Raw genomic sequence first — 72,089 nt, forward strand, 5'->3', positions numbered from 1 at the left:
GTGACCAAGGACAAGTCACTTAAACTTTGGAAGCCTTAGTTTTTTCATGTAGTAGAATGTTAAAATAGGACTCTTCTTGTCTCCATTTTGAATGAGTCCCCACAAAACGAGAATCAACTATCCCAAATTCCAAAATGATGGGTAAGATCACCAAATCGGTGGTTGAGCACTGGTTTCCCAACCCTTAGCTGACCACACCCCTATCTGGAGAGAAAGGCTGGGAATTAGAGGAGGATATTTGGAGAGATACTGTTGCTGTCAGTATCCTGTGAGGTCCTGACCCCAAAGTGGGGTTTCTATCATGCATTATATTTAGTTTCATGTGTCTTTATTCTTCCTTAATCTGGACAGTTCTTCAGCCATTTTTTTGTCTTTCATGACCTTGATACTTTTAAGATTACAGATGTAGAACATCTCTCAGTTTGAGTTTATTGGATGTTTCCTCATGATTAGATTGAAGTTTTGCATTTTTAGCAGGAATATTTCATAACCAATGCCGTGTTCTTACTACATCACATTGGGAGGCACATGGTGTCAGTTTGTCCTATTACTGTTCATGTTAACTTTGATCGCTTGGATAAGGTGGTGTCTGCCAGATTTCTCCACCATAAAGTTACAAGTTTTCCATTTGTAATCAATAACTATCTTGAAGGGAGATATTTTGAGACAATATATATCTCCTGCTCATCGTCAAACTTTCACCAACTAGCTTTAGCATCTGCTGATGATTCTTGCCTGAATCAATTAGTGCTATGATGACTGCAAAATGAGAAGTTGGAAGTCAACCTATTACGTGGGACCAGACATTTTAATTACTGAACTAAGACTGTTTCAGAAGTCTACAAAGCAGACTTTTATTATCTAAGGGTGGCCAGAAAAGTCACAGGACTTGCCTTAGATTTCATGCCTACAGAACTGGTTTGAATGGAAAGTGGAGAAAAGAAAGACAGTTGTTCTTCCCATTATAACCTATGAGTCCCACCTGTTCAGTGTATTAGCCATAATCATATCTCAAATGGCATAATAATAGTGTGTACTCCATGAGCTGTTGAGGAAAGTAAGGGAGATAATGCAAGTAAAATGCTAAGCACCTCCTGGTATGCATGCCCGTTTGCATTGTGACTTTGCTGCTTCTCTCAACAAGAAGTGGAGTCTGTGAGACAGCCCCAGTGGCCTAGTGGTTACAAGTTTGGCACGCTCTGCTTCAGCAGCCTGGGTTTGGTTCCTGGGCGTGGACGTACACCATTCATCTATCAGTGGCCATGCTGTGGTGGCTGCTCACATACAAAAAGAGGAAGATTGGCAACAGATGTTAGCTCAGGGTGACTCTTTCTCAGCAAACAAAAAAGAGGTGGAATCTGTTTATCTACCTTCCTTGATCTGAGCTGGCGTGTCTCTTGTTTTGTCCAATAGAATGCAGCAGAACTGTCATTGTAGGAGCTCTTAGCCTGACTCTTAAGAGGCCTTCAGCTTCTGCTCTTGCTTTCTTGCTGTCCTGACACTATTTGTAAAGTAGTCTAGACCCCCTAAGTACAAGAGACCATGTGGACAGACATGGAGCTGACAGCCAGGACAACTACTAGACATGTAAGTGAGGCGATTTCAGACCACTCAGTGCCAGTTGAGCTGCCAGATGATTATAGCTGCATAGGTGATTGCAAGTAAGACCAGCAGAAGAACCACACAGCTGAACTCGGCCCAAATTGTTGACCCTCGGAACTGATGGACCTTGGAAAAGAGAAGACGTGGTAGAGGAGGGTGGAGTGCGAAGTGGAATGAAGAGTGATTGTGTTTGAGGGTATACGGGACAGGACTCAGGCCAAGAGGTGGATGATGCAAGAAGTAAGGTTGTTTTATTTTTAATATATGGAAGAACTTTAAGCACAGTTTCCCTAAGATAAGATAAACTTTCTTTGAAAGTTGTGAGTTTATTATGACTGGAGGAATTTTTTTAAGAAGGCTGGATGACCTTTACATATCAGGGATGATGTAGATAATAGATGGATTCAAGTCTCATATGATTCTCTTCCACCCCTGCAGTTCTTGGATTCTGAGAAAATTTCTCTGCACCTCAGTTTGGCCTGGCAGTTCTGAAAATACTTTCCTTTTAGTATTCACTATAGTAACAATTTTAACAGTTTTCTACAAGTTTGCAGCAACAAAGATGATTCATTGAGAACATCTGTCAAAGCTATTGCTTTTTGTCCTTTTGGTTTATAAAACTGCAGAGTTTGAGCTCCTGAACAAACTCTTTTCTTCTGAGTCCCTTAGAATTTTATAAATGCTGATAATTTTATCAATTCTAAGACTCATATTTTTTCACATGTTAACATCTCTGAAATCAAGATGTGTCTGCAATCACCATCAGCCAGGTGACGGTTATGACATAGATGTAATTATCTTTAAATATGGTCATGGCTGTTCAAATTGTCATCACTTCAACTGAGTTAAATACGTTATTGGTACCACATGTGTTGAACGTAATTCATGTTCAGAATGATTTACAAGAGGATGCCAGTAGCTTGGTAGAGCATCCCAGAGGTAATCGGGAGCACTCTTTTAAGCAATGCTGCATCACCAACATTCTTGATGGCATGGAGGATGAGATTGTGTAGAAAAATTCTAAGTTATAGAAAAGCGTTGTTATCAGAGTTTAGTTAGAAGTGATTTTCTTTCATTGTGATTCAAACTAATGACGTATTTTAAAATTGATACTGATGAAATACAGCAGCTATTAATTTAACTAACCAGGATTAGTGCTTCCCATGTGTTGGCCAACCGTAGTATGAAGAGTTTTACATGGATTATCTCAGTTTAATCTTCACCAGAACTCTACAAGGTAGGTACATTTATTACGAACATTTTTACAAACGAGGAAATTGAGGCCCAGAGAAACTTACGTTCCCAGCGTTTTGTCTCCGGCAAGGGATGGAGGCAGGATTCAAACTCAGGCAATCTAGTTCTAGAAGAAGGATTTTTAAATTCTACATCGAACTGTTTCCCATTAGCACCAACTCTTTTTTGGCCCATGGCAAATGCTACCTTACTTTGAAATTTCTTTTTTATGTGTTTTGTCTCCCCATCTAAACCTTAAAGATTATTAAGTCAAGGAGCTTTCTTTCCTTTTTTGCCTCACGTTTGGGTCTTCAACAATCTTGCATTGTGCCTAGTTATTGCTCATTAAATATCCTGATATAGAACAGAATTTTACATTCTGTGTTCAGACTTGGTCTTAGATTACAGCCTTCCTCTGGGGGCTATGTCAGGACTAATTTAGTTGCAAGAAACAGAAACTATAGCAGAATTTTGTCTTTTTTGGTAGTCCAGTATCCAAGGCCTTCCTACCTGGGGAATCTCTCATTAGATGGCAGCTTTTCAGGAGACTGTGCTGTGCTCCCCTCCTGGGCTGCCCCAGAAGGGAGTGCTTCCTCCCCTCTCCTTTGCAGTGGGAGCACTGGCCGGTGGCCTTAGGCTTGACCCTTCAGCCTCTCCCACCTGTCGCTTTAAGTCTGGAGCAAACAATGCAAAGGTGAGGAGATCACTAAGAGTCATTAAATGTACCTGCAGAGGCTAGCAGTGTAACACAGCAGTGGTGGAGGTATTCTGGCCAGACTACCCTTGTTAAAAGACAGTTGTTGGACCACTGGACACTCCAACAATGCCTCAATTCCTATCCATCTTCTCAGTTTGGTTCCATAGCCTCTTATCAATTCATTGAACCCCTGACATCTTTCCTTTTTTTCCACTTAAGATAATTAGAGTCAGTTTCTATTGTCTGCAATCAAGAAATCCTACTGATCGCTTCATTCAAGATGGCTTCAGGTGAGACAAATTTATTATAGACATACAGAAGCGTCTCATGGAACTCATTTTAGATAGGCCTTCCCTGACCACCATGTGTAAAATAGTTCCCATCCCTCTTGCCACTCTCCATCCTTTTATCTTGCTTTACTTTTCCTCATAGCATTTATTATCTCCTGACATAGCATCCATTTGTTTATTGTCTTCACTGGAGTGTCACTCCACGAATGCAGAGACTTTGATGCTCACTGCTATTTCCCCAGCACCTGGCATGTTGCTGAATGAATATTTCAATAAGTGAATCCAAAGGCAGAAACAGAACCGAGGCTTGTAAGGAACTGGAATTGAAAACCAGAAAACCATCAGGACCCAGGGCAAGTTGTCTCTCAAGAGTCTCTCTTTAGGGCCACATGTTTGTTCATTTCTACATTTCTCTTCTCATCTACTTTTTTTGCTTCTCTCTTCAGACTGAGATGGAAGCAGATAGGAAGAAAGAGAAACAAGATGCTTTAAACCAGAGGTTTCCAAACCTGGTAGCTCATTATAATCACTGCAAGATCATTTTATTTATTTATTTATTTTTTTGTGAGGAAGATCAGCCCTGAGCTAATATCCATGCCCATTCTCCTCTTTTTTTTTTTTTTTTTTGCTGAGGAAGACTGGCCCTGGGCTAACATCCGTGCCCATCTTCCTTCACTTTATACGGGACGCCGCCACAGCATGGCCTGAGACGTGGTGCATCGGTGCGTGCCCGGGATCCGAACCTGGGCCGCCAGCAGCAGAGAGCGCGCACTTAACCACTACGCCACAGTGCCGGACCCTGCAGGATCATTTTAAAAACATTGATTCCTTGGGCTGGCCCCGTGGCTTAGCAGTTAAGTGCGCGCGCTCCGCTACTGGCGACCCGGGTTCGGATCCCGGGTTCGCACTGACGCCCCGCTTCTCCGGCCATGCTGAGGCCGCGTCCCACATACAGCAGCTAGAAGGATGTGCAGCTATGACATACAACTATCTACTGGGGCTTTGGGGGAAAAATAAAAATAAATAAATAATATTAAAAACATTGATTCCTGGGCCTCACTCAAGACCCCCTGAATCAAAATTTCCATGGATGGGGCTCTGGAATCTATAGTTTCAAAACCCATATTTAGCAAACCGGGCACTGAATTGTAGATGGGTTTTTGAGAACCTCTGCTTTAAGCAAATCAAACTTTCCCCAAAATATTGGATAGGGTTGACTTCTTTAACAAGCGTTTATTGAGAACACCTAATATGAGCCAGGCATTGGTGTAGGTGCAAGGAGACTATGGAAAAGAAAACTAAAGTCCTTGACATTCTAGTGGTTGATCTCATACACAGGAAAAGAGAGGGAAATGCCTTCTTTTATATTCATGCCATTTCACAGGTATGCAGAAAACAGGCTGGTACTATTATTGAAAGAGTAGAGTCCTAGATAAGATATCAAAAGATCTAGTTTATAATCTCACCTCTGCCACCTACAGATTGTGTCTTCTTAGGCAAGTCATGTCTCTACTCTGAGCCTTAGTTTTCTCAACAAAAAAACTAAGATAGTATCTTCCCTGTGTACTTCTCAGAGTGTTATAACAATTAGATGAGATAATGAAAAATGCTTTGAAAATTATACAAATGTCAGCCACTATGTTTTTCCCACAGATCCTATAGTTTTTATACATTGTATAGAACATTTTTGTTATGAGTTCCCGACAGACATGGTAAGAATAGGGTTCCAAGGTTCACAATGTTCTTTTATGATTGAACTTTACTTATCTACCACCTTGTATGAGTCAAGCGCATTATAAACAGTATATCACCTTGAATTTCTTTAATACTTATCACTGGTATCATATCATTTAGTAATATCTATATTGCTCTTTAATTATTTTCCTTCTTGGACTTGTTTCTCCAACCTCCTCGTAAAATCATCAAGCATGGGCCTGTTTTGTGCTTGCCATGTGTTCTCCAAGGGACCAGGCATAAAGCTCGCCAGTTGATGCTCCATTAATACTTGTTGATGGAGTGATTGAGTGGATAAAGTTATTTGTATGATAACTGAGAGTGTGTGCCCTGTTTGTTACCATCAGCCATAGGAGCAGGGAGGCAGGCAAAGAGGAGAGAGTGTAGTTAATGCCTGCCAGCCTTTCTCTTCATTCCCTCCCTCTCACTTTTTGTGGAATCTGAGAGAGATGGCTGACGGGATGTGGGTGGGAATAGAAGGATCTGACAGGGACTAGAGTTTCAAGGCTGCATCTATCTATTCTGCTAAAGGATTGATCTGAGTAGTGTACGATGGGGAGTGTATTAGAATGTGGAATTTTACAGAACATGTTGAAGTGGAATATGTGACAGACAAAGCTCTTGGGATTGTAAGAATTAAATACAATAAAGCTGGATAATGCTTAGACAAAAATATTAATACAACTCTGCACTACATAACATCTTTCCCTAAATTTGCAGTGTCATACATCTTGATTGACTAGATCTCATAATCTATTTGAGAAAGAATAGGTAGAGAGACACATTTTTTAAATTATTTTTTTATTGACGTCATAATAGTTTATAACATTGTGAGATTCCAGTTGTACATTATTATTTGTCAGTCACCTCATATAAATGTGCCCCTTCACCCCTTGTGCCCACCCCGCAACTCCCTTCCCCCTAGTAACCACCAAACTGTGAGAGACACATTTTTTAACAGATGGGTAAACTAAGACATAGCCAAGGAAAGTGGCTTAATTCCTGGGGTTTTATCAAACACAGTTATTTAAAATTGAATCCATTTTGTCTAATTTAGAGGCTTAAATTTCTGAATCTAGCTCCTTATGTGGAAAAAAATGCATAGTAATGAGTTTTGAATGCATCATTTTGTTTACTTTACATGGGGTAATTATTCTGAATTCTATAATAAGGAACAAAACTTAGGTAATTTTTTGGTTAGGCAAATTAGCAAAAAAGATACATATTTGTACCTTCTCACTGAGTGTGAGCATGACCTTGAGTTGCTAAGAAATATAGTGGTCATTATGATCTTGATAATTTCAATGTTCATCTTTGCCTTTTTGTAATTTACATCTGAGAGTTTAAATAAATAAGATCTGCTTGCTATAAGGAAGGCCTAAATTTGAATTGGGCAGGATACAAAGTGTTCCCATCATAAGGGGCAGAGAATTAAAATATCCATCTTGGCCCAAACTCTTTTTTTTCCCCCTCTCCAAAGCCCCAGTATGTAGTTGTATATTCTAGTTGTAGGTCCTTCTAGTTCTTCTCTGTGAGCCACAGCCACAGCATGGCTACTGACAGACAAGCGGTGTGGTTCAGTGTACAGGAACTGAATCCGGGCCACTGAAGTGGAGTGCGCCAATCGTTAAACAATAGGCCAGCAGAGCTGGCTCCAAACTCTTTATTGCACTTTTAATTAGGAGGTTTTTGGTGGTAAGCAGGCTCCTCTCACATTCCCAAACCCCAAAGAAGAGGGGCAGGTCAGGGCCCTTCCTCCCCTAGCCTGTCAGATGCCCCCAGACCAAACTCTTTGGACTACTATGTGGAAAAATAGAACTGTTGTGAAGGGTCAGGCAAATCACAGAAACATATCATGATGTAGGAGAAACAAAGATTCTGTTAACTTGAATGTACCCCTCAAAGCCTAATGGAAGGCGCTTCCAGTTTTAGGCCTTCCCAACTGTGGCATCCTTCAGGGAGGCTCCCTTCATTTCCGTCCTGTCTCTCTCTCCTTCTGGTCTCATTTCAAACTCTCAGGAAAGAGCCACCTCTCCCCACAGGAAAGAGCCACCATTCCCCACAGGTTTAGTTGAGTTCTTTTCATGGTCTCAGCAAATCTGAGCAATACTTCAGACCTGAGCTGTGTCATGCTCTGTCTCATAAATAAGAGTAGAAGTAGGTACTCCAATTCCAATTCCTTCTCCCAGTTCAATTTCTAACTCTTTTCCTCAGGGACAACACGATTAATCTCTAGAAAGGCTATTTTTCTTATTAGTGTGATCTTACTAGCCTTGTCTTTTAGGAATAGACTACTTTCTCCCTGTTATGTTGCTGACAAGGCACTTTTCTATTTGGGGCCTGATATTAGTTGGCTGTGGTTTATATCTTTGATTTTAGGAAGGAATGGCTTTATCTCTGATTATGTTTATTTGAGCAGCTGATTACATTCTTTTTTCTTTTTTTTTCCTTTCTGTTTTTTGTGAGGAAGATCAGCCCTGAGCTAACATCCATGCTAATCCTCCTCTTTTTGCTGAGGAAGACCAGCTCTGAGCTAACATCTATTCCCAATCCTCCTCCTTTTCTTCCCCAAAGCCCCAGTAGATAGTTGTATGTCATAGTTGCACATCCTTCTAGTTGCTGTATGTGGGACGTGGCCTCAGCATAGCCGGAGAAGCGGTGCATGGGTACACGCCCGGGGTCGGAACCCGGGCTGCCAGTAGCGGAGCACGCGCACTTAACCGCTAAGCCACAGGGCTGGCCCGATTACATTCTTATTTTAATTTTTATTTTTTTTTAATTAAGTATAGCTGACATACAATATTATGTTAGTTTCAGGTATACAACATAGTGATTCGACATTTATATACATTATGAAACGATCATCACGGTTAAGTCTAGTAACAATTTGTCACCACACAAAGTTATTACAATATTATTGACTATATTCCTTACGCTGTATATTACATCTCTGTGACTTATTTATTTTATAACTGCAAGTTTGTACCTCTTAATCCCTTTCACCTATTTTGCCCAACCCCTCACCCCCCTCCCCTCTGGCAACCAAAAGTTTGCTCTCTGTATCTATGAGGCTGTTTCTGTTTTGTTTTATTCCTTCATTTGTTTTGTTTTTTAGATTCCACATAAGTGAAATCATACAGTATTTGTTGTTCTTTGTCTGACTTATTTCACCTAGCGTAATATCCTCTAGTCCATCTATGTTTTTGCAAATGGCAAGATTTCGTTCTTTTATATAGCTGAGTAATATTTGATTGTGTATATATATACTACATCTTCTTTATCTATTCATCTATTGATGGCCACTTAGGTTGCTTTCATAGCTTGGCTATTGTAAATAATGCTGCAATGAACATAGAGGTGCATATATCTTTACGAACTAGTGTTTTTGTTTCCTTTGCGTAAATACTCAGAAGTGGAATTGTTTGGGCCGGCCCTGTGGCTTAGCGGTTGGGTGCGCGCACTCCGCTGCTGGCAGCCCGGGTTCGGATCCCGGGCGCGCACTGACACACAGCTTCTCCAGCCATGCTGAGGCCGTGGTCCCACATACAGCAACTAGAAGGATGTGCAACCATGACGTACAACTATCTACTGGGGCTTTGAGGGGGGAAAAAAAAAGAAGTGGAATTGTTAGATTGTTTGGTAGTTCTATTTTTAATGTTTTGAGAAACCTCCATACTGTTATCCATAGTGGCTGCACCAATTTACATTCCCACCGACAGTGCACAAGGGTTTCCTTTTCTCCACATCCTCGCCAACACTTGTCATTTGTTGTCTTTTTGTGTGTGTGTATGAGGAAGATTAGCCCTGAGTTAACATCTGTTGCCAATCCTCCTCTTTTTGCTGCGGAGGATTGGCCCTGGCTAACATTCATGCCCATCTTCCTCTACTTTATATGTGGGATGCCTGCCACAGCATGGCTTGATAAGCAGTGCTTAGGTCTGCACCTGATCTGAACCCGTGAACCGCGGGCCGCTGAAGTGGAGCATGCGAACTTAACTACTACACCATCAGGCTAGCCCTCATTTGTTGTCTTATTAATGATAGCCATTCTGAGAGGTGTGAGGTGATATCTCATTGTGGTTTTAATTTGCATTTCCCTGATGATTAGTGATGTTGAGTATCTTTTCATGTGTCTGTTGACCATCTGTACGTCTTCTTTGGAAAAAAGTCAATTTTGGTCCTCTGCCCATTTTTTAATGGGATTGTTTGTTTTTTTGACGTTGAGTTGTATGAGTTCTTTATATATTTTGGATATTAACCCCTTATCGGATATATCATTTGCAAATATCTTCTCCCATTCAGTATGTTGCCTTTTCATTTTGTTGATGGTTTCCTTCACTGTGCAAAAGCTTTTTAGTTTGATGTCGTCCCATTTGTTTATTTTTGCTTTTGTTGCCCTTGCCTGAGGAGACAAATCCATAAAAATATTGCTAAGACTGATGTCAAAGAGTTTATTGCCTATGTTTTCTTCTAGGAGTTTTATAGTTTCAGATCTTACGTGTAAGTCTTTAATCCAATTTGAGTTTATTTTTGTACAAGGTATAAGAAAATGGTCCAGTTCCATTCTTTTGCGTGTAGCTGTCCAATTTTCTCAATGGTATTTTTTTTTTTATAATTTTACTTATTTATTTATTTTCCCCCAAAGCCCCAGTAGATAGTTGTATGTCATAGCTGCACATCCTTCTAGTTGCTGTATGTGGGATGTGGCCTCAGCATGGCCAGAGAAGCGGTGCGTCGGTGCGCACCCGGGATCTGAACCCGGGCCACCAGCAGTGGAGTGCGTGCACTCAACCTCCAAGCCACGGGACCGGCCCATCAATGGTATTTATTGAAGACATTGTCTTTTCTCTATTGTATAGTCTTGCCTCCTTTGTCGTAGATTAATTGACCATATAAGCACGGGTTTATTTCCGGGATCTCTATTCTGTTCCATTGATCTATGTGTCTGTTTTTATGCCAATACCATACTGTTTTGATTACTATAGCTTTGTAGCATAGTTTGAAACCAGGGAATGTGATCCCTCCAGCTTTGTTTTTCTTTCTCGAGATTGCTTAGGCCTGATTACATTCCTTTAATTCTAGGTCTCTCTTTGACAGATGAGTGGGAGAAGTTTGGCAATACATTCTACTACATCTAAGAAAATGGTTCCTAAGTTGTAAAGTGCTATAAAAGATAATAATACTAATTATTATAATCTCTCAAACCTTCCAAATTAATTTACTCTTTGTCTACCAAGATGTTGGATAGAAAGGCAATGATAAGAAATCTTGAAAATAGCATTGGATGAATCTTTTGGCCAGGGAAACCTCTACCAGAGTCAAACAACATTTATTAAATATATATGGTGTCCACAGATTTGTGTATGAGGTCAGTAGGAAGATTCATTTTTCACCATATATTTACCGAGTGTCTTCTATCAGTGTCTGGAAACAGTGGACAGCAAGGTGTTTACAGTCTAATATAGGAAATTGGTTTAACATATATAAATATTAGATACAAAATAGAGTCTCATAGACAAATACATAACCATCTCCCCAACTTAAAAATTTGCATGGCTCCTCAAATTAAGTAAAAGTTTCTTAGTTTGGCATTTAAGGCCTTCTAAGTTCTTGCTCTGTCCTACTTTTTTGTTTTTGTAGTTTTTTTTTTCATATTTCTCTGTAGCAGCATTGTCCAATAGAAATATAATGCAAGCCACATATGCAAATTTTATTTTTTATTGTAGTCATATTTGAAAAGTAAAAAGAAACAAGTGAATAAATTTTAATAACGTATTTTATTTAACCAAATATATCTAAAATATTATATTAACATATAATCAATATTTAAAAACTATTAGAATATTTTACACTTGTTTTTGTATTAAATCTTCAAAACTGGTGTGTATGTCAATAGCCAAGATGTGGAAGCAACCCAAGTGCCCATCAATGGATGAATGGATAAAGAAGATGTGGTAAATATATATACAATGGAATACTACTCAGCCATAAAAAAGACAAAATCACGCCATTTGCTACAACACAGATGGACCTTGAGGGTATTATGCTGAGCGAAATAAGTCAGACAGAGAAAGACAAAGGCTGTATGATTTCACTCATATGTGGAAGATAAACAAAGGAACACATAGATAAGGAGAATAGATTATTGATTACCAGAGGAGAAGAGGGTGAGGGGAAGGCAGAAGGATTAAAGGGACACATATATATGGTGATGGATAAAAAGTCGACTGTTGGTAGTGAACACGATGCAGTCTATAGAGAAACTGAAATATAGTGATGTACACTTGAAATTTACACCATGTTGTAAGCCAATGTAATTAAAGTAATTAAAATGTAAATTAAAGTAATTAAAAAAAATTATTTTTCCCCTGTCTCCTCCATCTTTAAGTAAGCTTGCTTCAAAAAGATGTGCCATGTTTCTTCTTTGGCTTTGTGTACCTACTGACACATCACCACAAACCCTCAGAAGTATTTATATTCTCATTTAAGAAACATTAATTATACCATTTCCTGGAGTCACTGGTACAAAGCATCTTTGGTGGGGGTGGGGTGGAGCTGTGAAATCTTTTTCATTTAAAACCTTACAAACCCAAAAGAATTAAAAACATATGGTTGAACAACAACAACAAAACCTGGTGTGTATGTTACGCTTACGGCACATGTCAATTCAGACTAGCCACATTGCAAGTTCTCAAAAGCCACATGTGGCTAGTGGCTACCATATCGGACAGCTCAGGTAATCTGTATCAGATTATCCACATGACCTGTACTGTCTCTTTTCCTTTGTGCCTGGCTACCATGTAGACTTTTCCCGTCCAGACAGAAGTGTTTTTTGTCTCCATATAGCAGATATCACATTCTGCTGTGGCTGTTTGTATATTTATCTTCTTCCCCCTACTCCCTACTATAAGGGACCATCTCATGATTTTACTTGCCTCAGAGTCGTTAATGCTTTAACGTGGTCACAATGATAACAACCAGCATTTCCTGAGGACTTACCATGTGCCAAGCAGTATGCAATCTGCTTTATATAGATTAACTCATATTCTTATTTTAATTCTCACAACATCCTTATGATGTAGTTGTTCTTATTATTGCCATTTTACAGATAGGGAAACTGAAGAGAGAGGTTATGGAGCTTGCCCAAGGTCATACAACTGTAGGGCGTAGAATTGAAAGAATGCAATCTGACTCCAGATTTATGCTATTCTATTTTTAAATTGGGAAACATAACACATACATGGAAAAATGTATAAACAATAAATATACAGTCTAATGAATTATTGTAAAGCCCACAACAGCGTAACTACTACCCATATCAAGAAATAGAAGATTTGTAGAATTCCAACCCACCGCTGCTTCCCAGTCTCAATCCCCTCCCCATAGGGCTCCTTCCATTTTAGAGGTAGCTAGTAACCTCCTTTTTATGGTAACTATTTCCTTGCTCTTCTTACAGTTTTAACACCTAAGCATGCATTCTTTATTCATATTTTTGAACTTTATAAAAATGGAATAATACAGTATACATTCTTTTATAAGTGGTTTCTTTTTCTTAACATTGTATTTTTCATTATATAAGATTCATCTATATTGTTGTGTGTAGTTTGTTCATTTTTCTGTTATATTATATTCCATTATACAACTATACCACAATTTATCTATCCATTTTGTTGTTGATGGAGGATGGTTTACAATTTTTAGCTATTACAATTTTTGACAGTACTGCTGTTAACATTCTAGCACATGCATACCAGTGCACATGAGCCTGCCCCTCTTAGGGTATATACCTGGAAGTGACATGCTGGGTCATGTTTGGGCCTGTGATCAACTTTAGTAGATAAGGCCAAACAATTTTTCCAACTTGCTCTATTAATTTACTCTCCCTACAGTAAAGTGAAAATTCCCATTGCTCCACTCCTAGCCAACACTTGTAATTGTCAGTCTTCATTTTAGTCATTCTGATGGGTGGCATAGTATTCTCTTACTGTGGTTTGAATTTTCTTGTGAGGTTGACACTTTTTCGTGTTTACTGGTTATTTGGACTTCTTCCTTAGTGATGTGCCTGTTCAGATCTTTTTCTTTCTTTTTTTTAAAAATTAATTAATTAATTAATTTAGTGTGTTTGTGTGTGTGTGTGAGGAAGATCAGCCCTGAGCTAACATCCATGCCAATCCTCCTCTTTTTGCTGAGGAAGACTGGCCCTGGGCTAACATCTGTGCCCATCTTCTTCCATTTTATATGGGACGCTGCCACAACATGGCCTGACAAGTGGTGCGTCGGTGCACACCAGGGAACCGAACCTGGGCCGCCAGCAGCGGAGCGTGCGCTTAACCGCTGCGCCACAGGGCCGGCCCCTCAAATCTTTTTCTTATGATTGTAATTCTTTATACATTCTGGACAAGACTTTTTTTGGTTATACATGCTGTAATTTTTTTTCCAGTTTTATTGAAATATAGTTGACATACAGCTCTGTATAAGTTTAAGGTATACAGCATAATGCTGTAAATTTCTTATTAGTCTCTGAGGCTTGCTTTTGAACTCTTTTAATGGTATAATTTGATGAAACCAAGTCTTAAATATTAATGTAGTCAAATTAATCAGTTTTTCTATTATTACTAGTGCTTTTTGGATTAGCTTAAAAAGTCTGTCCCCTACCCTTGAGGTCATGGATATATACTCCTATTTTATCTTCTAAAAGCTTTATTGTTTTGCCTTTCAAATTTATGTCTATTATCCACCTGGAATTGATTTTTGTGTATAATGTGAAGATCCCAATTTCACTTTGTTTTCTTCCAAATGGAAATCTATTCGTCCCAGCACCAATTACTGAAAACCACCCTTTAGGCACTGCTTTGCATCAGCACTATAACATAAATCAAATTCCCATGTATGGGTGAGACTTTCTGGGCTCTTTATTCTGTTTCATTGGTATATTTGTCTATCCTTGATCCAATACCACACTGCCTTAATTACTATGGCTTTATAATAAAGCTTGGTACCTGGTAGCATAAATCTTCCTCCTCCTCCTCTTTTACTTCCTCCTCTTCCTCATTAATGCTTGTCTTTGCTCCTCCATAAAATTTTAAATTGGTTTAACTTTCTCTCTCTCTCTGTCACACACACACACACACACACACACACACACACACACACACACAAATCTATTGAGATTTTATCTGGAATTGCACTGGATCTACACATAAATTTGGGGAGATCTGACATCTTTCAGTATTGAACTTTCCAACCCATGAACATGTTATCTCTTATTTGTTTAGGTCTTCTTCAATGTTTTTAAAAATGTTTTAAAAAATGTTTTCTTCATACAGGTCTTGCACTTCTTTGATTGATTTATTCCTAGGTACTTGATATTTGTTAGACACTATTTTAAGTGGTATCTTTTAAAAAACTTAATTCTCTTTTTTCCTAGAATATAGAAATAAATACCTACTTTTAAAAAATATGATTTTTTTGTATCTATTAATCTTGTTAAACTCATTAACTGTAACAATTTATCTGTAGATTCTTTTGGATTTGCCACATACATACATAGTAATTATATCATCTGTGAAAAATAATTTTGTTTCTTTCTATTCAATCTTTAGTCCTTTTATTTTTCTTGCTTTACTCCACAGGCTAGAGACGTTCAGGGGCAATAACGGCACTCTTGTCTGTAGTACACTGTTAATTACTACTAAGCTCTTCTGCCTCAAGCCAACAGCATTGGAACTGTTGGTTCCCTCCAGGACGGTCAGCAGTAAAAAGCCCACACTCCCCTTTCAACGCCTGCAAGCGAGTTAAAGCCGGGAGTACGGCTCTCGTAAGCTCCTCTTCCAATCCGGAAGAAGGAGTGAGCCGCCCCCCGTGGTTGCCACGCAACGGCGTCGTCATGACCAGAAGTAGGGGCAGGCGGGCTAGAAGCACGTGCCGCCTCTTCCGCATTCCGGGACTACATCCCCCACAATGCCGCGCGCCGCGGGCGACTGGTCTCCGAAGTGGGGGAAGGGCCAGGCCGGGCCAGGAGGCGGAGCGGAAGCGGAGTGCGAGGGAAGAGAGGAGTAGAAGCCCCACAAGCTGGGAACCAACCTCTTCCATGATTCCCAGCCCGGGCCTTTCTCCATCCCGACCTGGAGGCTGCTTCGCGAGCGCGGGACGCAGCTGACGTCCGCTAATCGGCTTTCGCTGCGCCGCCCTGGCTCGGGACCCGGTTGGCGGCGGCGGCGGTGACGAGAAGCCCACAGACGAGGTAATGGGGAGGGGGCGTCTTTGCCTGTCCGGCCCGCGCCTCTCACGGAGCCCCTCGGGCCAGGCGGCCGCCCCTCCTCCGCCGCGCCCCGTCCCCGACCCCCGGGGCCGCTGCCGCGGGGCGTCCGCGGACACCCAGCTCGGGGACGGGCCGGCAGCCCCCGACCGCGGCCGGAGAGGCTCTTTGTCTCTGCCCCTCCGGCTCGGACAGCCGCGGCCCCCGGGCCCCGGGCGGAGAAGCGAGCGTGGCTCGGGCTGCGGGAGCCGAGCGGGGTGGGCTCGGTCCCGGGGCCGCCGGCGCGGGGGAGCGACGGACCTGAGCTGCGGGGATGGAGCGCCCGCCCGGCAGCCGCACTCACTTCTTTTTGTTTTTGACAGCTCAGCTCTGTTCTACTTTGAGAGAAAGAGAGAGAAAGTCAAATGTCCGTTTTTTACTCCCTCTTGAGAACTCAGCTCCTGGATGACGGGTAAGGATGAACTTAAACTGCTGTGTCGACTGTGGCTTATGCTCGCGCCAGCGGTTTTGAGAGTGGCTCGGACAGCCTGGGTTCTAATCCTGATTGAGTGACTGACTGGCTTTGTGACCTTGGTTAATTAAAGGCTCTAAGCCTGAATTCTCTCATCGATCAAATGAAGATAACACGCACCTTGAAGTTGTTAGAATAAGAACTATATGCTCACAACGCCATTAATTCTTCATTTGACGAAAAAATCCTTTGAATATGATACTTTCATTAGCTATACTGAAGTGGCCTCTGGATTTGTGAGTTTTGGGCTTTTCTTTGTCTAATCATTGGCACCCTGGGTTGTATGTTCTTCACTTTATACCTTGTTTACCTTAAACCTAAGCAAAGAATTCTTTAAAATACGCTGTCTTCTTAATTTCCGCTGTTTTAATATGGCTGAGAATGTTCTTAGGAAATTGATGACTCTGCTTTTCTGTGGATCAGCCTTAGAGATACAAGGACTTATTCACCATACCCCCTCCTCTCCCCCATCTGTGTCCTTTGGGGGATCCTTAAAGGAGCTTAAGTGTTTGTTTTGGCAGAGTAAGCTTCTAGGTGTGCTGCAGTCGTGGCGTGGGGCTGGACCGTCTTTACCATATCTCTGCTTTTTTCAGTCTCTTCTCTACACTTACTCATTGGTTAGTAATTTTCCCCTTTGGGATTTGTGTTTCCAAGTTGTAGTTTTTGTTCTCAGGACAGGCTGAATGAATGCAATAAATTTTATAAGGAGTGACTTGAAGCATTTCACGTTAGTCCCTCTTTAGTTTCGGTGGTTCTTGTACTGTTTTCTCCTGAATTTTACTGACAGTGGTGATGAGTTTTTCTTTAAGGAAATCTTTATGGTCCTTCGTTGAAACGTTTTTCATTTCAAATGTCTGTTCTGTACTACATTGAGTTCAAACACTGTTCTGCAATATGTGAAATAACGTGTCCTGAGTAATGTGGTTTTGAATGTACAGTTATGGGGGGACAAGGCAGAGGGCCCTGATGAATTTTCTGTGTAGTATCTTTAGTGACAGATGGATTTAAAAAAATATTTAAGAAAAAAGGAAATCTATGAATGTATTTGATAAGGGTAGCAGAGAGCCAGAGAGCAAATAAGTGGAAAACTTATTTAAACTGTGGGAGATGGCATATGCACATAAAGATTTCTGATTCATTTAAAAACGTGGCCAAAATACTTGTCTTGAAAAAAAATGTTTCTATGTTGTTGTTATCTAGTGCAGTACAGGACAGAGAGTAATGACTACGGAAATAGGAGGCCTTCGTTCTTGTCCTAGCTCTGTCACTATCTGTGTCACCTTAGGTTCCTTTGTGGTCCCCAATTTCCTCATCTCTAAAATAGTGAGTTGGTCTGATTCCAAGGACTCTTCTAGCTCACACTTTCAATGATAAGGGTTTTTAGATGTTCTTTTTAATGTGGAAAAAAATTGATATAAACCCTTTTTGTCATTTATTTGTACATTAGGAGGTTTTTTCCATCTTGAAGAAGGGAATACACATGAAAGAACTAGAAAGCTGCCACAAACAAGAATCTCTACCAACCAGTTCCTCCCTCTCTGTTGTGAGCTGCGCCTTTTCTGTGCATTTTTGACATGCCTAGTTCTCTTCTCCACTGCTATGTATCTCTTTTCTTTTACTCTTAGCCTCTTTTTAGGTATTATGCTTGCTTCTTTATAACTCTAGTTTGACAATGCCCTAATCCAATTTCCTTGTTTCTTTTTGTGAATTCTTTCCCTTTTTGCTCCTACTCCCAATATCCTGGTTTTCTTAGGGGCTTCTTTTTGTCCAAGGCCTCAGGCAAAGGTGCCCAATGCTAGTCTAGTTAGCTGTGGAAGGGCAGATGGGGTCATGTGGCACAAAACATGATTGGCTGAGGCTGTGGCCAGGTCAAGCTCTGTGACTGAAATATCTAGTACTGCATAATATATTTTAGATTAAACTTTCACTGTGGTGTAGTGATTGAGTAGTTTCCCTTTTGCCCTAACATTTCTATTCTTAATCCTGATTTACGTTACCCATTTTCTTTTATCTGTCTGTACTCTTCAGTGCTATCGTCTTCTCTCCCCTCTCCCAACCAAGTATGCCGTTTAAAAATGGTCTGATATCTTAAGATATGATATTTCTGTATCTTGGCTGGAATTTTAGTGTAGCTTCTTTCAAGGTAGTTCACATTTGAAATCTTAGATCTAATTAGGAGTGGATGGCTGTGTCCTGTGTTAAATTTTTTTCCCCAGATATTAGCCTCAGGCAGTATTATGTAGAGAAAAATATTTTAGGAATGGGCCTTTTTCCCTGAAATTCCATTCCAAGGTCAGGTCTGTGGAGGACTTATTTCTGAGTCTTTTTTGGAGAGAACTATCTGAACATCTGAGCTCTGGTGAACATACTGTGTATTTTGTAATAAATAATCTGCCTCTCTAGCTGTAAATTCCTTAGGAGACAAATAGGCAGTGATTCTTGTAGCACCTTTGGCTGAGTGAGAGCTTTTCTGCTTGCCAGTTGCTGCTTTCGTTGTTGATGGTTTCTTAAGCTATAGTTTTAACAGCATAAAAAGCAGAGCACTGAATAAATGTAAAAATGAGATTTGAAGAAGAGATTTTAAGGTAGGACTAACCATCCATTAATGTTTTTAATGTTGCTGTTGCAATGTTTGCATAAAAATACAAGGAAGTATTTCAAGACCAGCAGTGTGAAACTGCAGTGTTTTTAAAATTTTTGACTGCAGCCCATAGCAAGAGATCTTATGTCAAGATGCCATAGATGTATAATTCTGTGTGTGCGTGTGTGTCTGTGTATGAAAAAGATATATATATAAAACTGAAAGAAAAGTTTCACAAAACAAAATCTGTAGTGTATACAGTGTACTCTGATGGTTTCTGTTTTATCTTGTTTTTTTAAAAAAGTGCCAGTTGCAAACTATTAAAGTCGATTTTTGTTCCTCACTTTTGAAAAACACTGGTGTCCTGGGCTGAGAGTTTGGATGCCTCAGTTTTCCCCATTTGACATTGGGAGTCATTAATCCTCTTTGTGCTTCACTTTCCTTATCTTTATTTTTTTTTTATTATTTTTTTTTTGTGAGGAAGATCAGCCGTGAGCTAACATCCATGCGAATCCTCCTCTTTTTGCTGAGGAAGACTGGCCCTGAGCTAACATCTATTGCCAATCCTCCTCCATTTTTTTTTTTTTTTTCCCTTGTTCTCCCTAAAGCCCCAGTAGATAGTTGTATGTCATAGGTGCACATCTTTCTACTTGCTGTATGTGGGACACGGCCTCAGCATGGCTTGGACAAGCGGTGCGTTGGTGCGCGCCTGGGATCCAAACCCGGGCCGCCAGTAGCAGAGCGCATGCACTTAACTGCTAAGCCACAGGGCCAGCTCCCACTTTCCTTATCTTTAAAATGAGGGCGTTCTAGTTTAAATAGTCACTGATTCTCTGTCTTTACTCTTCCCTGGTAATAATGTTGGACTAATATGTTTTGTCTTTAGGTCCCTGACTAGGGAGAAAATACTGAAAAATTGTTTAAATAGCTAGTTGTTTACATGTTTGCTGTTTGGCAAGTAGTATAATAGAGCTTTGAACAGATCTTTGGAGATTTACAGATATCCAAAGATCTTGTAAATTGGAGTGGAGATGTTAAGGCCCATAATAATGAAGAAAAAAATTTCCTTATGTTCTTTGTTATTCTACTTTTGTGTTCTTTAGCAAGGAATATTTTTGAGTTTGAAAAATTGTATTTAAAATGTTTAATAACAATTGTAAGTTAACAGGCAGGCAGATTGCTACCTAGACTTTATTCCATACCCCATATTGCTACTGCCCCCTTCATATTAGAAAACGCCAATAAGAATATATTTTTCTGTGTGAAGATCACCATATCATATGATTACTGTTTCTATATATTACCAAACAGCGAAACTGCCATTCTCATAAGAAAGGGGAACACAAAGCTTTCTTTGCTTGTGGGTTTCTTTCTGTTCACTTTGGACAGTTTTTCCAAACCAGGCCATTCCACGCTAGGGGTTGGGATCCTTCTCGTTTTCATTTGTTTATACTGAGGAGACCAGGAATAAGGAATTTACTGCCTGCTCCCAAGATTCTGGTCAGAAAAGAATTCTAAAGGTTTTAGTTGGAAGGAAATTGGAACCAGACTTTATACTTCCTCTTTCTTTTCAGATCAGACCTCCTTAGAGGGCCTTCCTTGACTTCACACCTTATGTAGACTTCTCAGACAATCTCACATCACCCTGTTTATTTTCTCCATAGCAATTTATCACAAGCTGAAATTACCTTATTTCTTTGTTTGCTTGTTTATTGTCCCACTCCTACCAAAGCATAATCTCCAGAAGAACAAGCTTCATCACTAAGTAGACACTCAACAAATGTTTGAAATGAACAGTTGCTGAATGTCTGATTCATGTGTTTGGTAAGTCGTATCACTGTTGAGATTGATGTGAAGGATCAGATTTAGGAATAAAAGCCTTTAAAATTGTTCTATTTCTGCTTTTCTGGGAAAAGAAATGAAATGGTTGAAAAGAAAAAAAAAAGGGCTATTACAAAGTCTCATAACAGTATATAGATACTATCAAAACAGTACCTAGCCCAATTACTTCACAGTACACAAAAATCAGGAGGACATAATGCTATTAAATATACTAAAGATATTGGATATAAGAAGACTCTACCTATATTAAACATAACCAGAGACTGTGAGGCACAGTAGGAAGCCACTATCATCCCAAGGTCTATGGAACAGACAGAGAAAGTAGTGATGTTACCAGAGCCCAAGTCCAAGGACACCCAGTGGAAAACAAAGCCAAGAGAGGCAGTCCGGCAGGAGCTGGTGCTACAAAGGAGACACCAGCTGAGGCACAGAGGGAAGGAGAAATATACCCTAGAGCTTTTCCTTCCTCCTACTTTCCAAACTCCTGCCAGTGCCTCCCACTGGCTGAACACAGGTAGAAGCAAGCTGATTTGGGAACCTGGAAAACGCCACCTACTGGAATCACCCTCCCCTGAGATACAAAACAGAACAGAGAAAGAGGGTAAGGAATAAATCTGAGGGCAACCAAGCAGAGGACCAGCACAAACAGCAAGTACACATGCCTTTGTGGACCCCATGCTTATATGCCTCTGTCTTGATTTATGTCTTATTTATATCAATAGGTTCTGTTGTTTGTATTCTTAACGTGAGCTGCCTCAAATCTGTTGTATAGAAGAGAGGCAGATATGAATAAAGATAACCACGTGTTTACACACAGACAAAAACTGCAGGAAAATGCAAAATGACTAATGAAAATAAAACACAGAAGTGTTTAATGTATTGCATAACTCAAAAACTTTTCCTTATTAATATTTTTCAAATTCAAACCGATATTTTACCACCACTAACATCAGCTTAATGGTACAAGGAAGAAAACTTACAAGTCACTTCTTGATTATCTAAGTGAATTACCCACTGTAAAGTTTTATGATGAAGCTGGCAATAAAACAAAAATGCTTCCTAAGAAATATGAACTAATTCAAATATCAGAGCAAAGAGAGCATTGTTAGATAAAAGTGGTTTCAAAAACCTCATAAACTCTATAATTAAATGTATATTGTTTAATATTTTACATTTTTACTATAGCTACCCTCTCCCATTGAGCTCCCTTCTCATGAGAAATTCATGTCTTGATTTTAGGTAGAAAGAGGGAGGGTGGGGAGCTCTTCCTCCATCTGCTATTTCTCATTTATCTTCAGCTCAAAATAATCCGTATACCAAAGAGGTATATTTTGGGGTCGTATACTCTGATGCCCTTCACAGCCATCCTAATGGGTGTGAAGTGGTATTTCATTGTAGTTTTAATTTGCATTTCTTTAATGGTTAGTGATTTGAGCAACTTTTTTTTTTTTTTTTTTGTGAGGAAGATGAGCCCTGAGCTAACGTCCATGCCAATCTTCCTCTTTTTTTGCTGAGGAAGACCTGCCCTGAGCTAACATCTATTGCCAATCTTCCTCCTTTTTTCTTTTCTCTTTTTTTCCCCAAAACCCCAGTAGATAGTTGTATGTCATAATTGCATATCCTGCTTGTTGCTGTATGTGAGATGCTGCCTCATCATGGCCTGACAAACGGTGCGTCGGTGCACCCGGGATCTGAACCCGGGCCACCAGTAGCGGAGCGCACGCACTTAACTGCTAAGCCATGAGGCCGGCCCCTTGAGCATCTTCTCATGTGCTTATTGACCATTTGCATATCTCTTTTGGAGAAATATTCAAATTGTGACTATTTAAATCATGACTTTTGTTTTTGGAAGGACATTTTGGCTGCTCTGAGGACAATGGCTTGAAGTGGGGTTGGAGAGGAATCTGGGAAAGCACTTGAGAAGCAGCTGCAGGAATCCAACTGGAGATGATGGTACTTGGACCACATTCTGTTGCCCTTCTTCAAATCTAGTACTCTACAGATACTTCATTTTAAGTGTATCTCCTCTCCTCAATTCTTCTACCTTTGGGCCATGTGGACTGTAATTCGTTTTGTAATTTCTGCAGTTGGGTGAGAGCTTTCCTCTGGGAATCCTAAAACATATTTAGAATTCTATCTTAGGTCAAAATAATAATGATGATGAAGGTTGTGATGATTTTATTTTTTGCCTTTAAAAATTCTCCAGTTGTTTCCTGGGACCAATTTGAAGTTTTATTTTTTTAAATGATTGGTAGACAATTAATACAGTGGCCTAGAAGTTAGGATTAAAAAGTTTTTAGATTGTAGACTGTTTTGGTGGAGGAAATACTCTAATAAATACTGTGCTAGGTGGTAGTCAGAAGTCCTCAGCAACAGTGTAAGCCTTTTAAGATTCTAGTTATTGTCTCCATCTTGATCTGAGTGGTCTTTCAGGAGCTGGACCAGTGCTTGAAACATAAAGAAAAATTGGAGGGGACCGGCTCCGTGGCTTAGCGGTTAAGTGTGCATGCTCCGCTGCTGGCGGCCCGGGTTTGGAACCCCGGGTGCGCACTGATGCACTGCTTGTCCGGCCATGCTGAGGCGGCATCCCACATACAGCAACTAGAAGGATGTGCAACTATGACATACAACTATCTCCTGGGGCTTTGGGGAGAAAAAGGGAGAAAAAAAAAAAGAGGAGGATGGGCAGTAGATGTTAGCTCAGGGCTGGTCTTCCTCAGCAAAAAAAGAGGATTGGCATGGATGTTAGCTCAAGGCCGGTCTTCTTTAGCAAAAAAAGGAGGATTGGCATGGATGTTAGCTCAGCGCTGATCTTCCTCACACATACACACAAAAAAAATTGGAGAGGTTCAAAGTGCAAGTTCCTCTGTCATTTGCAGCTTGGAACATTGCACAGAAAGAAGAGACATTGAACTCTCCCTTTTCTTTTTCTTTCATAAAGATTGAGTCTAAGAATTATTTCTCTTTAAAAGTAGTAAGGTAAATTACCTTTAGTTGCTAAAGAATTCAAAACTTTTTCTCTGCTTTTTGTCTATGTGAAATCACAGAATTATCTCTTAGAGAACAGAACAGTGTATTTGTATTGATCCTAGGGACTAAAGTGGTGCCAGTGGAAATTGCTTTCTCTTTACTCCACCTCCACCCCTGCTTGGTAAATATAGGGCCTAGCCCACCCTGGCAGCAATGACTTGGGTTCCAGCAAAGTGTTTTCTCTTCTCTTTACCCCTTCTCCTTCAGGGTCATTATAGATAGGTCCAAGTAGGAATCCTGTATCACACCTGATGAACTAACTTGTAACTTTGAATTTAGTGACCCTACCTGTAGCTATCATTGCTACTTCATGAAGAAGTTTGAGATTCAGACAGTAGTTCCTGAACTTTGCTGCACACTGGAATAACCTAGGGCTCTTTAAAAAATACCGATGCCTGGCTCCCACTAAACTAATTCTAATTTAGTTGATGTGGGGTGGAACCTGGTATTGGGACTTTTTTTTTCCTGGGAAAGAGTCGCCCTGAGCTAACATCTGTGGCCAATCTTCCTCTGTCTCTTTTGTTTTTTTTGCCTCCCCAAAGCCCCAGTACATAATTGTATATTCTAGTTGTAAGTCCTTCTAGTTCTTCTGTGTGAGCCACCGCCACAGCATGGCTATTGACAGATGAGTCCAAACCCGGACCACTGAAGCAGAGTGCACTGAACTTTAACCACTAGACCATCAGGGCTGGCTCTGGCATTGGGACTTGTGAAAAACTCTCCAGATGATTTTAATGTGAAGCATTCTCTGAGAAGAGACCAAAGGCAGAATTGTATCCTTTTAGAATTTTAGTCACCTCTGGTGGGCTTGCTTGCAATTGCTTGTGGAAATGAACCCTTAGATAGAATAGTTTTCAGGCCTTCTTGGATTGCTTCAGAGAATCCTCATGGGCCTTTGAACTGCTCAGCCCTTTGTCAGGCATAGGCTGGCTGCTGGCCATCTTTTTAACTTGGAGAAAGCTCCAGGGTGTCTTTTCTTCCTGGTAGCTCCCATACCCACTTTATTCCTTGGTGTCATTTTGTGGTTCCCTAGTGTAGAGTGGGATTAACTGCTCCCAGCTTCTCACTACTTTGCTGTTCCCAAAGAAACTCTTTTCATATTAAATGTGTTACTTTTTTTTTTTTTTTTTTTTTTGTGAGGGAGATCAGCTCTGAGCTAACATCCGTGCTAATCCTCCTCTTTTTTTTTTTTTGCTGAGGAAGACCAGCTCTGAGCTAACATCTATTGCCAATCGTCCTCCTTTTTTTTTTCTCACCCCCCCCCACCCCAAAGCCCCAGTAGATAGTTGTATGTCATAGTTGCACATCCTTCTAGTTGCTGTATGTGGGACGTGGCCTCAGCATGGCCGGAGAAGCGGTGCATCGGTGCGTGCCCGGGATCTGAACCCAGGCCGCCAGTAGCGGAGTGCGCCCACTTAACCGCTAAGCCACCGGGCCGGCCCAAAATGTGTTACTTCTTACCACTATAAACAAACATATAACAAACAAGCAAGTTACAAAGCATATACAATTCTTACTGTGGTAGTCCCTATGAAAGTTCCTGACTTCCCTCTGAGATGTGCTGCTTTAATTTTGTTGAGGGCAGTGGTAAGCAGACACATTCCATATAGAGTCAAGGCTATGAAGACCTTTCATGAAGGTCTGCTCTGTGAATCTGATGGTACAGTCAGGTAATGTATAGTCAATATAGAGCATTAGGGGGCTCTTTATTTAATAGTTTGCAGCTTAGATCTTTGGGCCCTTCACACTGAGAAACTTTAGGTTTAAGCTAGGCCTCCTTGTTCCCTGGGATTTATTACTTTGGCGGCATATCCTTCTCAGCTGTGCTTCCGCCTGGTGTTGGTACTGCCACTCACCCTTTAAGCAAAGTTCATGGTGGTGAGCAGTTCATTCTTAAGCTTGTACGTACTGGGAAAGACTTTACCTCTTATAGATTAGGATCCCTATGTTTGACTATCCTCCCCCCACAGTGAATCTCCTGTTCTCTGCCTAATTCTATTACAGTCTTGGGATTTGTCACTTTCATGGAGTTTTGTAAAACCTATGAGTTATAATAGGGCTGGGTTTAAGGACTCTTTTTAAAGGAAAGGACAGACTCTGAATGGAGATATAAATTCTGAACTTGTGGACTTATAGCTCTTGCCAAAATTCAGGCAAGTGAAGTCAGTTGGTCTGGGTAAAAATCTTAGGCAGGTTAACCTCCAAGCCTTAATTTGGTCATCCTTAAAGTGAGAATAACAACAACATATTTCTTTGGGGGTTATTAAATGAAAAAACCTTTATGAAGTGTTTACTTCAGAGTTAGGCACATGACAAGAAGTCAGTAACTGTTCACCACTGCAGTTTCTGCTGCTCATTCTATTGCTTTATTGCTATAAAAGAGGGCCGGTGGTTAACAGCCTGAGCTTTGAATTCTCTCTCTTCTGCCATCCAGTTGTATGACCTTGGGCAAGTTATTTAAGTTTTCTTTGCCTCCGTTTTTTTTACCTGTTAAGTGAGAATATTATTAGTATGGGATGTTGTGAAGATTAAATGAGTTGTTTCATTTAAGGAGCTTAGAGCAGAATCTGGTATGAATAAGTGATTGTGGTAATGGTTGTTGCTGTTATTTAACTGAAGTACCCTCTTTGCCTCTGGTTTTGAGTCTCTTCTTTTTTGGCCTTGGATATGTATAGTGACCTAGAACTTTCTAGGCTGTCATTTTAACCTTTATTTGCCAAAATACCTAGGAGTCTGTGTTCTCAATTCTCCAGTGTGATGTCACTTTTTTGGCTTTGTTGTCATGCCAGCTTTAGAATCCTGTTGTGACTGCTTCAGGACAGATTACTAGTTGATCCTTCCACTGGGTGCTAGGTGAGATAATGTAGCACACAGGTCAAGTGTGAAAAGACATAGGAGCTAGTAAAGATTTATAAAGGAAGAATAAATTTAATATACATGGGTAAATTTTTTTTTTAATTTTTCTTGGGAATTCAGAATTTCCATTTTCTGAACTCAAATCAAATGGGAAATCTTTGTAGAAAAAATATTAGGTTATGTTTACCTGACTTTGCTAAGCAAAGTTTAGTACTCCAGTATTGATATTAATGGTGCTGTTTCAGTAAGATCTGAAGGGATTTACTCTGTTTATGGTAACTAAAGAAATGAGCAGAAGTAGAAGAAAGTTTGAAAAGGAGTTGATTCTTAATTTTTCCTGCAGTTATTACTTTACTATAGTAATTAATATACCCAGTTAGTGGTGCAGTCATGTTTGTAGTGAGGTTTGGCAGAGTGGGTATACTTCAACAAGAATAGATGGGTATTCTTCAAACCTTGGAGCCCCAGAATTTATTAGAAGTGTATCAGGGAATGGGTGGCAGGCTGAGAGAAAAGAAGAGTGGGAGTTTTCTGAATAGGAGAGGTGAATTTGCAGGGCAGAAGGTCCCCCAATTACACATACCTCAACACACACACATGTACTGGAGAAGCTTTGATGGTATGTGTTTTGTATTTTGTTATTTTGCATAAGATTAAAAAATATTTATTTTTTTTATTTAAAAAAAGTGTTTGAAAGCACCTGTGCTAGAGAGCAAATTTCTAGGGCATAACCGTGTTTTCCCTACTGCCTAGCGTATACGCTGGCTCAGTAAATATCTTGTTGAAAGTGGTTGAGTGCTCTGCAGAGTTTACCTTTATTGAGATGGTATTCATTTCTAGTTTTATCCTCAAACTAGATTTTATTAGTTCAGTTATGTGATTGTACCCTATTAAGTGGATTAAAATTGATATTTTTATTTGACCATACTTTAGGAAGTTAAAAACTTAAGGATTATTTTCATTAAGCTGTGAAATGCACTTTTTGATTTCAGGTTTATTTCTACTTGAAGAATTTTACTCCATTAGACGTAATTGAAGAGTTTTCTTCACTGGATGCTTTGGTGATTCATACATTATTACTCTCCAGGTCTTTCTAGATTCCATGATTGTCATTACCTTTCTCTTTTTTAAAAAATTGAAATATAACCTTTCAATGTTTCCTTAAATTATAAAAATACATACCTGCATCATTTAAAATTTGGAAAAAAAAATTTCTAACCCGTTTTAGCACTTGTCATTATGTCTGGCATAAACTTAGAAGTATAAATTTAGAAATTGTAACTTTTCATCTTAGGTTGGATGCTTCTTAAGATTATCTCATTGCCATTAGTAGTGTTTTCTAGTGACATTTTCAAATATTGGCACACTTATTTATATTGAGGGACAGGCATTTTGATTTTCCAGTCTATTTCACCTTTCCTCATGGCATCTACCTTTTTTTTTTTATTTTATTTTATTTAATTTTTTGTTTATTGCAGTAACATTGGTTTATAACATTGTATAAATTTCAGGTGTACATCATTATACTTCTATTTCTCCATAGATTACATCATGTTCACCACCCAAATACTAATTACAACCCATCACCACACACATGTGCTGAATTATCCCTTTTGCCCTCCTCCCTCCGCCCTTCCCCTCTGGTAACCACCAATCCAATCTCTGTCTCTATGTGTTTGTTTATTGTTGTTATTATCTACTACTTAATGAAGGAAATCATATGGTATTTGACCTTCTCCCTCTGACTTATTTCACTTTGCATAATACCCTCAGTGTCCATCCATGTTGTCACAAATGGCTGGATTTCATCATTTCTTATGGCTGAGTAGTATTCCATTCTGTGTATATACCACATCTTCTTTATCCATTCGTCCCTTGATGGGCACTTGGTTGCTTCCAAGTCTTGGCTATTGTGAATAACGCTGGAATGAACACAGGGGTGCATGTATCTTTACGCATTGGTGTTTTCAAGTTCTTTGGATAAATAGCTGGATCGTATGGTAGTTCTATCCTTGATTTTTTGAGGAATCCTCATACTGCTTTCCATAGTGGCTGCACCAGTTTGCACTCCCACCAGCAGTGTATGAGAGTTCCCTTCTCTCCACATCCTCTCCAACACATGTTGTTTCCTGTCTTGTTAATTATAGCCATTCTGACGGGCGTGAGGTGATATCTCATTGTAGTTTTGATTTGCATTTCCCTGATAGTTAATGATTTTGAACATCTTTTCATGTGTCTGTTGGCCATCTGTATATCTTTGGAGAAATGTCTGTTCAGGTCTTTTGCCCATTTTTTAATTGGGTTGTTAGTTTTTTTGTTGTTGAGATGCATGAGTTCTTTATGTATTTTGGAGATTAAGCCCTTATCAGATGTATGGTTTGCAAATATCTTCTCCCAATTGTTAGGTTGTCTTTTCGTTGTGTTGATGGTTTCCTTTGCTGTGCAGAAGCCTTTTAGTTTGATGTAGTCCCATTTGTTTATTTTTTCTGTTGTTTCTCTTGCCCGGTCAGACACGGTGCTTGAAAATATGTTGCTTAGACCAATGTCGAAGAGCATACTGCCTATGTTTTCTTCTGGAAGTTTCATAGTTTCAGGTCTTACATTCAAGTCTTTAATCCATTTGGAGTTAGTTTTTGTGTATGGTGTAAGGTAAGGGTCTACTTTCATTTTGTTGCATGTGGCTATCCAGTTTTCCCAACACCATTTGTTGAAGAGACTTTCTTTTCCCCATTGTATGTTCTTGGCTCCTTTGTCGAAGATTAGCTGTCCATAGATGTGTGGGTTTATTTCTGGGCTTTCGATTCTATTCCATTGATCTGTGTGTCTGTTTTTGTGCCAGTACCATGCTGTTTTGGTTACTATAGCTTTGTAGTATATTTTGAAGTCAGGGAGTGTGATACCTCCAGCTTTGTTCTTTTTTCTCAGGATTCCTTTACCTATTCCGGGTCTTTTGTGGTTCCATATAAATTTTAGGATTCTTTGCTCTATTTCTGTGAAAAATGTTGTTGGAACTTTGATAGGGATTGCATTGAATCTATAGATGGCTTTAGGAAGTATGGACATCTTAACTATGTTAATTCTTCCAATCCAAGAGCACGGAATATTTTTCCATTTCTTTGTGTCTTCTTCAATTTCTTTCAGCAATGTTTTATAGTTTTCGGTGTACAGATCTTTCACCTCTTTGGTTAAGTTTATTCCTAGGTATTTTATTCTTTTTGTTGCAATTGTAAATGGGATTGTATTCTTAATTTCTCTTTCTGCTACTTCGTTGTTAGTGTATAGAAATGCAACTGATTTTTGTATGTTGATTTTGTATCATGCAACTTTACCATATTCGTTTATTACTTCTGAAAGTTTTTTGGTGGATTCTTTAGGGTTTTCTATATATAATATCATGTCATCTGCAAATAGTGACAGTTTCACTTCTTCCTTTCCAATTTGGATCCCTTTTATTTCTTTCTCTTGCCTGATTGCTCTGGCTAGGCCTTCCAGTACTATGGTAAATAGGAGTGGTGACAGTGGGCATCCTTGTCTGGTTCCTGTTCTTAGAGGGATAGCTTTCAGTCTTTCACCATTGAGGATGATATTAGCTGTAGGTTTGTCATATTTGGCCTTTATTATGTTGAGGTACTTTCCTTCTATACCCATTTTATTCAGAGTTTTTATCATAAATGGATGTTGTATCTGGTCAAATGCTTTCTCTGCATCTATTGAGATGATCATGTGATTTTTATTCTTCATTTTATTAATGTGGTGTATCATATTGATTGATTTGCGAATGTTAAACCATCCCTGCATACCTGGAATAAATCCCACTTGATCATGGTATATAATCTTTTTAGCGTATTGTTGTATGCGATTTGCTAGTATTTTGTTGAGGGTTTTTGCATCAGTGTTCATCAGTGATATTGGCCTGTAATTTTCTTTTTTTGTGTTGTCCTTGTCTCGTTTTGGTATCAGGGTAATGTCGGCTTTGTAGAATGAGATAGGGAGCTTCCCCCCCTCCTCAATTTTTTGGAAGAGTTTGAGAAGGATAGGTATTAAGTCTTCTTTGAATGTTTGGTAGAATTCACCAGGGAAGCCATCTGGTCCTGGACTTTTATTTTTGGGGAGGTTTGTGATTAATGTTTCGATCTCCTTACTGGTGATTGGTCTATTCAAATTCTTGATATTTCTTCTTGATCCAGTTTTGGAAAGTTGTATGATTCTAAGAATTTATCCATTTCTTCCAGATTGTCGAATTGGTTGGCATATAGCTTTTCATAGTATTCTCTTATAATCTTTTGTATTTCTGAGGTGTCTGTTGTAATTTCTCCTCTTTCGTTTCTGATTTTACTTATTTGTGCCTTCTCTCTTTTTTTCTTGGTGAGTCTAGCTAAAGGTTTGTCAATTTTGTTTATCTTTTCAAAGAACCAGCTCTTGGTTTTACTAATTTTTTCTATTGTTTTTTTGGTCTCTATTTCATTTATTTCTGCTCTGATTTTTATTATTTCCCTTCTTCTACTGATTTTGGGCTTGGTTTGTTCTTCTTTTTCCAGTTCCTTTAGGTGCATTGCTAGATTGTTTAAGATTTTTCTTGTTTGTTGAGATAAGCTGTATTGCTATAAACTTCCCTCTTAGAACTGCTTTTGCTGTATCCCATAAATTCTGGCATGTTGTATTTTCATTTTCATTTGTCTCCAGGTATTTTTTGATTTCTTCATTGACCCAGTCATTGTTCAGTAGCATTTTGTTTAATCTCCACGTATTTGTGGCTTTTCTGATTTTCTTCCTATAGTTGATTTCTAGTTTCATACCATTGTGGTCAGAAAAGATGCTTGGTATTATTTCATTCTTCTTAAATTTATGGAGACTTGTTTTGTGGCCTAATATGTGATCAGTCCTGGAGAATGTTCCATGTGCATTTGAAAAGAACGTGTATTCTTCGGTTTTTGGATGGAATGCTCTGTATCTATCTACTAGGTCCATCTGTTCTAGTGTGTCGTTTAAGGCCAATGTTTCCTTATTGATCTTCTGTTTGGATAATCTATCCGTTGGTGTAAGTGGAGTGTTAAAGTCCCCTACTATTATAGTGTTACTGTCTATTTCTGTTTTTATGTCTGTTAGTAATTGCTTTATATATTTAGGTGCACCTACATTAGGTGCGTAGATATTTACAAGTGTTATATCCTCTTGTTGGATTTTTCCCTTGATCATTATGTAATGCCCTTCTTTGTCTCTTTTTACAGTTTTTGTTTTAAAGTCTATTTTGTCTGGTATGAGTACTGCTACCCCAGCTTTCTTTTCATTGCCATTTGCGTGGAGTATCTTTTTCCATCCCTTCACTTTCAGTTTGTGAGGGTCTTTAGGTCTGAAGTGTGTCTCTTGTATGCAGCATATATATGGGTCTTGTTTTTTGATCCAGTCAGCCACCCTATGCCTTTTAATTGGAGCATTTAGTCCATTGACGTTTAAAGTAGCTATTGATAAGTATGTACTTACTGCCATTTATTAATTTTTTTTCTCAGTGTTTTAGTAGTCCTTCTCTGTTCCTTTCTTCTTTTATACAGAATTGATGGTCTCTTTAGTTTGACCTCTGTCTGAAAGCTCTACTCTTTAACTCCCCTCCTCCCTCCTTTTATGTTTTTGATATCATATCTAACCTCTTTTTTGTGCATTTGTATCCATTACATTCTTATCATGGAAATAAATAATTTTTCCTATTTGTGGTCTTCTCTTTTCCCCTTAAATCAGTCCCTTTAACATTTCTTATAGCACTGGTTTCTCGGTGACAAACTCCTTTAATTTTTGCTTGTCTGGGAAATTTTTGATCTCTCCTTCCATTTTGAATGATAACCTTGCTGGGTAGAGTATTCTTGGCTGTAAATTTTTTCCTTTTAGCACTTTAAATATATTGTGCCACTCTCTTCTAGCCTGTAAGGTTTCTGCTGAGAAGTCAGCTGATAGCCTTATGGGGTTTCCTTTGTATGTAACTTGACTTTCTCTTGCAGCTTTTAGGATTCTCTCTTTATCTTTAATTCTGGACATTTTGTTTATGATGTGTCTTGGTGTGGGCCTCTTTGGGTTTATCTTGTTTGGGGCTCTCTGTGCTTCCTGTACCTGGATGTCTGTTTCCTTCCTTAGGCTAGGGAAGTTTTCATCTATTATTTCTTGAAATAGATTCTCTGCCCCTTTGTCTCGCTCTTCTCCTTCCGGGACACCTATAACACGGATGTTAGTGCACTTGATGTTGTCCCAGAGCTCCCTTAGACTGTCCTCACTCTTTTTAATTCTTTTCTCTTTTACCTGTTCAGCTTGGGTAATTTCTTCTAGTCTTTGATCCAGCTCACAGATCTGTTCTTCTGTATCCTCTACTCTGCTTTTGAGTCCCTCTAGTGAATTTTTCATTTCCAGTATTGTATTCTTCATTTCTGATTGGTTCTTTTTTATATCTTCCACTTCTTTGTTGACATTCTCACTGAGTTCATCTATTCTTCTCCCCAGATCAGTGAGCATCCTTAACACTCTTAGTTTGAACTCTCTGTCTGGTAGGTTGCTCATTTCTGTTTCACTTAGTTCCTTTTCTGGGGTTTTGTCCTGTTCCCTTACTTGGAATGTGTTCCTTTGCCTCCTCATTTTGCCTCTTTCCCTGTGCTTGTGCCTACCTATTAGGTAGGTCAGCTACGTCTCCTGCTCTTGGATAGGTGACCTTATGTAAGTGATGGCTTAGTGAGGCCTGCAGTGTGCTTCCCTCAGTTCTCAATGTTCCAGGGGTGACCCCTATGTGGGCTATGTGTGTCCTTCTGTTGTGGCCTGTTTGGTCTCCCTGTAGGAACCCAGGGAGGCCGAGTTATGCTCCTGGCCAGCTGTTGTAATGCTCAGCTGCTTGTAGTTGTTTTGGGCCCTTCAGTCTCTTTATCAGGTGTGGGGAGCCCAGCACAGTTGGCTGCAAGTTCTAATACCACATTTGTGTTGCAGTATTTCTTTTAAGTGAGTGGACCCCCAGCGTGGCAGGTTGTTAGGCTCAGGGCCTTACAATTGCTGTAAGCCTCTAGCCTATTAGGTCTCTTGTCAGCTCTCTGAGGATTGCAGCTGGGTGGGGCTGGCCTCAGGCACAGGAGCACCCAATTGTTTCAGGCTTTGGAAGGTGCCGCAAACCCCCTATGTGGGTCTTTGGGAAGCACAAGTCTTCTGCAGCTGACAAGCCCTGCCACCCACAGATCCACACACGCAGTCAATACAGTCCTGTCCCGTGTGCGCGCCCCGACCTCCTGATGCAGACCCAGTCTCTCCCCAGCGGGAGCCCCACACACTCCGCCACCACCCCACACTCTCCACCCGCTCCTTGTGCACGTCCTGCCCCGCTGAAGTCGGCTCAGTTGCCAGGCTGCAGTGAATCCAGTCACCAATCTATGCAGGCCCACAAGTTGCCTGAGGGCTTGTTGTTGGGTGGGGCCAGTCTCTAGGGTGGGCTGCCTGCCCTGGCTGAGCTGGATTAAATCAGTGCTCTAGTGGGTGGGGCAGACCCGGGCTAGCAGGCCTCAGGGAGAACTCCAATGGCGTCTGTGTCAGCACGCCCACACCAGGCCACAACAATGGCTGACGCCAATGTCCCAGTCCCTGGAGAGGTCTCACCTCCCACCGAGATGCACCCAGGGCCCGCTAGGTGAGTCTCTTTTCACCACAGCACTGTGCACCTTTCTTTCTGGTGATTTTAAGTTGCTTTCTGAAACGGGTGACTTTGCGTGTGGGCCCTTTAAGAGCCGGTTTTAGTTTCTTTGTGTACCAGCTTTTCTGGGGGTGTTCCCGAATGCTTCAGTAGCAGGCAAAGTCAGATATTATGCCACTCGTCTCAACTGTGCTGGGTCCACAAAATGCCCACAGTGGGGGTGCTCCCCGGCTCAGGGCCCCGCGCCTCCAGGGAGGTTGCGTACCTGTGGGCTGCTCCCGGGCAGCCGTGACGCTGGTGGCTTGTGAAGGCGGCGTTTTTACTCTCCAGAAGGGAGTCTCTGCCTCTTCCACCTCAATTAGGATTGTCTGTTGTTGCAGGAGTTCCTCTTATCCAGTTTTCAGTTCTGTCTCAGGGGTACTTTTTCCACGAATAGTTGTAAATTGGCTGTGTCTGTGGGAGGAGGTGAGTTCAGAGTCTGCCTATGCCGCCATCTCGACTTCCCCCCTACCTTTTTTGTTTTTAAAGGAAGAGGAGGAGAAGGAGGAGTAGCCTTTAGGTATTTAGGTTGGTGACCTGTATTGGAATAGACTGAGATCTCCTATAAATCTTATTGTATATCCATAGTTTTAGTTATAAATGACAAGAAGAAGTCATTAAAAGACTTTGTGACCATGGTGGCATTTTTTTTCCAAATATTCTCGGTGAATTGACATTTATTTCTAGTTTGAAGTTTTTGAAGAGCTATGTAAATGAAACTAATAAAAGACCTGGAAGCTTGCTTACTGGTGGAGAAAATTGTCAAAGAAGATGATATAGTTCCAAATCAAAACTACTTATAGAATCTCTTCTTAAATCTATTATTGTCTATTCCGTTACTGATATAGTTAAGACTAATTGCCTTTTTTCTTCTCAATTTTACAGAGTTAATGGAGAGTTGGAGGCAACCTTACTGAAGATGAAGAAAATACAGTATTAGAGGAGATTTTTTTCTTTTTTCTTTCAGAAGTCTTGATTGGTGGCTTGCCTATAGTTACCACTCTTCAGTTGAGTATTGTTTGCTTCATCAAAAATGATTTTTACAATCTCAAGAAAAAATATGTCCCAGAAATTGAGTTTATTGTTGCTTGTATTTGGACTCATTTGGGGATTGATGTTACTGCACTATACTTTTCAGCAACCAAGACATCAAAGCAGTGTCAAGTTACGTGAACAAATACTAGATTTAAGCAAAAGATACGTTAAAGCTCTAGCAGAGGAAAATAAGAACACAGTGGATGTCGAGAATGGCGCTTCTATGGCAGGATATGGTAAGATAACTATAGAATATTCCTGGTTTTCTCCTCTTCAACCTATCCCCATCTAAAGATAGTCATGGAAATCCAACTCATTACTTCATGCATTGGTCTTTACAAAGTAGTTTTTTCTTGACTTTTTATTATGAAAAATTTCAAATGTCCTGAAAAATAGAAGTAATGTGATAAATACCGGTATATCCGTCACCTAGATTTAACAGTTATTAACATTTTGCAATATTTGTTTTGTCTAATTTATGAAGAATATTTAAAGTAAATTGGTAAATTATAGAAATTGTGACATTTCACTGCTACATATTTCCATATATGTATCTCTAAAAAAAGGGCTTTTTCTACATAATTACAATACTATTATACCTAGTTCACACTTATATTTTCCTGATTGTCCCAGTATAAACCATCAATTGTATAACATCTATTAATTCCTAAGAAGCAGCATTTACCTATATCTCCAGTACTGTTTATTGTCATTCTTCTTTTCACATCCTGGGTTCCTGCTATGTTTTAAGTTCCTTGTGCGTGCCATGTTCTCTCTTGCCTTTAAGACTTAAAAAAAAAAAAGGAGAGAGAGAGAAGAGAGAGAACACTTTGTGTGTAAATGAGTATGTGGGCATTTTCTTTTTTTAAATTAAAGTTGTACATGTGTGTATTTAAAGAATCAAAATGTGTTATGATTCTTGTAATAAAAAAGGACAGTTCTTCTCACCTCCAACAGTTCTCAAATTTCCCATTCCTCAGAGCCAGCCATTTTAAATTATTTCATCAGATTCGTTTGGTGATTATCTGCATATCTCTAAGTAACGTACTCTATGACCTGCTTCTTGATTTTTCAATTACAGGAGTTATCTGTTAACTTCCCACTATGTAAGGTGATGCTTCAGCTTTCGTTCTTACCCAAAAGTGCATCCCCCTCCCAGGCTGTTTTCACACACCTGTCCTTCTTGTGCTGCCATTTTCCCATCATAATTTTGGTTAGAACAGTATTCAGTGTTTGCATTATTATGAGTGTGTTAATGGTATTTATTACTGAGCCATGTAATACATTATGATTTCCTGTACTTTATTTTCTCCTCTAGAATAAGTATCAATTTTTGTTTCTTTGCCTAGTTTTCTACCCCAGCTCTCCCACAGTTATCTAAATCTCCTCCCAGCGTATTCAGACGCATTAGGTATTTCATCACTTTTCTGAAGCGTTCTTATGTTTCTTCCAAATATGTCTGGTGATCCTTAGCCTTTTGAGGCTTTTTTTTTAAGAGAGAGACACTAAAAGCTTGAAAGGAAGTATTAAGTTGTTGGGTGGTATTCACTATAGGATGATCTGGCTGGGACACTTTCTTGGGAGTATCCTTAATATTTGTAATGACTTCTGATACCAAACTACCTGGAGTTAGGCCAAATTTCATAAGTTAAGGGCATAATCCTCCACAATACTATCCTCACTAAAGACAGCAGCCACAAGTTTGGGTGTCCCTAGGCCACCCTTATATCTGACCAGCTGGCTACAAATTTGAGGGTTCCCGCTACCCCTTCAGGTTTGATAATTCAGTAGATCAGCTCACAGGACTCACTGAAAGCATTACTCTTACTATTACAGTTTTATTATAGCAAAAATAAAATCAGAACCAGCCAAAGGGAGAGACCCATAGGGCAAGATCTGAGAGAGTTCCAGATGAGAAGTTTTCCTTGTCTTCTCCACATGGAATCAGGACACATTCCCCTTCTAGCGCATCAGTGTGTGACGATGTTGAGAGTATTGCCAACTAGGAAAGTTCACCCGAACTTTGGTGTCCAGAGTTTTTATTGGGGTTTCATTGTGTAGTTATGATTAATTAAATCACTGGCCACGTGGTTGAACTCAAATTCCATCCTTTTTCTCCTCCCTGTCATCGACTGAAAAGCCCTAACCTTTTGGTTGGTCTTTTGGGCATGGCTAGACCCCATCCAGAGTCATCTCCTTGGCACAAACTATCTAGGGGCCCACTCTGAGTCACCTTGTTAATATGAACTATTAGATGTGGTCCCAGGGGCCCACTTATCACTCAGGAAATTCCAAGCATTTAGAGGCTGCCTCCCAGGAACTTGGGACAAAGGCCAACCAAATTCTTTATTACACAATATCAGTGTCTGTTTCTTTGGGGTATTCCAGATATCAGTGTATTTCGGTCTTTCCTATTGAGCTGGTCAGATTCCCTAGAGAAGGACTTCCAATCAATCTCTTGCTGGAGAATATAGACGTCCAAGTGTTCTGGGATCTGAGTGAGAGGAAAAGGCTCAGGGAGGAGGGGTAGCCTCAGCACTCACTTATTAAACTTACTCCCCCAGGTTTCAGTGTGGTACCCAGGCCCTCAACTCCTTTTCTGGCTTTAGAAAATACATCTCAGATTTTCTGTGATGGGGGAGGGACTGTTGCTCAGTTTGGGATGGTATAGAGAATTTAGGAATCAAATTGCTTCACAGGTAAATTTTCACCCAGTCCTTCTGTTTTTAATTCCTTCTTTACCCCTATTTTCATTGGTACCTGGTGTCACAATTCCTGGACCTTTTAAGGGTGGACTTTTGTGGAGAAAATGGAATCGCTTCCTAGTTTCTCTTACTTCTAAGAGCCAACTTTTTCGGCTCTGCTAAGTCAGTTAATACTCATCTCCAGCTTCTGGAGTTTTGTTGTTAATGTCTCCTCTCTTGTTACCTTTGGCTTTGTGGATTTATGCTTAAAAAAAAACAGAGAGAGAAAAGCACTTTTATTATTTCGGTGAGTATCCAGAGTCAGCAGAGGTTAAATACCTTTGTTTAGTTTACCATCTTTATCTGGGAATGCCCTGGGCACTTTCTGTTTTTTCTTCTCTCCCTGATGATGGTTTTTATGAAGTGAAGAGGGTTAGTCTGCATTTGCTCTTGAGGATCAAATTTAGATAACGAGAGCTGAAGGAGTTGGTATAAACCGAGATGGAGGTACTTGTGGCAGATACAGATGGAGAAATCATATTGTGTTGCATTCTGCTTAGTCCAAGGACACTAATAGAAACAATGAAGAAGCGATTCTTTGGGAACAAGAGAAATACTTGAAAAAAAATTCCTTCTACTTGAGCAAAATAACTGTGATATTTTAAAAGGTAGCTGTCTGTGCTGTGCTGTCCAGCTGTGTATAACGATACAGTTTTAAAAGCAAAAATGAGACCCATCTACACATAGTATTTTATAAACTGTTTTAAAATTTAACATATGGTGGAGATATTTCTATGTCAATGAATATATACCTGCATCACTTAATGGCCACATGGTATTTAACCAATCCCCTGAAATGTCTTTTACTTATTTCTGATTATAAAAATGTTATGTTTATTATAAGCATTCAGATATTACAGAAATATACAGCTTAGATAATTAAAAGAGCAGAACGAAAGTCAGTTAATTTGGCATATGTTAGGGGTAGCATACTTTTTCTTAAAGGGCTAAATAGTAAATATTTTTGGCCTTGTGGGTCATATGGTCTCCGTCGCAATAAATGAGCATGGCTATGTTTCAATAAAACTTTATTTACAAAGACAGGCAGCTAACCAGCTGTAGTTTGCCAACACATGGTTCAGCACATTGTTTTATTTTGAACAAAAATGGAATTGTACTATGGATACTAGTTTGCAACGTATTTGTTTTCACTTAATTACTGTGGATATCTTTCCATGTTGTTATGTGTAGGTCTATCTCATCCTTTTTTAATGACTTAATATTGTTTCATTTTATAAACGTTCTTTTTTTTTCCTTATTCTATAATGATGGATAATTTGTCGTTAACCTTTTTTGTGTGTTTGATTCAATGCTGCAATGTATGTGTGTTTGTATGTATATGAAATATATGTGTGAGTATAAGTATGAGGGTATTCATGTTTGTGTGAATGTTTCAGAAGGATAGATTTCCTAAAAGTGGATTTTTTGGGTCCAGGATATGCATGTTAAATTTAATAGACATTTGTCAGATTGCCCTCCAGAATGGTTCTGTAGGATACGTTCCTACTACCACTTTCCCACCAGTGTGTATACTGGTATTTCTCCACACTATACCAATTCTATTTGATTTTAAATGGCATCTAATTGTTTGCGTTTGCATTTCTTTGTTTACAGGAGAGGTTAAAATATTTTCATGTTTGTTGGTTATCTGCATTTCTTGTGTGTATGATAGTGAGTTGTTTGTATCCTTTGCCAATTTTTCTGCAGGGAAATTTCTTAATTGACTGATTCTTTGTAGAGACATTAATGCTGTCATATGTTGCAAATGTTTTTCTTCTGGTTTTTCAGTTGTCTAATAACTTGTTATGTTTTAAAAATTTGTGTAGTAAAACGTGGCCATTATTTTTTATGGTTCAGTTTTGTGCTTAAATTTTTTTCTCCAAAACTTACGTTCTAATATATTATGGTTTAGTGGTTTGTTTGTTTTTTACATTTATGACTATAATATAGTTGAGATTTCTGGTGTAAGCAGTAAGAGATGCAGGTTCTTTTTTCCAAATTAGATAGCCAGTTTTTCCAGTTTTGTTATTTGAATTCCATCCTCTGCTCCATTAATTTGAAATGGCATTATAAGTTACAGTAAGATGAGAATTTTACAGATTCTGGAGAACTTGAACAGTTAGCCATGTATAGAAACCATTTAGCTTCTCGTTGCTATACAAAAAAGATAATCAGTCAAAAATATTTATTGAATAATCTTTTCTTAAGCTCTTTAACCTCTTTTTCCCAGGTAAAGTAAGCATATTTTATTGGTAAATACTTATTGGTAAAATAAGTATATGCTAATATTTTTTAATGCTAGTCTACAATGAAGTGTTACTATCGCAAAGGCCATGGACCAATGAATTCAACTTTATAGATTACTATCTGTAAATTTTGAGCAGTAACTTATGTTTTTTCTTTAACGTATAATCATTTCCGACTGCCTTATCTCTTTTTCTCAATATCCGTAGTCTTCTCTGATGTAATTTTGTTTCTTCCGATATAACATTATCTATTTTGGATTCTGGGGTTTGCCTAGAACAATGAATTGGGGATACTTGCTCTGAGCTTCACAGAGACTATTATAAACACCTTGCAGTTGATGCATGGTTTCCTATACCTGTTTCTGAATCTACAGCAACACCAGTCTTTTACCACCTCAGGCTTTTCCATCCAAATACTGACCCTGCTTTCTTTTAAGAGTTTTGCTTTTACTATCTGCCAGTGTGGCTGAACACTTTAAAAAAAATGGACTCCATAAACATTTTAGGAGAATTGGAGAATAATTTAATGTTAATATTTAAATGTTCTTCCACACAAATCTACCAAAAATTCCTTTTAGAAACTGAGGTTAAAATTTCTTACTTTAGGGCCCGGCCCCGTGGCCAAGTGGTTAAAGTTCTGAGTGCTCCGCTTCAGGGGCCCGGGTTCATGGGTTCGGATCCCTGGCATGGACCTGCTCTACTCGCCAGCCGTACTGTGGTGGTGTCCTACATATAAAGCAGAGGAATATTGGCATAGATGTTAGCTCAGGTCTAATCTTCCTCAAGCAAAAAAAAGAGGAAGATTGGGGCCAGCCCCGTGGCTTAGCGGTTAAGTGCGCGCTCCGCTTCTGGCGGCCTGGGTTCGGATCCCGGGCGCGCACCGACACACCGCTTCTCCGCCATGCTGAGGCCGTGTCCCACATACAGCAACTAGCAGGATGTGTAACTGTAACATACAACTATCTACTGGGGCTTTGGGGAGAAAAATAAAGGAGGAGGGTTGGCGTTAGATGAAAAAAAACATGAGGAAGATTGGCAGTGGATGTTAGGTCAGGGCAAATTTTCCTCAGCAAAAGAAAAAATATTTCTTACTTTAATCAATTTTTTAGATATGTAAGCTATTATATAAGTAATGAATGGAAACTGTTATAAACAGTGTTATATAGCAGCAAACAAGCTGCTAGAGAATATCTTTTATAGTTGAAGAAAACTAGTTTTAAAAAATCCCCTAAACTGAGGACTTTGGGAATATGGAGATCTACCTTTTCCCTGTTCCTGTGCTATCAGTCTTTCCCCATTATTCTCATCTAAGTGCAACTGAAAACTCTGGACATTTTATATAAAACAAACATAAGAAGAAACTGGAAGAGAAAAAGTCAGACTAGGTAGGGACCTCAGGACCAAAGGAATGACACAGAAGTATGTTTCTTGGGTTTTCTTTTTACCTCATATATTCCAGACTTGGCGCTGAAGAAGCCAGCAACTTAGAAATGCCACCAGGCACAGACTAAAAAGCCCCAAAAGAAGCCTGTTCTCTGTAGCCAAGAAAAGGGCAGCATAGCAAGACAGAAAACTTTTAGACTATAACCCTTCTCCTCCAGCCAAACACCACAGAAAAAAGTTGTGGCTGTGCCATCACCTGCATCTTCAAAGGCCAAGTAGGGAGCCTAGACTTCCACCCTTGTGAAGCTGTAATGGGGCATCCAACACCTGCCCCTGCCACCCATGGTACCAGTGGAGACCACATGGGGAACCAGGACTTCCACCCCCACATGGCGGTAATGAGGTGCCCATGCCCCTCCCTCTGGGGTGATATCAGAGGAGTCCTAGTAGAGAGTCAGGACTTTACCATTGCCCAGTGGTAAGGAGGCCATCCCCACCACAATGTCAATGAAGAATACATGGAGACCTGGAACCTTCACCTCTATCCAACAGTGATGAAGAGCTCACCACCCTCAGGTGACAATGGAGGCTAAGTGGGGAACTTAGACTTCTGCTTTCACCTGGCAGTAACAAGGTGGCACCCCTCTGCCCTTCCACAGTGGTATCAGAGGAAACCACCTAAAACAAGAGGTTTAAATAAGATACAAAATCTCATTACATAATATGTAAATATCTAGGTTTCAGAAATAAATCACTTGTGAGACCAAGAACTGGGAAAATCTCTAACTGAATGAAAAAAGACAACCAATGACAGGTATTAGAATTATCTGAAAAAGATTTTAAAGCAGTTGTGATTAAAAATGCTTCAATAAGGAATTAATGAACAAAAAGCAAATGAAAAAAACAGAAAGCCTCAACGAAGAAATAGAAAATTGCAACAGATAAATAGAGCATATAAAGAAAGACCAAATGGAAATTTTTGACCTGAAAAATACAATAATTGAAATAAAAAGCTGATCAGATTGACTCAACAACAGAAAGGAGAGGACAGAGGAAAGAATCAGTGAACTGGAATATAGAACAATGTAATTACCCAAGCTGAGTAACAGAGAGAAAATAGAGTGGGAAAAAAAAAATGAATAGAGCTTTAGGGAACTGTGGGACTATAACAAAAGACATAACATTTGTGGTGGTGGAGTTTTGGAAGGAGAGGAGAATGAGAGTAGAGCTGGAAAAATACTCAAAAAAATATGGATACAAACTTCCCAAATTTGGCAAGAGATGTAGACCTCAGATTCAAGAAGCTGAGTGAACCCCAAGCAGGATAAGTCCCTCAAAAATCCATGGCAAGGGCTGGCTCCATGGCTTAGCGATTAAGTGCATGCGCTCCGCTACTGGCGGCCCGGGTTGGGATCCCGGGTGCGCACCGATGCACCGCTCCTCTGGCCATGCTGAGGCCGCGTCCCACATGCAGCAACTAGAAGGATGTGCAGCTATGACATACAACTATCTACTGGGGCTTTGGGGGAAAAAAGGAGGAGGATTGGCAATAGATGTTAGCTCAGAGCCGGTCTTCCTCAGCAAAAAGGGGAGGATTAGCATGGATGTTAGCTCAGGGCTGATCTTCCTCATAAAAAAAAAAAAAATCCATGGCAAGATACATCATAATTAAACTTCTGAAAACTTAAAGAGCGACTAGGAAAAACAATCTTAAAAGCAACTACAGAAGAATGACACCTTACTTATAGTGGAAAAACAATTCAGATGACAGCAGATTTCTCATCAGAAACCATCAAGGCCAGAAGGAAGTGGCGAATATTTTTCAAGTGATGAAAGAAAAGCACGATCAACCCAGAATTCTGTACCCAGAGAAATATCCTTCAGGAATGAAGGAAATCAAAGACATTCTCAGATGAAGGAAAAGAATCTGTCACCAGCAGACCTACCTTAAGAGATGGCTAAAGGAAGTTCTCTAAACGGAAAAGAAATGACAAAAGGAGGAACCCTGGAACTATCAGGAAGGAAGGAAGAACATAGGAAATAAAAATAAGGGTGATTCGGTAGCTTTCCTTCTTGAGTTTTCTAAACTATAATGGTTGAAGCAAAACTTATAACATTGTCTGATGTGATTCTAAATGTATGTAGAGGAAATATTTAAGGCAATATATTATCAATGGAATGAGATAAAAGGATGGTGTATTAGAGTTTTCCAGAGAAGCAGAGCAGAGAGAGAGAGAGATTGATGGACTTTAAAAAAATTGGCTTATGCAACTGTTGGGGCTGGAAAGTCCAAAGTCTGCAGGGCAGGCTAGCAGGCTGAAAATTCTGGCAAGAATTGATATTGCAGTCCTGAGTCCAAAGGCAGTCAATCTGGAGGCAGAATGCCTTCCTATTCCAGGAACCTCAGTCTTTTTCTTAAGGTCTTCAGCTGATAGGCTGAGGTTCACCCCCATTGTGGTAAGTAGTCTTTACTGAAAGTCTACTGGTTTAAATGCTAATCACGTCTAAAAACTACCTTCACAGCAACATCTAGACTGGTGGATTTGTCTAGGCACCATAGCCTAGCCAAGTTGACACATAAAATGAACCATCACAGATGGTAAAGAAAGGTAAAGCTTATATATTTCACTCAAATTGGTAAAATGACTGTGCTAAGTTATGTATATGATGTAATACCTAGAGCAACCACTAAAACCATACAAAGAATACATTCAAAAACACTACAGATAATCAAAAAATAATTGTAAAATATATTCAAGTAACCCACAGGAAGGCAGGAAAAAGAAAACAGGGAAGTGAAAAACAGAACAAACAAAACAAAAAATGAAATGACAGACTTGAGTCGTAATATATCACAATTATATTAAATATGAATGTTCTAAATATACCAGTTAAAGGACATGGGCAGACTAGATTAAAACATGTGACCCAGGTATGTGCTCTCTGCAAGAAATTCACTTCAAATTTAATGACATTGGCTTGCTGAAAGTAAAAGGATGGAAAAAGATATATCATGCAAACATTAATCACAGGAAAGCAGGAGTGGCTCCGTTAATATCACATAAAGTAGACTTCAGAGCAAAGAAAGCAACTAAAGTCAGAGAAGGCCATTATGTAAGTATAAAAGGATCAATCCACCCAGAAGAAATAACAATCCTAAATGTGTACCTACAAACTGATAGAATTAAAAGGAGAAACAGATAAATCCACAATTACAGTTGAGAACTTAAACACCTCCCTCTCAGGAACTGGTAAGAGAACTACTAGACAGAAAATCTGCAAGGATATAGAAGATCTAAAGAACACAATCTAATCAATGGAATCTTATTTACATATATAGAAGCTTCATCAACAACAGCAGAATACACATTTTTTTTAAAGAGTCTATGGGATATTCACCAAAATAGTGATCTTATCCTGGGCCATAAAACAAACCTTAACAAATTTAAAAGAATTGAAATCATGCAGTGTGTTCTCTGATCACAGTGATTTCAAAGTAGAAATCAATAGCAGATAATAGGAAAGTCTCCAAATAATTGGAAACTAAACAATACACTTCTAAATAATTTGTGGGTCAAAGAGGAAGACTCAAGGGAAATTTAACGAGTACGTTGAACTAAATGAAAATACAACATAAGAACTATGGGACCCAGCTTAAAGTAGCGTTGAGAGGGAAATTTAGAACACTAAATGCGTACATTAGAAAAGAGGAAAAGTCTCAAATTCATAATCTAATCTCCTACCTCAAGAAACTAGAAAAAGAAGAGCAAAACAAACCCAGAGCAAGCAGAAGAAAGGAAATGATCAATATCAGAACAGAAATCAATGAAATTGAAAGAAAAGCAGTAGGGAAAATCAATGAAACAAAGAGCTTGTCCTTTGAAAGGGTCAAAAAAATTGACAAACTTCTAGCAAGACTGACAAAGAATATAAAAGATACAAATTGCCACTATCAGGACTGAAAAAATGATTATCACTACAGACCATGCAGACATCAAAAGTATAATGAGAGACTACTATGAACAAGTCTACACACATAAATTTGATAACTTAGATGAAATGGATCAGTTCCTTGAAAACCACAAACTTACCACACTCACCTAATATGAAATAGATAGTTTGAATAGCCCTATAACTATTAGGGAAATTGAATTTATAGCTTAAGAACTCTCAAAAACGAAATCTCTAGGCCCAAATGGTTTCACTGGAGAATTCTATCACAAGTTTGTGAATTAATATCAATTCTAGACAGTCTTTTTCCTGAAAACAGAAGAGGAAGGAACAATTCCCAGTTCATTTTATGAAGCTAGTATTTATACCAAAATCAGACAAAGATAGTATAAGAAATAAAAATTACAGACCAGTCAATATCCCTTAGGGATATAGATGTGAAAATCCTTACGAAAATATTAGCAAACAATTTGGCAACATAAAAAGAATTAAACACTATGACCAAGTGGCGTTTATTCCAGGGATGCAAGGCTGATTCAGTTTTCAAAAATCAAGCAGTGTAATCTACCATATTAACAGACTAAGAGAGGGAAGTGAGTTTTACTATAAAAGGGCAACATAAGGATCCTTGTGGTGATGGAAATATTCTGCAGCTTGACTGTATCAATGTCCGTATTCTGGTTGTGCTGTTGTATATAGTTGTGCAAGGTGTTACTATTGGGGGAAACTGGGTAGAGGATACAGGAATTTCCATATTTATTCACTTCTTACAACTATATGTAAAGCTACAGTTGTCTCAAAATAAAAAAGTTATTTACCAATTAAAAAAAAGAAAACCTAAACCAAGCTGTAAAATGAGTAATTCTTGTATTCTAAATATGCTAAAGGAAAGTCAATCTCAAAATTCCTATCAGAAGTGATTTTGATGTGGCTATTTAAAACATAGCTTATTTATGATGTATCATTTAGTCAAATCCATTATCTAGCTTTTCTTTTTTCACTTAAGAAAAATTAGGCTTATTTTATGTTCCTAGGCATTTAATTTTTAAAGTTTAATGGGAACATATCTTGAGCCACTCATGAGATCTAAACAGTGGACCTTGCAATATTAAGTAGGGAAGTAATAAACAATTTGTTGAATGACGTAATTTATTCAGCACTCAATCGGAGAGGATAGCTGTAGTAAAAATGTAAAATATTAAACAATATACATTTAATTATAGAGTTTATGAGGTTTTTGAAACCACTTTTATCTAACAATGCTCTCTTTGCTCTGATATTTGAATTAGTTCATATTTCTTAGGAAGCATTTTTGTTTTATTGCCAGCTTCATCATAAAACTTTACAGTGGGTAATTCACTTAGATAATCAAGAAGTGACTTGTAAGTTTTCTTCCTTGTACCGTTAAGCTGATGTTAGTGGTGGTAAAATATCAGTTTGAATTTGAAAAATATTAATAAGGAAAAGTTTTTGAGTTATGCAATACATTAAACACTTCTGTGTTTTATTTTCATTAGTCATTTTGCATTTTCCTGCAGTTTTTGTGTCTGTGTGTAAACACGTGGTTATCTTTATTCATATCTGCCTCTCTTCTATACAACAGATTTGAGGCAGCTCACGTTAAGAATACAAACAACAGAACCTATTGATATAAATAAGACATAAGTCAAGACAGAGGCATATAAGCATGGGGTCCACAAAGGCATGTGTACTTGCTGTTTGTGCTGGTCCTCTGCTTGGTTGCCCTCAGATTTATTCCTTACCCTCTTTCTCTGTTCTGTTTTGTATCTCAGGGGAGGGTGATTCCAGTAGGTGGCGTTTTCCAGGTTCCCAAATCAGCTTGCTTCTACCTGTGTTCAGCCAGTGGGAGGCACTGGCAGGAGTTTGGAAAGTAGGAGGAAGGAAAAGCTCTAGGGTATATTTCTCCCTCTCTCTGTGCCTCAGCTGGTGTCTCCTTTGTAGCACCAGCTCCTGCCGGACTGCCTCTCTTGGCTTTGTTTTCCACTGGGTGTCCTTGGACTTGGGCTCTGGTAACATCACTGCTTTCTCTGTCTGTTCCATAGACCTTGGGATGATAGTGGCTTCCTACTGTGCCTCACAGTCTCTGGTTATGTTTAATATAGTTAGAGTCTTCTTATATCCAATATCTTTAGTATATTTAATAGCATTATGTCCTCCTGATTTTTGTGTACTGTGAAGTAATTGGGCTAGGTACTGTTTTGATAGTATCTATATACTGTTATGAGCCTTTGTAATAGCCCTTTTTTTTTTTCTTTTCAACCATTTCATTTCTTCTCCCAGAAAAGGGAAGCTTAAAGCAGAAATAGAACAATTTTAAAGGATTTTATTCCTGAATCTGATCCTTCATGTCAGTCTCAACAGTGATACGACTTACCAAACACATGCATCAGACATTCAGCAACTGTTCATTTCAAACATTGGTTGAGTGTCTACTTAGTGATGAAGCATCAAGCTGGGTGAACTGAGAGTAAAAAGATGGATATGATAGGGTCTCCACTTTCAAGTTGCTTTTAGGGGTTCTGAACAGGGGCCCATGGTAGGGAAGGAGTTCTTATTGCTAGCACCTTCAGCGATAGGGCTTTATGAGGAAGTACTGTAGACTTCCATATAATAAAAACATGTAATTCCCATAAATATGTAGTCCCATAAAATGTAAACTTAAAATTGTGTTGTGAATCTAGAGAAAAGGGGAATTTTGGTGTATTCAAAAGAATCCAAAGTTCGGGAAACATTAGTTTTGTTCTGGTTTTTCAGTTTTGTTCTGATTTTTATATCATGGAGCAAGGTGGTTAAAATCTCTTAGTCTTTTGTAATATTTTATTAAAAAAATTGATTTTATAAAATTTGAAAGGGAATATTTAATGATAATTTAAGACATTGCTAAAGTAAAATTATCATATAATTTTTCTCACGAATCCCAAGTTTTCCTTTAATTGCTATTCTCAACCCTAACTCTAATCAGTGATTAGGCTGTATGTTTATAATTCATGTCACACCTCAGCTTGGTGTCATACCTCGTAGGGCTTTAGCTTCATTTATGTTAACATGCTGGTAAGCCCCACCTTAGTCTATTCTGTCTAGCCTTCTCTGGCCTACCTCTTCAAATATTGTATAAGAGGTGACTGCCAGGGAAAAACGGAGATCCAGTAGTTACCTTTTAGTCTTGTTGCTGAAGAATTTTAAAAAATACTTAATTCTCTCCTATTTACCAAATACTATTATAACTCTTGATTGAAAGGTCTTAATAAAGAAACTCCTCTCCCCGTCTTTTATTTTGAAAATCTTCAGTCTGCAGAAAATTGGGGAAAATTATATGGTAAACGTCATATATCTTTCGTCTAGACTCACCATTTGCTAAAAAGTTTTCTACGTTTGTTTTTATCTTTCCCTCTCTATACAAATATATATGCTTTTTTGGGGTACCATTTGAAAGAAGTTGTATATATCATGACATTTCATCCCTAAATACTTCTTGTCAAAGGATTTTTCTTGTACTTTTTTTCTTGTAAATTCCCACTAAATTAGAATATATAAGTGCTCATGACAAATGATGCCAGAAGATACACTGCTTGAAAAGTTTCATTCTTGCATGACTAGACTTCCTCCAAATAAAGTTTTCCCCTCACTTTATATTACATTCATTTTTTATGTTTTACTTTTTAATAAGCATTTTCTAACCACCCTCTACCACCCACCACCGCTACTCTCCCTACTTTCTGATATCTTTTTTTTCACTTTTAAAAAATTGTGGTAAAATATATATAACATAAAATTTGCCATTTTGACCATTTTTAAGTGTAAGTTTAGTAGCTTTAATTATATTGACAGTGTTGTACAACCATCACTACTAACTTTTCAAAACTTGCATCACTCCAAACAAGGAACTCTGTAATCGTTAAGCAATAACTCACCTTTTCCCCTTCCTCTGTCCTTGGTAACCTCTAATCTACTTTCTGTGTCTATGTATTTGTCTATTCTAGATAGTCCATATAAGTGGAATCATACAATATTTATCCTTTTTTGTCTGGCTTATTTCACTTTGCGTAATGTCTTTAAGGCTTACCCATGTTGTAGCATGTATCAGAAGATCATTCTGTCTTATGGCTAACTAATATTTCGTTGTGTATATATACCACATTTTGTTGATTTCTTTGTCTATTGATGGACACTTAGGTTTCCACTTTTTGGTTATTGTGAATAATTCTGAAATGAACATTGGTGTACAAGTATCTCTTTGAGTCTCTGCTTTCAATTTTTTGGTGTGGAATTTCTAGGAGTGGAATTGCTGGGTCGTATGGTAATTTTATGTTTAGCTTTTTGAGGAACTGCCAAACTGTTTTCCATGGTGTCTGCACCATTATATATTCCCACCAGCAGTGTACGAGGGTTCCAATTTCTCTGCATCCTTGCCAATGCTCATTTTCCCTTTCTCTGATTATAGCCATCCTAGTAGGTGTGAAGTGGTATTTCATTGTGATGTTGGGTGTCTTTTTGTGTGCTTATTGTCCATTTGCATATCTTCTTTGGAGAAATGTCTCTTCAAGTTCTTTGCTCATTTAAAAAATCGGGTTATTCTTTTGTTGTTAAGTTTAGGAGTTCTTCATATGTTCTTGATATTAAGCCCTTATCAGATACATGATTTGCAAATCTTTTCTTCCATTCTGTAGGTTATCTTTTCTCTGTCTGGATAATGTTCTTTGATATGCCAAAGTTCTAAATTTTGATAAATGCCAATTGATCTATTTTTTCTTTTGCTTGTTCTTTTTCTGATATCTTGGTAACAGAATCATAAGCAAATTTATCAGTTGTTATCAAATGATTTTTATCCTGATCACAGATTAGGGTTTGAGGTGCTTTCTTTGGTCCAGGATCAACAAAAAATAACAATATTAGTCGCCATGGATTGAATACCTAATATGTGCTAGGTGCCTTTGGGAAACCTGAGAAAAAAGAGTTCTAAGGAAGAAAAGGGTCATAATTTCATTCTTGCCAAGTAAATTCTACTGAAACCCCTTAACCTCCCAAAGAGATTAGAAGATATAGTCTTCCCCATCATTTTTTTTTTTTTTTTTTTTTTGGTGAGGAAGATTGTCCTGGAGCTAACATCTGTTCCAATCTTATACTTGTATATGGGAATATGGGATGCCCCCACAGTATGGCTTGATGAGTGTTGTGTAGGTCCGTGCCCAGGATCTGAACCTGTGAACCCTGGGCTCCTAAAGCAGAGGGGGCAAACTTAACCACTGCACCACCAGGCCAGCCCCTTTCCCCATCATTTTTTGGAAGAAATTTTAAGTCAGAACTACTGCTAGTATCTCTACTGCACTAATCAGGCTCCTAGCATCTGCCCTGGATCCTAGGCTCCCCGCACACTTCAGCCTGTGGAGGGTCTAGGTTTCTTGTTTCTGCATTTGATTGAATTTCTTACTTAGCTCAGCTAGCTTTTTACCTTGCCTGCTGAGTCCATAGTCATCTTTACAAACTGCTTAAAAAACTCAAGGTAAATGTGTTCCTTACAGAGGGACTAACATTTTGAACCAGACTTTAAATCTGTTTTATTGCACTAGAAAAGTGAGAGTTTCCCCCACGTTTATAACTCTAAAAATTCCTTTAAGAAGGTCTATATGGGGGTCGGCCTGGTGGTGCGGCGGTTATGTGCGCGCGCTCCGCCGCGGCGGCCTGGGGTTCGCAGGTTCGGATCTCGGGTGCGCACTGACGTACCGCTTGTCAAGCCACGCTGTGGCGGCGTCCCATATAAAGTAGAGGAAGATGGGTACGGATGTTAGCCCAGGGCCAATCTTCCTCAGCAAAAAGAGGAGGATTGGCAACAGATGGTAGCTCAGGGCCCATCTTCCTTGCAAAAAAAAAAAAAAAGGTCTGTATGTGATGCTATTGATTAAAATAATTAGGCTTTTCCTATTTGTCGTATGAGTGCTTTCTCTCTAGTATATTTTCTCTTAGATAATTGTTCACTCAATAATTGTTCACTTTTCCCTCAAACTATGAAAACACAAATAGTAAATGCTCTGCCAATGTTTAATATGGTTTATTCTGATTTTTTTCCCCTAGCGGATCTAAAGAGAACAATTGCTGTCCTTTTGGATGACATTTTACAACGCTTGGTGAAGCTGGAGAATAAGGTTGACTATATTGTTGTGAACAGCTCAGCAACCAACAGTCCCAGTGGTACTAGTGGGAATCTGGTGCCAGTCACCACAAATAAAAGGATAAATGCATCAGGCAGCATTAGATAGCAGTTGAGGATCACCTTGTGCTGCTACATCCACTGTCGATTATATCCTATGGCAGAAAAGCTTTTAAATCACAGGCTAGGATAGAGTAATACTTTGCGATAAAAGCTCTACGCATTTTCAAGGAATATGCTGGATTCATGGAACTCTAATTCTGTATATAAATTTTAAAAGTTGTTAGTTTGCTTTCAGGCAAGTCTCTTCAATGCTGTACTATATCCTTAAAGGGAATTTGATAACATGGTTGATGTAGTAAGCAGATAGGTGATCTTTGTATAAGTCTTTTGTGTTTGAGATCAAGCTGAAACAAAAATACTGAAGGACATGGATTCATTTTTATAAAATATTTATTTAAATATATAACATGTTTTTCAGACAAATGAAGAATATTGTTGTTGAATCATTCTGTCATGTGTTCTCAATAGATGTAACTGTTAGGCTAATACTATTAGGAAATGTGCTTCCTCTAGTACTATATTTTGTTAGATTATGAGCAGAGAAAGGAAGTATAATGTTGAAAATAATGTTTTGAAATCATGACCCAAAGAATGTCTTCATTTGCACTATCCTTCAGAATAACTGAAGGTTAATTACTGTATATTTTTAAAAATTACATTTGTAAGAGTATAATCTTGAAATGGGTAGTAGCCACTGTCTGTAACCTATTGTAAACATTGGGACAATTACATAATGTTAAAATAGTAATCTGTAATCTCATATGTAACATTTTCTTATGTATTTTCTGAAGAATAAAAGATTTTTATGATGAGATTAGAAACTAAGTTAAGTATTAATTCATGATTTTTCACATACATGAATGTTAATTTAAAAGTTTAACCCTTTGCTTGTCTGTGCTATCAGGAAAGCACATTATTTCCATATTTGGGTAATTTTTCCTTTTATTATGTTGGCGGGGAGGGAGAGACTGAGATATTTGTGAGTCTGGGACTCGTAAGGACTTTAGCTAGATGTACATAATAAAGGTATTTGTGCTACATTACATTGCTTGGAAAATGTTAACATTATATGAGAGTATCCTGCTTTATGAAATTTTGGATTTGTATAACAGATACAGTAGATATTCATTTTATATAATGACTACTTAAAAATAATTAAGAACCTTTAAAATAATTTAAATTATGAAGACTGACTATCGTTTCAGGATAATAGCTATTGTAAATAGCACAAGAGATCCTAATCATGGGTAATTTTAGTATAGAGCAAAGTACACCTTTATTTAAATTTCCCTTGTAGCAAATTTAATTGCCATATGGTGCCCTATATTTCATAGTATTTATTCTCTATAATAACTGCTTAAGTGCAGCTAGCTTCTAGATTTAGACTATATTGAATTTAGTTCTGAATATTGTATTGTTCATTATTACAATATGCTACCGTACATAGTAGCAATATTTATAATGTTATATTAAAATAAGTATGAGAAAATATTGTTTCATGAAAGGTAGCTTTCCAAACTCTTTTCTCTGTACTGTACCTTTATGTGAAGAAATAATTACATACTGTTGCCAGGTGAAGTTTGGAATAATTGTTCAGTCTCTCTTAGTAGATTGGACATTTTTGTTTTTTTGTTTTTCAGGGATGAAATAAAATATGTTATTTGTACTTACAAAGTGTTATAAGTTTTTTCTTTAATGGTGGTTGTGCATTTAATAAATGGTAAATGATTAAATGGAATCATAGATAATTTTGGGTTTTGTTCCATCAATTTCAGATAACTTTTTCAAGAGAAAAAAATGGAAGGTTGTCTTGTTCAGGATAGGAGAGTTTGAGTCCAGGGATTGATGGGAACAAGTCTGGGGATTGTGATCAGAGGTGGTTCCTAGGTTTGTACCTCAAGTTGAAGTTTACTGTTGTTTTTAAAAGTCATGCCTTAGTATTTATATCCTCAGTTAATCTTAGTTAATTGAGACATTTGCACAGAGGGTGTCACTAAAGATACTAAAGACTTGCCAATTTTTGGAATATCTTTGGGTTTATTGTAAGCACTGTACTGGTAAAAAAGAAAACATTATTTCACATAGTTAATGATAACTTGGGTCTCATTTGTCTTTAAGGAACACTTAGGACCTTGACTCTGGAGTTAGGTAGACTATGGAGGCTCAAGTCTACCTTTTTAGTGACAACATATTCTTCCTTATTTTGAATTTCTAGAATCTGCCACATCTCATTTAATTATGCCTCAGAGGCCCAAACTGTTAACAGCTTACATAGGAACCTCTGACTTGCATGTTTGGTTTAATGGCAAACAATGTTCTGTTTTTAACCAAACACTTTGAGCTAAATAGGTATCAATGTTTTCCCTTTTTTTAAGAGAAGTGTTCAATCTGAAAAGGGGACATGATATAATAAAAGAGACAAAAATAAAGGAGTTAATTGAAACCATTTTTTAATAATTGAAATCCCTGAATGATTCTTAACTTTTAGTTGGAGGAATGGTAGGGTTCATATTTCAAGAGAGCTTGAGAGCTAGAGAGGGAGAGGAGAGAGAGAAATGAATATGAAAATGAGAATAAATACAGAAAAACAAAATGGGAAAAATCTGAAATTTTTCTACCCAGGGATAACTGCTGTTGACATTTTAGTATATAAATGTGAATATGATCTCCCCTGCCCACACTCTTTATTGACTTCTCATTTGCACTTAAAATAAAATCCAGCATTCTCACTGTGGCCTCAAAAGCCCTGATTTGCCCCTGGCTGCCTTCTCTCCTTATGTCTTACTACCCTCCCCTTCCTAATTCCCCTTCAGCCATAGTACTGACTTTCTTTTCCTAGGACATACCAAACATGCTTTTGCCTCAGCAACTTCAAACTTGATATTTCTCTATTTGCAACTCTCATTCCCAGATATTTTCATGGTTCCCTTCCTCACAGGTGTTGGGTCGAATGTTACTTCTTAAGGGGAGTCATCTCTGACCACCTGCCTAAAATAGCATGCCTCGAGCACTCTTCGTACCCTCTTTTGTGATACACCTAACATTAAATTGTAGATTAACTTATTGTGTTTTTTCTGCTGCTTCTTAGAATCTAAGCTCCGTGAAGGCAAGGACTCCATTTTGTTCACTGACATAACCTGGGTGTATACAACTGTGTCTGGCACATAATAGGTACCTGATAAATATCTGTTAAATTACTAAGCCATTCTACACTTTTTGCTTTGTACATCTATACCTTTATTTATATTTTTAAAATTTATACCATACATTCTTTTTGTACAACATATGATGAACTTCTTTCCAAGTCAGTAAGTATATAACTTTCATGGTTATTCCATTGTGTGGCTATATGATAGTTGATATATCTTTCACACAAATATTAGGCATTTTTGTTGCAGATAAAAGATTTAGACCTAGGTATGGGACAAGTCTAACGCCTGTCCTCTTTCCATTATACCAAGCTGTCATTATTTTAGGTGCTAGAGGGTAACCTAATAAAGTGTGATTAATACCCACTTGGGGGAGACAAAATAAAGTGGTGAAATATCTCCACTTGTAAAGAACTATAAGGACAGAGAAAATCCAAAATGGTGGTCATCCTCAGACCTTGTTTTATATGGTGAGCAGCAGGCTAGAAGCATTTTGCAGAGTAGGGAAAAGACTGGGAATATAATGTACAGTAGCTAATCCATGATTGGGTTAAAGAGCTGGGAGGGGATTGGTTAGTGGTCAGATCTGTGCTTAATCAGATCAAGTTTGTCATTTTATAGCTTTTGGCTTAAAAAAAAATCAGTAATATTAGTGCATATTTAAGTAAGGAAGTTAACCCATAAAGATTTTTTAAAATTATTGTTTTTTAGATTTTACCAACGTCAGTATCTTTCAAACATCTTTCCAGAATGAGTTTAGGACATCCAGTGAGTCCTTAGTATAAGGTCAAGTGTAACTTCACATTGCTTCTAAGTGTTGATTAGCAGCATCATTTATTTGAATAAATCATTATTTTCCATTTGACTTTCTCAGGTGCTTAATTCATCCACCCACCTATCTTTTCTTTAATATCTATTGATTTTTCAGGCAAAGAAATAAACTATGGTTCTGAGGAATCTTTTTAGATGGGAGGGTGATATGGTAGATATGATAACAAAGCTTCAGGAAAATAAATATTTTGAATCACTGGTGTTTTGGAATTTACATGTAACATTATGTACAATTTTGAGATAAATGTGTTTTTTTGTTTGCTTGTTTATTTTTCATCTTCATGAGTTTGAAAAGAAGGAAAAAAATCCCTTTTTACTCTCTTCTTCAAATATGAACTAGGAATTTCAGTCCAAAAGCCTTGAGTGGATGGTTGAAGCAGGAGGGCACAGAAAGGGGACCTCTGCCAGGTAAGAAGGGTCACTGGCTTTCTGCCTTGTGGAGGAGGTTCTACACCTTGTATATTAAAACTATTCAAAACCAGAGCATGCTCCAGGAGGGAGGATTTAGAGCAGAAGGATTTGGAGAATTGATTTTTAATAATGTCCCCCATCTAATGGGATTTTTATGATAATAAGTTATTGAGCATCTGCTGAGGGCTGTGCCCTGTACTGTGCTCTTCACATATAATATTTCACTTAATCTTCAAAACAACTTTGTGAGGTAGGTTCTGTTACCCCATTTTGTAGATTAGGGACTATGGTGCAGAGAAGCTGGATGTAGGGGCTCTGGTCACCGATCTTATAAGCTACACAGCAGAGATTCAAACCCAGAAGGGTCTGTCTCCGGAATCTGTGCTCTTGACCACCGTGTTTTACCAGCTGTTCTGCCAGTCTTGGCTTAAGTACACTTAAGCGTTCCCCTTTACTCCCCTCATCTTGTCCCTGGGACCTAGGATCTCCTCTCCTCTGATCCAAGAGAGATCTGCTTCTCTGCTCACTCCTCACTCTTGTCCTCAAAGGCCTGGGTTAGCAACATGCATAGAGTCTGCAAAGACATCACACAATTTGCTTTTCGCTTCCAGGCATTCATGGTAGCCCACTCATCCAGGCTGATGGCCCAGGATGGCTGGGGTTTGGGGGTAATGGGAGATGAACCAATTCCTGGGGAGTTAGTTGGGAGCACCAGGCTATGGTATTGGGGAGCTTATGATAGAGCCTGCCACAATAGTGTCTCTCACCTCTGATCTTGGAATAAAGAGAAGGAAGGGATTGGCTTAGTGCATATTTTCCAAGGTGAACAGAATCTTCTCTACCCTCAGGCCATTTTTTGTGTCCACCATGGGATTCAGGGCACTACCAACTCACCTAAGGCAGTTCTCTGTCACCATAGAATCTAGTACTAAGATTTTATTTGCAAGGCTTAGGATGGGGACTTTCTGGGGCCGAAATACTTCCATCATTTTCCACTTCCTAGAGGCTAGACAGAATGGAATTCAAGACCACATTCTTGGTCTATTATTTTGCTCCTTGTAATCTCTCTAGATTTTACAGATGGATCATTTGAAGACTTTAAAAGAGGCCTGAGATTGTCTTGATGATGACTTGATAGTGTCTGATTTAAGAGCGTTTCACATAGTATCTCTGAGTTTTCTAAAATACTAACTGGCAGAGCCTTAAAAACCTCTAGCCATTTCTCCAAAGCTTTCCTGTTGATTTGAGAGAATTTTAAATTGCAGAACTCTGGATCCGCCTTTTTCCTTTCTCTGGGATGACTTCTGCCCACTGCACATGGTCTGTGTGCGTCATCAGACTAGAATTGACTTGTCCATGGAGAAGTGATGTAAAAAATGACATGGAAATCCTTTCTGTTTTTAGCATTGTCCATTATTACTAGCCCCATATAGTAAATGGACAGCTCTTTCTTTGGTCTTTCCCCTGAACCTGATGTATTTAAAAGTGTAAAGAATGCTTATTGCGAAATATGAGTACCTTTTAACTACAAATGCCCTTCTTGTAGCTTCCAGGCAAAGACACACTTGTAGGAGGAAGGCAGGCAGATGTTGGGGGGGGAGGAGGTTAAGATATTAATGTATTTGTTCTCTTTTTCTGCTGTCATTTTCTGCCTTGGAAAATAACTAAATGGCACTTGGAATTATACTTTTCTAGGGAAAGTGGTTGAATATTGAGAGTTTTAAGTAAAAATCACATTGTGTCTCTCTGCATGACTTAATTCTTCTTTTTATCTTCTTTCCTAAATATCATGTGTTAAAAACAACATTGGATTTAAATACAGTGCTAAATAACCATGGTTAACAGCAGAAGAAAGGTAGTGTCACCAGTGTATGCCCTAAGTAGCTTGAAGGAAGTTTTTAAAGTGCTTAACACTCCCCCCCCGCCTTTTTTCCCCAAAGCCCCAGTAGATATTTGTATGTCATAGTTGCACATCCTTCCAGTTGCTGTATGTGGGACGCCGCCTCAGCATGGCCTGACAAGTGGTGTGTCGGTGCACGCCCGGGATCCGAACTCGGGCCACCAGCAGCAGAGCCTGCGCACTTAACCGCTAAGCCACGGGGCCAGCCCCTTTTTAATTAATTAATTAATTAATTAATTTTAAAGTGCTTAACACTTGCTCAAGATTGTTTTTCAGAGCTATGTTAGGAAGAGATACCATTGTCAACCGGCCTGAACCAGACCAAGCCCCACCGCAAGAGCAGCGCCTGCAAGGATGGCCTGGGAGATGACCTAAAGTCGCACTTTGCTTCATTTTAATACTAAAACCTCCACCCCAGAGGAGACTAAGCCTTATTAGCATAACATGTACGTCAGAGTATGTTTTCAGACTGTGCCTACGCAAGCTAATACCTGCCTCTATATGTGATGATAAAACTTCCTTTTTAAATATTCATTCTCCACCCAAAATAAAAGACACTTGCTTTCCTTTGCTCAGGGGGCCACGGCTTTGGAAAGAATTCCTTGTGGTCTCCTTATTTGCAGCAAATAAATTTGACTTTGTGTGACAACTATTTCTGGTGAAGGCTCTGATTTCAACTCACCAGGAAGCAGACCCACTTTAGTCCAGTAACAGTAGCTCTTTCTCTGATTAAAACAAGTGACTTTTCTGACACGGAGCCTCAGCTGAGGGGCTGAGAGACTGCAGAAGTGGCTGCTCTGCCCTCTGTTTCGAGAAGAATCAAGTTTTCCTGAAGCTAAAAAGGAAACCAAGGCCAACTCTGAAAGGGGGAAATTTTTCTTATTGTCGATTAGGGCTCAGTTAACTTTACCAGGAAAATAATAAGCTTGGTTCTTTCTTTTATCCTCTGGAAGACTTAAGCTATACCTTTCACCCTTTTCTTCTTCAGGGAGTCTACACTTCACATATACTGATGCCAGTGTGGGGAGAATTGGTTTCTTCACAACACAGAAGGCCAGATGGAAAGTATCCTTTGCCTCTGCAAAACAAGAATAACTATATTTCTTGCTGGTGATGAGGCAAGAGTGCTGGCCACATAGAAAGTGTCCCAACTCTAATCACAGCTGCGACTCTTTGCCATCTTAGAATGTCCTATTGGAATTCCAAACAGATGAAGCCAAGCCCAGAGCTGGTCCCAACTGTGAAACAATCCTCTTGTTTCCTATTTTCAGACTTTGCCTGCCCTATTTTATATCACATGGTCTGGATTTGTTCTTTTCCATTTCCTTGCCTGGAATGCCTTTTCCTTCCTCTCTTTCGTTTGAGTCCAGTCCTTTTTCCAACGTGCTTCTCAAGTTTTACCTACTTAGTATTCTCAGTTCCAATTCTCAGCCTTAAGAGATTTCCCTTTTCTCTGGAATCCTGTATCACTTGTGGTCTGTGTTTCATGCATTCAGTCATTCATTCATGCTGTTCCCTCTGTCTGGAATGCTCTTCTCCCAGCTCTTTGCATGAATGGCTTCTTTTTATTCTTTAAGTCTCAACTGAAATGCCACTTCTACAAAGGGACCTTCCCTCACCACCCATTCTAAAGTAGGAGCCTTTGACTACATCAAACTAACAAGCTTCTGCACAGCAAAGGAAACCATCAACAAAACGAAAAGACAACCTACTGATTGGGAGAAGATATTTGCAAATCATATATCAATAAGGGGTTAATATCTAAAATACATAAACATAAAACTCAACAATAAAAAAAACAACTCAATTAAAAAATGGGCAAAGGATCTGAACATTTTTTTAAACAAGATATACAGAGGGCCGATAGGCACATGAAAGGTGTTCAACAGCAGTAATTATTAGGAAAATGCAAATCAAAACCAGAATGAGATATCATCTCATGCCCCTCAGAATGGCTATTATTAAAAAGACAAGAAATAACAAGTGTTGTAGAGGATGTGGAGAAAACGGAACCCTTATATACTGCTGGTGGGAATGTAAACTGGTGTAGCCACTATGGAAAACAGTATGGAGATTCCTCAAAAAATTAAAAATAGAACTACCATATGATTCAGCTGTTCCATTTCTGGGTTATTATCTAAAGAACATGAAAACACTAATTTGAAAAGATACATGCACCTCTATGTTTATTGTAGCATTATTCACAATAGCCAAGACTTGGAAACAACCTAAGTGCCCACAGACAAATGAATGGATAAAGAAGATGTTTTTACATAAAAGATGAAATCTTGCCATAAAAAAGATGAAATCTTGCCATTTGTGACAACATGGGTAGACCTTGAAGGTATTATGCTAAGTGAAATGAGTCAGATGGAGAAAGAAAAATACCGTGTGATCTCACTCATATGTGGAAGATAAACAACAACAACAACAAACAAACACATAGATACAGAGAACAGATTGGTGGTTACCAGAGGGGAAGGGGGGTGGGGGAGGGCAAAAGGGGACATTTGTACAGTGACAGACGGAAACTAGACTTTTGGTGGTGAACATGATGTAGTGTGTACAGAAATCGAAATATAATGATGTACACCTGAAATTTATGTAATGTTATAAGCCAATGTTACCTCAATAAAAACAAACAAATAAATAAATAAAATAAAGTAGGAGCCTTTTCTGTATATTCAGAGACTGTCAGATCCCCAGCCCCTAACACAGTACCTGGCACATAGTAAATATTTGCTGAATAAATTAACAAATGAATTCATTTGTTATTTCAATTTAATGTGTAATGATTTTCAGCTCAAGAACAAAAACATTGACAACTGCTAGAACTGAGACATGTCTAAAGATGGGCTAGATTAGACCCATGTCTGTTTGAGAAATTTTCTGGAAAATAACTTATTCTAGTGGATGAAATATGTCAGACACCAGTGTATGTATGTTTCATGGATAGCAGTTTAATATGAGTAAAAAGGAATTATTCTACATGTTTTGCTCTATTCTTTGTGTTCTTCCCCTAGTTGTTCTCTGGGGATTTTGATAAAAATGTTTTTATCTTCAAATGATCTTTAATGCACATCTGAATATATTGTGATAGATGGATATAATTTAAACAGAACATTATCAAACTTTTTATCCTTGTTATTTCTATGCAAAAAGTCATGTATTTTAATATAGAAAAAATATAGAAGTTAATTGTTTTAAAATACTATAGATTTTTTAAATTGAAGTAGGTGTTTAATACATATTTGTTAATTTAACATGAGAAAAGGAATCTGTGGAATAGCACATATAAAGCAACAGAAAGATTTCATATTTCTACAATTCTTAGATTGTATCAAATGCAGTCCATATCCAGGACTTAACATTTTTCTTAAAAATCTTAAGGACTACATAGTACAGTGTTTCAAATGGCAAGTTATGATCCTTTAGGGAGATATGAAATCAGTTTAGTGGGTTGTGACCAGCATTTTGAAGGAATGGAATAAAATTAAAATATCAGATTGCGTCATAAGTAATAAGAGTAAGTGTTTCCTGAAACGTTTGATTCAGATCTCTGTGTGCGTGTGTTTCCTGGGTCATGATGTGAAATGTATTTCTTAGGTAAGTTGAGGTTAAAAAAAGTTTTAAAAGCCACTGATATAATATAATTATATAGATTATAATTTAGACAGAGCTGTTCTCATTTTGCTTGATTTAAGAAGAATAATTGGCAAAATACTAAAAGACAAAAACTTTCAGCCAAGAATACTCTATCCAGCAAAAATATCCTTCAAATATGATGGAGAAATAGTAACTCTCCCAGATAAACAAAAGCTAAGGGAGTTCATGGCCACGAGACCCCCACTACAAGAAATACTCAAGAAGGCCCTCAGGCCTGAAAACAAGAAGAGAAAGGGAACACAAAGCTTGGCGGAAGGAGAAAAGTAGGTAGACAAAATCAGAGAAATAGTAGATCTTTACCGGAATAGGTTAGCAACCACTTAAATACTAAACTCAAAGATCAAAGGAAGAAATTCACCAAAAATAAATTTAACCTCATCACTGTAAACACACAGCCACAACACAAGATAGAATAAGGTATAACAAGAGCAACTTAGAAGGGGAAGAGGAAAGTGACTGAATTGACTTAGTATAAGGAAATAGGAGGCTATCAGATAATGGACTATCTCATACAGAAGATTTTTCGCCCAAACCTCAAGGTAACCACTAAACAAATAATCAAATTAAAACCACATATGATAAACAAAGAGAAAACTAGAAGAATCATAAGACAGAACAACCAAACTGAATTGGCAGTCCAAAACAAATGGGACAAGAAACAAAGGAAATGCAAAAGAACCAGAAAATAAGTGACAAAACAGCAACATTCAACCCTCATATTTCAATAATTACCCTAAATGTAAATGGATTGAACTCTCCAATCAAAAGATACAGAGTGGCAGGATGGATTAAAAAGCAAGACCCAACAATATGCTGCCTTCAGGAAACACATCTTAGCACTAAAGACAAGCACAGGCTCAGAGTGAAAGGATGGAAGACAATACTCCAAGCTAATGGCAAACAAAAGAAAGCAGGTGTTGCCATACTCATATCAGACAAAGTAGACTTCAAGATAAAACAGGTTAAGAAAGACAAAGAAGGGAAATATATAATGATAAAAGGGACACTCCATCAAGAAGACATATCACTTATAAATATATATGCACCCAACATAGGAGCACCAATGTACATAAAACAACTATTAACAAACCTAAAAGGAGAAATCAACAACAACACAATAATAGTAGGGGATCTTAACACCCCACTTACAGCAATGGATAGATCATTCAGACAAAAAGTTAATAAAGAAATATTAGACTTAAATGAAAAACTGGACGAGATGGACCTAGTAGACATATACAGAGCACTCCACCCAAAAACAGCTGACTACACATTCTTCTCAAGCGCGCATGGAACATTCTCTAGGATAGACCATATGTTGGGAAACAAAGCAAGCCTCAATAAATTTAAGAGGATTGAAATCATAACAAGCATCTTTTCAGACCATAAGGCTATGAAACTGGAAATGAACCAGGAAAAAAAAACTGGGAAAGTGACAAAAATGTGGAGATTAAACAACATGCTACTGAACAACCAATGGATCATTGATGAAATTAAAGGAGAAATCAAAAACTATCTGGAAACAAACGAAAATGATAACATGCCATATCAAACCATATGGGACGCAGCAAAAGCGGTCCTGAGAGGGAAACTCATAGCGATACAAGCCCACCTTAACAAACAAGAAAAAGCCCTAATAGGCAACCTTAAATTACACCTAACAGAACTAGAAAAAGAAGAACAAACAAAGCCCAAAGCCAGCAGAAGGAGAGAAATAATAAAAATCAGAGCAGAAATAAATGATATTGAGACCAAAAAAACAGTAGAAAGGATTAATGAAACAAAGAGTTGGTTCTTCGAGAAGATAAACAAAATAGACAAACCCTTAGCCAGGCTAACTAAGAAAAAAAGAGAAAAGGCTCAAGTAAATAAAATTAGAAATGAAAGAGGAGAAATTACAACGGATACCATGGAAATACAGAGGATTATAAGAGAATACTATGAGAAATTATATGCCAGCAAATTGGACAATCTAGAAGAAATGGATAAATTCTTAGACTTATACAACCTCCCAAAATTGAACCAAGAAGAAATGGAGAATCTGAATAGACCAATCACAAGTAAAGAGATTGAAATAGTAATCAAAAACCTCCCAAAAAATAAAAGTCCAGGACCAGATGGCTTCTCCAGTGAATTTTACCAAACATTCAAAGAAGATTTAATACCCATCCTCCTCAAACTATTCCAAAAAATAGAGGAAGATGGAACACTTCCTGAATCATTCTATGAGGCCAACATCACCCTGATACCAAAACCAGACAAAGACAATACAAAGAAAGAAAATTACAGGCCAATATCGCTGATGAACATTGATGCAAAAAACCTCAACAAAATATTGGCAAACCGAATACAACAATATATTAAAAAGATCATACACCATGATCAAGTGGGATTTATACCAGAGACGCAGGGATGGTTCAACATCCGCAAATCAATCAACGTGATACATCACATCAACAAAACAAAGAATAAAAACCACATGATCGTCTCAATAGACGCAGAGAAGGCATTTGACAAGATACAACATCCATTTATGATAAAAACTCTCAATAAAATGGGAATAGAAGGAAAGTACCTCAACATAATAAAGGCCATATATGACAAACCCACAGCTAACATCATACTCAACGGGGAAAGACTGAAAGCCATTCCTCTGAGAACAGGAACGAGGCAGGGCTGCCCACTCTCACCACTCCTGTTCAACATAGTACTGGAGGTTTTGGCCAGAGCAATTAGGCAAGAAAAAGGAATAAAAGGAATCCAAATAGGTAACGAAGAAGTGAAACTCTCACTATTTGCAGATGACATGATTGTATATATAGAAAACCCTAAAGAATCTGTTGGAAAACTGTTAGAAACAATCAACAACTACAGCAAAGTTGCAGGGTACAAAATCAATCTACAAAAATCCGTTGCATTTCTATATGCTAATAATGAACTAACAGAAAGAGAGCTCAAAAAGATAATACCATTTACAATTGCATCAAAAAGAATAAAATACCTAGGAATAAATCTTACCAAGGAAGTGAAGGACCTATACAATGAGAACTACAAGACATTATTGAGGGAAATCTACGATGACATAAAGAAATGGAAAGATATCCCATGCACGTGGATTGGAAGAATAAACATAGTTAAAATGTCTATATTACCTAAAGCAATCTACAGATTCAATGCAATCCCAATCAGAATCCCAATGACATTCTTCACAGAAATAGAAAAAAGAATACTAAAATTTATATGGGGCAACAAAAGACCCCGAATAGCTAAAGAAATCCTAAAGAAAAAGAACAAAGCAGGAGGCATCACAATTCCTGACTTCAAAACATACTACAAAGCAATAGTAATCAAAACAGCATGGTACTGGTACAAAAACAGACACACAGATCAATGGAACAGAATTGAAAGCCCAGAAATAAAACCACACATATACGGACAGCTAATTTTCGACAAAGGTGCTAAGGACATGCAATGGAGAAAGGAAAGTCTCTTCAATAAATGGTGTTGGGAAATCTGGACAGCCACATGCAAAAGAATGAAAGTGGACCATGTGCTATCGCCATTCACAAAAATTAACTCAAAATGGATCAAAGACCTGAAGGTGAGACCTGAAACTATAAAACTCATAGAAGAAAATATAGGCAACACACTATTTGACATTGGGTTTAAAGGAATCTTTTCGGATGACATGCCTACCCAGACCTGGGAAACTAAAGAAAAAATAAACAAGTGGGACTTTATCAGACTAAAGAGCTTTTATAAGACAAATGAAACCAGAATCAAGATGAACAAACAACCAACCAGCTGGGAGAGAATATTTGCAAAACATACATCTGACAAGGGGTTGATCTCCATAATATATCAAGAACTCACACAATTGAACAACAAAAAAACAAACAACCCGATCAAAAAATGGGCAGAGGAAATGAACAGACACTTCTCCAAGGAAGATATACAGATGGCCAATAGGCACATGAAAAGATGCTCAACATCACTAATCATCAGGGAAATGCAAATCAAAACAACACTAAGATACCACCTCACGCCCGTTAGAATGGCTATAATCACCAAGACAAAAAACAACAAATGTTGGAGAGGATGTGGAGAAACAGGAACCCTCATACACAGCTGGTGGGAATGCAAATTGGTGCAGCCTCTATGGAAAACGGTATGGAGATTCCTCAAAGAATTAAAAATAGAGATGCCCTATGATCCAGCCATCCCACTACTGGGAATCTATCCAACGCACCTGAAATCAACAATCCAAAGAGGCTTATGCACCCCTATGTTCATTGCAGCATTATTCACCATAGCCAAGAAGTGGAAGCAACCTAAGTGTCCCTCGACTGACGATTGGATTAAGAAAATGTGGTATATATATACAATGGAATACTACTCAGCCATAAAAAAAGACAAAATCGTCCCATTTGCAACAACATGGATGGGCCTGGAGCGTATTATGTTAAGTGAAATAAGCCAGAAAGAGAAAGACAAACACTGTATGATCTCACTCATATGTGGAATATAAACCAACACATGGACAGAGAAAACTGGACTGTGGTTACCCGGGAAGTGGGGGTGGGGGGTGGGCACAAGGGGTGAAGGGAGTCATATATGGGGTGATGGACAAACAAAAATGTACAACCCAAAATTTCACAATGTTAGAAACCATTAAAATATCAATAAAAATCAAAAAAAAAAAAAAAAAAGAAGAATAATTGGTACAGAATTCTAGTTAGTTGCTAGCAGCAAGGAGAAAAACAAACTTCTATACCAGACAAGCCATATACGGCTTTTTTTTTTTTCCAGGTTGGGGAGGTAATTAGAAGAAACTAAAATACCTGCTTTACTAATAAAGTCATGTTCTGGGAGATCGTTGATCAAATTTCTCTTTGTAGACTTTCTTCTCTCCATACTAAGCAATTAATAATTTTCTCATTTCTTTTTATTTATTTATTTATTTAATTAATTAATTTTTTTTGTGAGGAAGATCAGCCCTGAGCTAACATCCATGCTAATCCTCCTCTTTTTGCGGATGAAGACTGGCCCTGGGCTAACATCTGTCCCCATCTTCCTCCACTTTATATGGGGTGCCGCCACAGCATGGCTTGACAAGCGGTGCCTCGGTGCGCGCCTGGGATCTGAACCCGGGCCGCCAGCAGTGGATCGCGTGCACTTAACCGCTAGGCCACTGGGCCGGCCCCCTAATTTTCTTATTTCTTATAGGAAACAAATGGCACTATCACATTATGCAATCAACTAATATATATATTTTTAAACAGTTCGACAGAGTGCTCTGAAGGAACTGCTCCAAGGCGTGTGAGTTTATTTTATTTTATTTTTGAGGAAGATTGGCCCTGAGCTAACATCTGTTGCCAATCTTCCTCTTTTTTTTTCCTTTTTTCTCCCCGAAGCCCCAGTATATAGTTGTATATCATAGTTGTAGAGTTGTAGTTCTTCTCCATGGGATGCCACCTCAGCACGGTTTGATGAGCGGTGTGTAGGTCTGCGCCCAGGATCCAAACCTGCGAACCCCAGGCTGCTGAAGTGGAGCGTGCGAACTTAACCGCTACGCCATCAGGCCAGCCCCCTCAGCTAATATTTTTAAGTCACACTAAGAACTGTGCACATCCTATTCTGAAGGCAAATTATACACATTGCTTAAAAGGAATGAAAATTTATAATGCTTTTCAAATTCCTGTTACAAGTCCCTCTCTTTCTTCAAATTATATTTACTTGCTACTTAATATATCTACTTGGAGAAAGCTTGCTCACTGAACCTGCTTCAAACACAGCAAGGTTGAAAGAATATTTCCACCATCTAGATTCTACCATTATTTTATTTTATTTTTTTTTAAAGATTTTATTTATTCATCTTTTTCCCCCCAAAGCCCCAGTAGATAGTTGTATGTCATAGGTTCACATCCTTCTAGTTGCTGTACGTGGGACTCGGCCTCGGGTTGGTCAGAAAAGTGGTGCCTTGGGGCGCGCCCGGGATCCGAACCCGGGCCGCCAGCATCAGAGCGCGCGCACTTAAGCGCTAAGCCACGGAGCCGGCCCTACCATTAATTTTTTATTATACTTTGCCACATCTATCCATTAATCTATTTTATTTTTTTATGCTTTTTGAAACAAATTACAGTTATCAGCACACTTCACCCTAAGTACTATAGCATGTATATCGTTAACTAGAGGTCAATATTTAAAGTTTCTTCTTTTGATGTAAAATTTATATACAATAAAATGCACAAATTTTAAGTGTACATTAGCTGAGTTTTGACAAGTGTATTAACCTGCTACCCAAACTCTTGTTAATATATAGAACATTACCATCACACCAGAGAGGCCCCTCAGACCTTTCCAAGTCAAATCCCATCCCCACCCCGCTGCACCAAGGCAATTTTTTCCACCATAGATTAATTTTGCTTATTCTAGAATTTTGTATTATTGGAATCATACAGTATGTACTCTTGTGTCTGGCTGCTTTTGCTCATCATAATGTTTTCATTTACGGTGTTGTGTGTGTCAGTAATTTGTTTATTGCTGAGTAGCACTTCATTGTATGAATATAACATAGTTTGTGTATCCTTTCTCCTATTTATGAACATCTGGGCTGTTTCTAGCTTTTGGCTATTATGAATAAAGCTGCTATGAACATTCTCATAGAAGTCTTTTTGTGAACATAAGTTTTCTTCTTTGGAATGAGTACCTAGGAGTGAAATTACTGGGTCATATGGTAAGTATATTAAGAAATAGACTTTTTTCCCAAAGTGGTTGTGCCATATTCTCACTAGTAATAGAGTTTTGAGTGGATGTCCCCACATTCCCTCATGCTCACAGTAGGTAATAGGTAATAGAAGGGTTATAATACCTCACTCCTTTGAAACAATCACTCCATTGTGCCCATAGAACTTAGTTGTAGATTATGAGAAAACTCATACAATGATGTGTGTGGGGGTCCTGAACTGCTCATGCATACAATGGACAAAAGAACATTCTACCACCAGAGGGATGAAAAAGAGTTGTCTTTAAGACAGAGAATAAAGGGACTAATAGAATGGACTTTTGGTCAGCCTCTGTCTTTTGGTGTCCCAAAATTTGTCTCATTGCTAATTATAAAGTAAGGCCTAGCCCAGAGGAGAGAGTCATTCTTGGGCAATACTCTAAACCAAGTTCCTACCTATTTCCCTGAGAATAATTGTATATTTTTTTGCTTGTATTGTAGATTTACTATACACATCTCAGGTACCTGGTTAGAATGGGTTTTTAATTTCTATTCCATATTCCTCTCAGTTTTCATTGTTTTCTTTATTCTGTTAATGTGGTGAATTGCATTGATTGATTTTCAAATATTAAACCAACCTTGCATTCAATGTTATAATGTATTGTTCTTTTTATATGTGATTGGATTCAATTTGCTACTATTTTGTTTTAGGGATTTTTATTTTTTTATTTATTTTATTTTATTTTATTTTTTTAGAGGAGGATTAAAGATTTTATTTATTTATTTATTTCCCCCCAAAGCCCCAGTAGATAGTTGTATGTCACAGCTGCACATCCTTCTAGTTGCTGTATGTGGGACGCGGCCTCAGCATGGCCGGAGAAGCGGTGTGTCGGTGCGCGTCTGGGATCCGAACCCAGGCCGCCAGCAGCGGAGCATGTGCACTTAACCGCTAAGCTACCGGGCTGGCCCTAGGGATTTTTAAATCAATAGATTTATGAGATTTATGAGAATAATTGGTCTGTAATTTTCCTTCCTTATAAGTCCTTCTTAAGTTTTGGTATTGAGTTTATTCTGGCATCATAAAACAAGTTGAGAAGTATTCTCTACAAGAGCATGTATAAGATTGAGATTATTTCTTTGTTAATCTAGAAGAAGTCACTAGTGAAGTGATATGGCCTGGAGATGTTTTAGGGGAAGGTCTTTAATTATGGGTTCATTTTCTTTAATAGGTATAGGGCTGGGGCCGGCCCTCTGGCTTAGCAGTTGGGTGCGCATGCTGCGCTACTGGCGGCCTGGGTTCGGATCCCAGGCGCGCACCGACACACCACTTCTCTGACCATGCTGAGGCCGCATCCCACATACAGCAACTAGAAGGATGTGCAACTACAACATACAACTATCTACTGGGGCTTTGGGGAAAAAAAAAAGGAGGAGGATTGGCAATAGATGTTAACTCAGAGCCGGTCTTCCTCAGCAAAAAGAGGAGGATTAGCATGGATGTTAGATCAGGGCTGATCTTCTTCACAAAATAAATAAATAAATAAATAATAGGTATAGGGCTATTTAGATTTTCTTTGTATATTTGTGTTAGTTTTAGTAAGTTAGTCTTTAAATTTTTATTGCTCATTTAAATTTTCAAATTTATTGGCATAAAGTTGTTGATAATATCTTCTTATTACCTTTTTATTTATTTATTTATTTATTTTTTTGTGAGGAAGATCAGCCCTGAGCTAACATCCATGCCAATCCTCCTCTTTTTGCTGAGGAACACTGGCCCTGAGCTAACATCTATTGACAATCCTCCTCCTTTTTTTTTTCCATTTTTCTCCCCAAAGCCCCAGTAGATAGTTGTATGTTGTAGTTGCACATCCTGCTAGTTGCTGTACGTGTGACGCCCCCTCAGCATGGCCAGACAAGCAGTGCCTTGGTGTGTGCCCAGGATCCGAACCCAGGCTGCCAGTAGCAGAATGCACGCACTTAACCACTAAGCCATGGGGCCGGTCCCCTCTTATTATCTTTTTAACATCTATGATTTGTAATGATGTCACCTTTCATTTTTATTCGTTTTTGCTTGCTCTTTCATTATTTCTTAGATAAAAGGTAGCATTCTATATGCATTATCTGTGATATGATTTATGCATTTAACGATATATTCTGGAGATCACTCCATAGCAGTATTCATTTTTTTACTGCTGCATAGGACTTCATTATATGGCTGTTCATGCAACTAGTCTCCTATTAATGGATATTTGCTTTGTTTCCAGTCTTTTTGCCGCAAGAAATAGTGCTGAAGGGAATACCTTTGTACATGTGTATTTTTAAAAGATTGTTGCTGGTTATGATCTCACTTATATGTGGAATATAAAAACAAATAAACAAACCAAGCTCATAGATACAGAGAACAGATTGGTGGTTGCCAGAGATGGGAGTTAGGGGGCAGGGTGAGAGAAATGGGTAAAGGGAATCAAAAGGTACAAACTTCCAGTTATAAAATATATAAGTCATGGGGATGTAATGTACAACATGGCAACTATAGCTAATAATACTGTATTGCATATTTGAAAGTTGCTAAGAGAGTAAATCATAAAAGGTCATAACACAAGAAAAAAATTTGTAACTATGTATGGTGATGGATGTTAACTAGATTTATTTGGTGATCATTTAGCAATATATACAAATATTGAATCATTATCTTGTACACCTGAAACTAATATAATGTTTTATGTCAATTATATCTCAATAAAGAATTTTTTTTGCTAGTTTTATCTTTGGGATAGATTCCTAGAAATGGGATTTCCTAAAAATAGGGGAGGGGTGATAGCTATAGATTAAAAGAAATTTAAGAGATATAACAACCAAATACAATAGATGATCCTTGATTGGATCCTGCTATGGAAAAATGAGCTATAAAAACATTTTGAGGACATGGGTAAATTTAAATATAGACTGGGTATGAGATGAAATTAGGGAGCTATTTTGATGTTGTTGGGGTGATAACACCATTGTATTTAGATAGAAGAACGTCAATTTTTTTTTAGGTGTGTACAGTATTTTGGCATGAAATATCATAATGTGTGACACTTATTTGGAAACAGCTCAACCACAGTAATAAAAAATGAAATATAGATAGGTTGATAAATCAATAAATCTAATATGACAAAATGTTAACAATGGTTGAACCTAAGTAGTGGATTTATAGGTGTTCATTATACCATTTTTCTTTTTGCTTTTGTATATGTTTGAAAATTTCATAATAAAAAGTTAAAAATAAAAGATCATATAAAAATGGTTTTATCTTTCTATTGTTTTATCTAAAAATTGAATTATTTGGGGGCCGGCCTAGTGGCGTAGCAGTTAAGTTCATGTGCTCTGCTTTGGCGGCCTGGGGTTTGCTGGTTTGGATCCTAGGCGTGGTCCTATGCACCTCTCATCAAGCCGCGCTGAGGCAGCGTCCCACATAGAGCAACTAGAAGGATGTACAACTATAATATACAACTAT

The 72,089-nt window shown here is 38.4% G+C and overlaps 1 protein-coding gene across 3 annotated transcripts; it reads left to right on the plus strand.

Annotated features, from left to right (window-relative positions):
- The first annotated feature begins 15,590 nt into the window (after window positions 1–15,590).
- On the plus strand, window positions 15,591–53,605 carry CCDC126 (coiled-coil domain containing 126). 3 transcript variants are annotated; one of them, XM_058527246.1, is made up of 5 exons: window positions 15,591–15,799; window positions 16,177–16,265; window positions 22,601–22,701; window positions 35,207–35,592; window positions 51,771–53,605. In XM_058527246.1, exons 4-5 carry the CDS (start codon window positions 35,355–35,357, stop codon window positions 51,953–51,955), a joined length of 423 nt encoding a protein of 140 aa, XP_058383229.1. In that variant the 5' UTR covers window positions 15,591–15,799; window positions 16,177–16,265; window positions 22,601–22,701; window positions 35,207–35,354; the 3' UTR covers window positions 51,956–53,605. The 3 variants fall into 3 exon arrangements, with proteins under 3 accessions (XP_058383229.1, XP_058383226.1, XP_058383232.1); XM_058527243.1 differs by lacking the exon at window positions 22,601–22,701; XM_058527249.1 differs by lacking the exons at window positions 15,591–15,799; window positions 16,177–16,265; window positions 22,601–22,701 and adding an exon at window positions 34,169–34,279.
- The last annotated feature ends 18,484 nt before the right edge of the window (window positions 53,606–72,089 follow it).

Source organism: Diceros bicornis, chromosome 3, assembly GCF_020826845.1.
Source record: "Diceros bicornis minor isolate mBicDic1 chromosome 3, mDicBic1.mat.cur, whole genome shotgun sequence".
NCBI classification, from domain to species: Eukaryota; Metazoa; Chordata; class Mammalia; order Perissodactyla; family Rhinocerotidae; genus Diceros; species Diceros bicornis.

What these genes read in the sequence shown, in the direction of transcription:
- CCDC126 (XM_058527246.1), top strand. Translation starts at nt 35,355, where the DNA reads ATGATTTTTACAATCTCAAGAAAAAATATGTCCCAGAAATTGAGTTTA. An exon ending in CGCTTCTATGGCAGGATATG is followed by an intron (nt 35,593 to 51,770) that starts GTAAGATAACTA and finishes TTTTTCCCCTAG; the next exon opens with CGGATCTAAAGAGAACAATT.